Source organism: Pelodiscus sinensis, chromosome 10, assembly GCF_049634645.1.
Source record: "Pelodiscus sinensis isolate JC-2024 chromosome 10, ASM4963464v1, whole genome shotgun sequence".
Classification (NCBI taxonomy): Eukaryota; Metazoa; Chordata; order Testudines; family Trionychidae; genus Pelodiscus; species Pelodiscus sinensis.
Genome location: NC_134720.1, coordinates 20,922,716 through 20,983,663, shown reverse-complemented (window position 1 = coordinate 20,983,663; position 60,948 = coordinate 20,922,716). Strand labels below are relative to the sequence as shown.

The 60,948-nt window shown below is 42.3% G+C and overlaps 1 protein-coding gene across 2 annotated transcripts; it reads right to left on the bottom strand.

Moving 5' to 3' along the window:
* Positions 1 to 891: 891 nt before the first annotated feature.
* ATP1B3 (ATPase Na+/K+ transporting subunit beta 3) lies at positions 892 to 55,697 on the bottom strand. Of its 2 annotated transcripts, XM_075937638.1 has the most exons (8): positions 55,427 to 55,696; positions 49,512 to 49,623; positions 35,296 to 35,424; positions 21,430 to 21,537; positions 13,614 to 13,798; positions 11,864 to 11,914; positions 8,170 to 8,256; positions 892 to 1,595 (listed from the first exon to the last, which is right to left on the bottom strand). In XM_075937638.1, the coding sequence occupies exons 3-8, from the start codon at positions 35,360 to 35,362 to the stop codon at positions 1,428 to 1,430; spliced, it is 666 nt and encodes a 221-aa protein (XP_075793753.1). In that variant the 5' UTR covers positions 35,363 to 35,424; positions 49,512 to 49,623; positions 55,427 to 55,696; the 3' UTR covers positions 892 to 1,427. The 2 variants fall into 2 exon arrangements, with proteins under 2 accessions (XP_075793753.1, XP_075793752.1); XM_075937637.1 differs by lacking the exon at positions 49,512 to 49,623 and having other exon boundaries at positions 55,427 to 55,697.
* Positions 55,698 to 60,948: the final 5,251 nt, after the last annotated feature.

Sequence of the window (60,948 nt, the reverse complement as noted above, 5' to 3'; positions counted from 1 at the left end):
TCCAGAGGACACTACTCCAAAGCATCAAGCAGCTAGAGCATCTCAGTGATATCGTTATAAGAATTATTTCTCTGAACTTTTTCTCAGAAGCTGAGAATGCATTTTAATTAAAACAATTAAATCTGAAGTAGACACTCAAGGCATGAGAAATTTTAGCTGAAAAAGTTTAGCAAAGTCAAACAGATAATGGAACTCTTTTAGTTCAGAGCAGGTTTTTTTCCCCATCATGAAAAACTGAAAAGGAAACTAAGGAGCTAGGAGTGACACTAAATTTTATTAACAAAATTATAGGAACTGCAACAGTGAGAGATTTAAATAGCTTCAATTCAATTAGATGTAAATCATGAGTTCAGAGAAATCTTGAGTTGCTGCAAACTGAGAAGTGGTTTTTAAGGTAATAAGATGGGCAAAGCAAATTTTTCAAGCGGTGAAAATTCAATTCAAAAGCTGAGTGAAAGTTTAAAAAAAAGTACAATATGGCAGAAGAGATGTGAGGGAACCAAGCTGCAAACATTAAAGGAATGTTTAATTTAAAATTAAAAGCAAATTGAGAATTGTTTAATAGAAGTTTTCATTTTAGGGAATTTTGATTTTTTTGGAAAACAAAAGGCTACTCAACTAATGAGGCCATTTTTTTCAAGCAACTCTGCAGTACAATTGTTACCAGGACTTGAAACCATTAACATTTAAAGAAACTGTTTCATATGATATTTCTCATTTAAAGTTTTAAATGACACAGTGTAGATTTGTGCTCCACATACCAGAAGCAATAAAATAAGATTCAATTTCTCAACTTAAGCATCAAATATTACGTTTACACAATACCTGAACAGTGACAAGCACAAAAACAGACTAATTCCACACTTAAATAATTTCAAAAATTCATACCAACACTTTTAAAATCTATTTTATTTAGTCCCTCCCAACCCAATACAGGACTTAAGGCGTCTTCACACAAACAGTTCTTGCAGAGTTGTTTTTTTTTTTAAATAACTATGTTGGTCAGGTATCATTTATTCTGATATAATCCCTAAAACTGTGTCAGCATTGAGATATGACAGTCAAACCAGTGTAAAATCAATACAGTATTTACAAAGCACAGCACATTATGCATAAGACATTCACTTGAGGGATAAAACCACATTTTAGAACAGACAAAAACCTCCGTTATTACAGGTTTGGAATCAACTATTTACAGGTCCCTAATATCACATAACTATGGTCTGAACACTGGTCCAATGGGGCAGGCAGAAGCTTGACAGGCAGTTATTTTGAGGGATTTTAACATGATTTGGAAGCACACTATTATGCTACCCTGAATGCCATATGCCACATTATCCAAGGTGGTCTTATCCTGGAATGGCATGTCCAGCTGATAACAAAAAGAACAGACAACACGACGTTTAGTTTCTGGAGACTGACTCATGCTATTCAGACATCTGAACTTTGAAGGAAACCCGTCCAAGAAACTTGTCACGGTCATCTTCATTTCTTAAATTGGGAGATCCCATAATCTTACACTCAATTGTTGCTTCTTTGGTACTGCTGGAGTTAAATGCTAGTTGAACCGCCACTAGTGGCTGTAGATAGTTAGCCTAGTAAATAGAGAGAGGGGGAAATGTTTTCAGATACCACAGTAAACTTTTTTTAATAAAACATTTAACATTACAGATTAGAAAACTGCAAAAAACCTGTTTTACAGAGTCCCATAAAAAGGCATACATTGCAAATGAAGGTGTGGTTTTAATACTTGTAGGAACTCATGCTAGCTTTAATTGAGCTAGAATGCCTAACAGCAGTAAAGATATGGCTGTAGAGGCAGTGGCACAAAGCTAGCCAACCCACGCAAACTTGCCATAGATTCTTGTTCCTAGCTAGGTCTGTGCTGCTACATCTTCCCTGCTATTTTCAGCCATACTAGTTCAATTAAAATTAGAGCAGGTCTACATATCTATGCTACAATTACACATTAAATTTGAGATGCAGACATGCCTAGTTCATTTAATTATTTGTGTAGGAGCTAATGAGGCTTATATTCCACCCAGCATTCGTCTCAACTGACAAATTTAAAATAGTTTAAGTTATAAACAGGATTTTCAAGGGGCTCTAGAAAATATAAGTCCAACTTTCAAAGAAAGTTAATGGGATTTGGGTGCCTAACTCCACTTTTTTTTGAAAATCCAAGCCTGTATTAACCTTTTGCTTTTTATAAGCATATGGCAAAATCTACCATAAGTTATGCTCTTTTCTGTTCACTAAACTTGCATTGAACTTCAATTTTCTTATAGATACCTCTAGTCCAAAGAAGACTGTTATTTAATTGTTTTTCTTGCCTGTTTCCTGCTTTGTTTACATAAATGCATACATTCCATGACTTTTCTATGGTATACTTAAGTAGCATCCATGCCACAAGGCCAAGAATTTCTCAATTTCCTACATTTCTATTTGAGGGACTGAACTAGCTTCCTCAGATTTTTTGCAACCACCTTTTATAAAGTTCAGTATCAGTGAGATAGTTTCTGGTAGAATTTCTCCCTTGAGGATGTTGACCTTAATTATATGATGACCTCTATTATTCTGTGGAGCAACTATAGGTTTTGAACTGTTGTCAATGTCAATATAGAAAGGAGAGTTATATTAAAATTTGTTCAACTGAATTACCATTTCAAAGTCCAATTTAAGCAGGGCATAACTTTTAAAAGGACCCTTTGTATTCGTTAGAGATGGGATTTCAAGACCTAGTAAAATACAAGTTTAAAAATAGCTACTAAACCTATACTTTATAAGTATGCTGTAATTTATTTATGTACTTACAGATTTAGGGCATTATTTCCAAGCATGCCTAGTGATTCTGGGTGCCCCAATTTTTGGTGCTCAACTTGAGACTCTTGAGCACTTAATTCTGAAGCTACATTTAGGGAACAGTGCTGTGAAAGATGCAAAATTTCAGGGTAGCAGCTCTGAAGAGATCTGCTACAGAAACATCTAAAAACATGTGGGAGATTGTATTAGATTTAGTGAAATTAACTCTGAGATCTTTGGGAAATAATTCTTAGATCAAAACACTACACCATACAAAATGTTATTCACTTAATGGGTGAAACCCGACTCCTAGATTTTCCCCCATAAAATACAATCTAGTGAACTCCTGAATAGATTTTTGACTCGATAGATTTTTTTTCTTGTTAAAAACAAGTGTTTTTAGTAGAACATCTCCTTCCCTGTGTCTTTATATTTTAGTTATTTAGGATTATCTTTTCTATGGGATCAAAAGAAAACTGAAATTGCTAGAAGGGAAGTAGGGATTATCTAAAGGCAGTGGCCTCCAACCTTTTTATGCTTGAGATCACTTTTTGAATTTAAGTGCAATCCAAGGTCTACCTGAAACCCAAATACTCTAGTCCTGTCTTCTTTGTGCCCCTTCTCCCACACCCTGTCCCTGCTCACTCCATCCTCCCTCCCACAAAGGTGTGGCAGAGGGTGCAGGCTCTGGCCTTGGATTAAGGGATTTGAGTGTGAGAGGAGATCTGAGCTGCAGGCAGTTGGGGTGTTGCAGGGGATTCTAGGTGCAGGCTCTAGTAGGGCAACTGGACGCAGGAGTGCTCGGTGCGCCAGAGGGGGTTTATGACTGAGGTGGGGTTTCAAGATGTGGGATCTAGCTAGGCACGGTTTACTTCAGGTGGCTCCTGGGTGGTGGTACAGTGGGGCTAAGGCAGGCTCACTCCCTGCCCTGCCCCCTGCACCGCTCCCAAAAGCAGCCAGCAAACTCCATGCCAAGCCCTGTTGTGGCCCCCCTCTGCTCTGTGGAGATAGGATACCAAGTGGGAGAGGAGGCACCTTGACATCAGCACTCCTCCTCTCCCTCCCCTACCCAGGAAGCAGGAGGCTCCTGAGGGGACAGCTCTAAGGCAAAGGGCAGGAGATGTGCAGCCGTGGGGGGAGGGGCAGCTGAAATGCTGGCACTTGATAATAGCCTCTTGGCCAAACCAGTCAGGATCACCTGTCAGACTCCAAGATCTACCGGTAGATCCCGATCTACTGATTGGTGGCTACAGATCTAAGGGTTCTTAGCTATTTCAAATCAGGCCCTCACTGACAGGAGGCATAGATGTACCAAGCTTTTGTGACTCTGGTATTACAATCTGAGATTTATCTTGGACAGAAATCAGTTTCAAATCTAAGACTGCAGCTATACAAGCTAACAATTCCTAAAAATTAATGAAATCTTTAGAGAGGAGGCAACAATTAGCAATCATCCTAAATGCTCAGGAGAGTAGAAAGTATAATCCCTTCATGGGCTCCAGAGATAGGCTCCTCCTCAAACCTCTTCTCAGAAATACTCAAAACTTTCCAAAAGAGGGCAAATGAGATAATCCTCTGTGATTCTCTAAAAGCAAGCAGGAAGATCTCTGGTTTTCCTCAAAGGGTCTTTTGCTCAAGGCTGTCAAAGGCTGACTCATCACAGATTGGATAGTGTATGAAGCCATGAGGTCCCACTGCCACCTGCCACCCCCAAAGCAAAGAAGTGGCCATTACAGGCTCCAAAATAGTATATATAAGTACTTACATAGACATAGCTCTCATCATATTGTCACAACACCAGAGTTCATCTTCACATTTTTATACAGTAAATATTATATCCAGCTTTGTCAGAATGGAAAAAAAACTGGGTCATCCTTACATAGCCAAAGATTATCTGGATGAACTTAATCCCAGCCCCAAGAGACAAAAGGATGTCCCTGAAACTAAGACTCCGGTTTACAACAGAGTCCTTGCTTAAGAAAATACTAGAAGAGCATTCCTTACTCAGCTAGGCTGAATAGGCCAGGCATGATGCTGCAGTCTCTCAAACCCCAGTACAGGCAGTCCCCGGGTTACGTACAAGATAGGGACTGTAGGTTTGTTCTTAAGTTGAATCTGTAAGTAAGTCGGAACTGGCATCTGCCGCTGCTGAAACTGATCAGTTTCAACAGCCGCTGAATCTAGACACCAGTTCCACTTACATACAGATTCAAGGTAAGAACACCAGGCGTCCCCAAGTCAGCTGCTGCTGAAACTGATCAGCAGCTGATTCCAGGAAGCCCAGGGCAGAGCAACTCTGCCTCTGGCTTCCTGTAGTCAGCCGCTGGTCAGTTTCAGCAGCGGCTGACTTTGGGACGCCTGGGGCAGAGCAGCTCGGGTGCTGCTGGCTTGGTCCAGTAGCGCGGCCGCTCCTCGGAGCTACTGGACCAACCCAGCAGCACCCCAGCTGCTCTGCCCCAGGCATCCTGATTCAGCCACTGCTGAAACTGATCAGCAGCTGAATCAGGACGCCTGGGGCAGAGCAGCTGGGGTGCTGCCGGGTTGGTCCAGTAGCGCCAAGGAGCGGTGCTGCGGGACCAACCAGCAGTGCCCCACCTGCTCTACCACAGGCCCCCGGCTTTGCTCCACGTCTCCCTGGTCTGCTGGGGGGGCACCAGCAGACCAGGGAGACATGGAGCAAAGCTGCGGAGGACCCGGGCTGAACCGTGGCTCTTCCAGATCAGCGCCGCGGGTCCGCCCGGGTCCTCCGCGGCTTTGCTCAGCGTCTCCCTGGTCTGCAGACCAGGGAGACGCTGAGCAAAGCCGCGGAGGACCCGGGCGGACCCGCGGCTTCCAGATCAGCTGGATGCGGCGCGGGTCCGCCCCTGGGTGCTCCGCCGCTTTGTTCAGCGTCTCCCTGGGAGACGCTGAACAGAGCGGCGGAGCACCCGGCCGGACCCGCACCGCTTCCAGCTGATCTGGAAGCGGCCGCGGGTCTGGCCCCCGGTGCTCCGCTGCTTTGCTCCCATCTCCCTGGTCTGCTGGGCTCTGCCAGCAGACCAGGGAGACGGGGAGCAGCTTTTCTCGCCCCGGAGAAGGCGGGCGGCGGGACCAGGCGTCCCGCTGCTCTAGTTCTCCGGGGCAAGAAATCCCCGTTCGTAACTGCGGATCCGACGTAAGTTGGATCCGCGTAACTCGGGGACTGCCTGTACTACCTCCACTACCACAGAGGAAGCCTTATCTGTTTCTATCTGCTGTATAATTTTGCTAGGTGTAAATCAATTGAGATGGTAGGATCTCATTGGTTAGGGAATTACGTTACAATGTTGGGATTGGCTAGTAAAATTTTAATGAAATAATTGGTTAAGGTATAAGGAAGCAGGACTCAAGTTTCACTATATAAAGTGGGGCCCAAAAGGAAGTTCTTCCAGGACACAGTTCCAAGATCAGAGCTGCCAGACCTCAGCCCTGTGCCAATGACACCATAAAGAAACTGGAGTCCTTCAGATGGATCTGATTCTGACTGGCCATCAAGATAAGTTTATCTTGGGATAAGAGGGAAGGTCTTTTCATAGACTGATAATTGGTTAAAAGACAGTAAAAAACAAAGGGTAGGAATAAATGGTAAGTTTTCAAAAGGAACTAGTGGGTCCCCCAAGGATCGGTCCTGGGACCAATCCTATTCAATTTATTTACAAATTATCTAGTTGGGGTGGCAAAATTTGCAGATGATACCAACTGCTCAAGATAGTTAAGACCAAGGCAGACCGTAAAGCGCTTCAAAAAAATCTCACCAAACTAAGTGATTAGGCAACAAAATGGCAAATGAAATTTAATGTTGATAAATGTAAAGTAATGCACACTGGAAAAAATAATCCCAACTATACATACAAAATGATGGGGACTAGTTTGGCTATAACTACTGGAAAGAGATCTTGAAGTCTTTCAGGATAGTGCTCTGAAAACATTCATTTGGTGTGTAGCGGCAGTCAAAAAAGGATATAGAAGGTTAGGAAGGAATAAAGAATAAGACACAAAATATTTTATTGCCTCTATATAAAACCATGGTACGTCCACATCTTGAATACTGTGTACAGATGTGGTCGCCCCTCATCTCAAAAGAGATATTGACATTGGAAAAGGTTCAGAAGAGTGCAACGAAAGTGATTAGGGGTTTGGAACTAGTCCCATATGACGAGAAATTAGAAAGACTTTGATTTTTCAGCATAAAAAAAGACTTGGATTTTTCAGCGTAAAAAAGAGGAGACTAAGGAGGATATGATAGAGGTCTATAAAATCATGACTGGTGTGGAAAAAGTGAGTAAGGAAAAGTTATTTACTTATTCCCACAATATAAGAACTAGGGGTCACCAAATGAAATTCACAGGCCGCTTTTTGTGGTAGAAGAGTGTAAGGTTACACCTGAGACCTAGAAACAGGTGAGGGAGGGTACTCCTAAAGTGTGTGAATGAATTTTGTGTGGTTAACAAAACGAAAACTAGGTTTGTATATTTGCACTTAGCATGCTAACAGTATTTAGAGAGTCCTGCCCGGACACAAAATTTGTATCTATATCTGCAAAAATGAGCTATGGATATCCGCATTGACATCTGTGGACACAGATATCCGTGGATATAAAGCAGATATCTGCAAATTTGCAGGGTTCTAGATATAAAGTTGGTATCTGCATACCTATCCGCAAAAATGAACTATAAATATCTGCATTCACATTTGCGGATATAAAGTGGGATATCCATGGATTTACAGGGTTCTAAGTATTTATATTAGCAAATTCTGGGAAAGTCTTAAAAATACTGAGGCTATGAAGAATATGACACTAATAGCACTGGCAAAAAAAAGTGTAATGAACCAAATTTTGGAAAAATAATGTAACAGTTTAGACTTATGTCAAGGGCAAAAACTGATAGCTGTATGGTTATTAACAACCAAGTTTAACTATATGGTGTATGTACTAATCACATCAATAACTAGTTCCTATCTAATAACTCTACTATAGATAGGGCTATCTGATCTATCCACCACCATTTTCATTTGAGACCTAGTAATATATGAGTGAGTGAACATATCACTTATGGAAAGTACAGCAAAATTAATAAAATCGTGTTAGTGTGACCTCAGTCTTATTTTCTTTAGTAAGATGACAGTAAAGCCCCATCTATTTTTTTGTGCATAGGCAGGTAAAGCCCAGGTCTTATGCGGGTATTTCAGAGTACTTGATAAGGTAGGTAATATTGCATACGTGTATTTTATTATAAATTTAAAGACTGAACAATGCAATAATCATCATAGATTGATCCTAAAAATGTCTAAAAAAATTTACAAAAAATACCCCACAAAAACACATGACTATCATTAAAACATACTTACGTGTAAATATTTCCCATAGTATGGAAAATACATTAAATCAATCATTCCCCCAGGAGGAAAAGAAGTTATCTGAACCATGCCTTCTTCCTATGGTTGAAGAGAACAATTAAAAGTTAATTCCCATTTTAACAAAAAGAGGTTAAAGTATGATGTTCTTATAATGAAGTGCAAAAACTCTACAAAAATATTTGAGCACTGCAATGCTAAAATAGTTTCCACAACAGAGTGAACTATCTTTGCCAAAATACAAGATTCATACAGACTTCCACTTGTTAAATGTTTAATACATTAACTTTTTACTAGTCATCTGAAATGGCCAATTTTATTTCACAAAACAGATTTTAACTTAAAATTGAATCCTGCATAATACTAATATTTCTTTAAATAAATGAAGTCAGAACAGACATAAGTTTTATTTTCCACCCACTGATGTTCAAAAAAACCCCACCACTTCAATCCTCACCTCACCCCCATATAACCAAAATATGTAAGGAAATAGAGTATCTGAATGTCCAAATATCCACTGGAAAGCTATAAAATGTCTATTGTAAAGAAGCAATAGCAAATCCATATTTAGTGTGGCAGCTAGATTTCTGTTGTAAGCCCAATTTTCAAACCTCCCTAAAATGCACATTTAGGACCCATCTGAAAATTGACACACCAGTTCGCGGTTAACGGTAAAGTTTTGGTGAAAGATTACGTCATTCGACAAAGGAGCTCCTGGGATAAAGGCTAACCCAAAAAACAAAACAAAACCCCATTGTTTAACTTTTTTACAAACACATTTTTGTGAACAGACCATGACAAACATGAAATGCATATACACTGCCTTCTATGGGGATCTCATTTCCTATCATCAAGAACAAACTCCATTACCTAAAAAGCCTCTGCCTTTTATTTTTGACTCTTAAGAACAAGAAGTGAATTGGGGCACCTAACAAACCAGGTTGTGAGATGTTCCTGGGGCAGGTTAGGTTAGTGACAAAGAGAGATACATAGAAAGTAGGTTGAGGTGGTGTACTGGTTAGGAATCCAGAAGATCATGAACTTATTGTCCTCCGTCTACTGTTATTATTTCAGTGTATTTACAAGCTTTCATTCACTAAGGCCTCACATCCCCCCACTTTACAGTAAGGTAACAAAAGTTGTACAAGGTCACTTTTGGCAGAGCTGGGAAAAGGATCGACATCTCTAATATGGCAGACACCAGCTTTGGCTTTTGGATCAAATCTGCACAAGCTAAATTGCCCTACATACAATGGAATGCTGGTTGATTACATAGAGTTAAACACATATGGGCTACAAAGAGTCAGGAAATGTTCCATGGCTAATGCAGTAGCAACTGGTGAACAGAGATATCAACCTTGCTGAGATTTTTAGAAAACATTATGAAAATAATACAGGAGGAATTACCTAGGACCCTTAATTATCAATACCAATCCTGGACCTGAACTTCCTTCCCAGGGTGATCCTGGGGAGCCACCTGGCACCCCATGCTGCTTGCTTCCTCAGTGCAGTGCAGCGCAGCAGCCCCTTTCTGTGGGGGGCTCGAGGTCCCATGGCTAGAGGCTGCTCCAACACCCCACCTTCTGACCTCCCCCCCCAAAACAGAGGCAGCTGTGTGTGTGGGAGGAGGAGCCAGCTCCACAAAGCTGGTGCTCGTGGTGAGCCGGCTTTTAAGCCAGCCCTCCCGCCCCCCAGCATCAGCTCCTGCTTGCCCCGCCTCACTGCTTCTGTGGGAGGCAGTAAGAGGAGGAGCAGCTCTGCAGAGCTAGCTGCCCATGCATATTGGTTCCCGCCTGCTCTTCCCCTCCCCATGCTGCTGCTTCTAACGGAAAAGCAGCAGCGCAGGGAAGGGCACGCGATTCGACAGGAGTTGATACGCGCAGGGAGCCAGCTTAAAAGATGGCTTCCCACGTGTACCAGCTGCCACCTGCCCCCCCTCATCTTCTGTGCTGCTGCCCATCAGAGGAAGCAGCATGAGGGGAAGGGAGAAAAGACAGGTGGCTCTGCAGGATCTGGTGCTTAAAAAATGGCTCCCAGCATGCACAAGCTCCCACCTCCCCCCCCCTTGCCTGCCTCTTATACAGAGTGTGTGTAGTCATTTGGATTAATTGATAAGCCCAGGCTTATCGGATAATCGTTCAAATGGTTATATACTAACATCCCTATATGAGTGTGTCACATGATGCTGGAATCCATCTTTCACAAGAAGATGGAGGGGGTCAAACTTGGAACAAAGGACTCCAGCCTTATGCAAATCCTGTTTAAGAGTGAGAAATTAGGTAATCCTGGTTGTCAGCTCTCTCTGTCTACTCCACCCAAGATGACCACTGGAAACAATTAAGGCTGAATTGGGGGGGAAGGAACTGGCCCCTGGCTAGAAGGATGTCTGGTCTGTGAAGATGACTATTACAATAATTAACTCACCCTAAAAATTCTAACTAGTTTCTTTAGTGGATTAAGCTTAGTTTGTGTGTTTGTTTTATTTTCTTAGTAACTAACTTTATTGCATGCACTCTTATGACCAGGGCTCGACAAACCGCGGTGAAATCCACGCGCCAGCCCCGCACCGCGCATGCGCCAGACTGGTGAACGGGGTTACCAGCTGAAATCTACTTGCCACGGGCGAGTAGATACACGGATTTGTCGAATCCTGCTTATGACGCTTAAATACTACTTTTTATACTTAATAAAATCATTTCTGTTTAATAAATCCAGTGTAAGTAATTATTACCTAAGGATACAAGGAGTCCATGCTTTTCTCACGTTATATTGATAATGACAGAGAATTTCATAAACTTATACTATATAGATCTATATACAACATACGGTGGATTTATCTGGGGTTCAGCCTCTAGAGGGGCAAAAGGTCTCACTACACTGTTTTCAGGGTGTGTCTGCAGTCTTGGGAGTGTGACCCTATCCCTGTGTCTTAGTTGAAGCAGGCTGAAGAGCTGGGCTCAATAAGACAGGGTTACAGGGTGCCCAAGCTGCTGGGGAAAACAGGATCAGTGGGGTCTCAGCATATCACGTATCAGTCCCAAGAGATGGGGGAGCCCCCAACGCATTGTACACATGAAGAAGTCAGGCTAATTAAATAATCTGGACTGTAAGAAATGCTTCACACATGCTAAGGTATACAACAAATGAACAGATCCATTAATATTATAAGTTCATATCATATATGAAGTTTTATTTGATAAACATTAAACATTTTAGAAGGCCCACTTGTCTCTTACCCATCATTTATATACACATTTTCTAAGATGCACGTGCAGCATGGAGAGAAACAAAAACATTGATTATGAAATGGAAAAACAAAATACAAACTTGCACTAGTAAAAATAAAGTAAAAAATTTAAAAAAAACGAATATGAGCAAGAGCAAGAGCTTACACACATACTTTATGCTTCAGCTTTGTCAGATCTGATTTTCACATAAGTCTTAATTATATAAAAGATGGAAAAACAAAAGAAATTTTAAATTGACATAAGAAAAAAAGTTACCTGTATGAAAAAGTTAAACATGCTGAAATACTAACATGCATAAACACAAAATAGAAATAGCTAATAAAATAAATGAAAATGCTGATTTAAAAATTATTGGAAGTTTCAAAGAAAAATGAAGTTAAAAATCTTAGCTTTTAGCACTTAAGTATTTGTGACCCTGCATATTTTTATTCAATACTCACCTTAGATGTACAAGATATGTATGGTTCTCCTTCAGGCTTTAATCCAATTATCTGAAGTAAAAAAGGGGGAAAATCCATAAACAGTTATTTCTGTGGGAATTGTACAAAGTTAATTCTTAAAGAGATATTAACACGTGGGACACATTTAATGTGCAATTATACTTTGGCTATGACTTTAAAAACAACATTACTGGTTCCCCTGGGTACGATATTAGGACTTTTCTATTTAATGTGTTCAGTTGACAATAGAAGAGCATAAAAAGTGGATTTTTTTTTCCAATTCAGGCATTGTCACCAACAAAAGGTTCTCTCAGGGTAGCTTAGACCTTCAGACGTAGCTGTGTATTTTCATTTCCTTAAAGGGACTTCTACATGTGTAAATAATTAGACATTAGTAAAAGAAAAAATATTGCCGATGCACAAGAATAGAATACAACCTACTGTTCCCTCTAGTTACATTGCTTCTGAAGAACAGACAAGAACAAAAATACCGTATTTTCCGGCGTATAGGGCGACTGGGCATATAAGACGACCCCCTAATTTTTTAATTAAAAGATAGGGTTTCATCTTATACCCCAGCGCCCCTCCGCCTCCTTTGCTCCCGGTGTCCCTGGTCTGCTGGAGACGGTCCCCAGCAGACCAGAGGCACCAGGAGCAAAGCCGCAGCAGCTTTGCAAAGCCTCGGGGGAAGCCGGCGGGGGGGCAGCCCAGGCGCCCCCGGCTTCCCCCGAGGCTTTGCAAAGCTGCGGAGGGGCTCGGGCGGGGGGGTAGCCCAGGCGCGCCTGGGATGCCCCCCCGCCGGCTTCCCCCAAGGCTTTGCAAAACCGCGGAGGGGCTCGGGCGGGGGAGCAGCCCAGGCACGCCTGGGATGCCCCGCCGCCGGCTTCCCCCGAAGCTTTCAAAGCTGCCCGAGGGGCTCCGGCGGGGGGGCAGCCCAGGCGCGCCTGGGATGTATACCCGGCGTACAAGACGACCCCCGATTTTTGGGGGATGTTTTTTAACATCAGAGGTCATCTTGTATGCCGGAATATACGGTAGTAAAAACTCCACAAAACTTATTTTCTCAGTACAGTAAGCAAATGACTAAATACACTCTTACTCACCAGAATGGTTCCTATAAGTGCCATTTTTACAGAGTTCCATAGACAAGAACCACACAGTCTAAATTGAAGGTTAATTACTCCTCAAAATGTTTTTACTAGTCACAGCCAGCGAAATTCACTATGCCAAATTAAGCATGTAACTAACATTAATGGCTGAATCAAGGTGGCATATCCAGACACTGTATCATGTAATGAAGAATGAAATATTTTACCACTACCATCAAAGAATAGTTTTTAAAAGGTAAAGCAAGCACTATTTTACATTATGGTTCATACTTGCATTCTGGAAATGTACACACACTTTACACTGAGCTTTTTTTGTGAAAATCCAATAGGTAGGGCAATGGGTTAAGTATCTCTTTTACATTATGATAATAGGACCCTTCTATTTAAAACTGAACTTCCAGGCATTTTGATCCATGGAAAAACAGCCAATATTATTAAGTATTAGGGATTTAAATAACTTGCTCTTCTCTGCACCACTAAAGAAAAAGTAGTTATTTCAGTAAGTTACATTGTTTTATACAGAAAGAAACTAAAAGAAAAGCCAGAACAAATAACTGAGCCATTCTTTGAAAGAATTTTTATATAGTTGTAATTGGAAAACTAAGTTTTAAACAAGAAGACAGAGAAGTCTATGCACTTACTCTATTCATTTTCACAAGCACACATGGAATTCCTTGAGCATAGCCAAAAGTGTCATCTTCTACTCCAGAACACGGTCCAAGCTTAGTGAGATTAAACTGACATGCCTGTTTAACAACTTCATTCTGCTCAAATAGTTTTCCTGTGGTACATAGTATGTTTTTGGATTGTTTTGAGTCATCATATGCTATTAAAAAAAAAAAGAAAATTTCTCAATCCATCGGTGTAAAATACACATACAACTAAATCACACAAGCAATACATTTTTCAGCTTCAAAAGAAAATTATTTTCCCACAATACCTTTTCCTATTATTAGGGCCCTACCAAATTCACAGTCAATTTTAGTCAATTTCACAGTCCTAAGATACCAAAATTATAAATTTCATTATTTTAGCTATTTAAAACTGAAATTTTACAGTGCTTTAATTGTTGAGGATCCTGACCCAAACAGAAGTTGGAAGGGTCACAGAACTGCTATTCTTCTGCACTTCTGTTGACAGCGGTTCTGTCTTCAGAGCTAGAGACCTGGAGAGCAGTGGCTGCTGGTTACGAGTCCAGCTATGAAGGCAGAATTACCACCAGCAGTAGCACAGAAGGATGGTATGGTATGGTATTGCCACCTGTATTTCTGCACGCCTGCTGGCAGGGTGCAGCTTTTAGAGCTGGGTATCTAGCCAACATTACAAATAACTGTTCTCCAATTGCCCAGCTCTGAAGGCAGTGCAGAAGAAAGGGGGACAATACTATCACTCTCCTAAAATAAGCTTATGATCCAATTGCAATTCTGGGGATTCTGACCCAAAAATGTGACCACCACCAGTTTCCTTCCAGAAATCTGTAGTGTGAGGTAAAGGGACACAAAAGACCAGATTTCATGGTCTGTGATGCATTTTGCTTGGCTGTGAATTTGATAGTACCCTATTATGCAAAACAGCAAAAAAATATTTCCAGGTATTTTTATTACCAACAGGAGGAGCAAGAAGTTTTATATTAATTAAATTACACACTTCCCTTCCCCCGCAGTTCAGATATCTATAGCTCTAGAACAGTGGTCTCCAAACTTTTTACACCCAAGATCACTTTTTAAATGACAGACCAAGCCAAGATCTACCGACCCGCCCCTTCCTTGAAGCCCCGCCCCTTCCTTGAAGCCCCGCCCTCTCTATTCTCCTCCTCTCCATCACTTGCTATCCCCAATCCTTATACTGCTGCTGTTTTTTTTTTTTTTTTAAATTCTTCTGTAGGAAGAGGTTTTTCCAACATTTGGCCTGTCTAGACTCGAGCAAATGTCAGAAAAAAAACCATTCTTTTGGAAGCCCCCTTATTCCTTGTGCAAAGAGGAATATAGGGGTGATCGAAAGAGCATGTTTGAACAAACACAACAGAAGAACAAACGCAACCCTGGATGCAGAAGAGTTTTTCTGAGATCTCCAGAAGCCTGAAAAATTCCTGCAGTCTAGCCGGACCCTCGCTGGGTTGAGACAGGATGTGGAGTCTCTGAAGTATGAATGAGGGATTTGGGTGTTAGAAGGGGTGAGAGGTGTAAGCTCTGGGAGGAAATCTGGATGCAGGAGGAGGTGGAGAAGGGGACACAGGCTTGGGGAGGGGGCTCCAAGCCGGGCAGTGTTGAGGTACTAAGCAAGCCACAGGCTTGTGGATATGAGGGTGCAGGAATTTGGGTTGGGGTACATGAGGAGCTCAGGGCAAGGGGTTCCAGTGTTTGATAGGCTCAGATCTAGGGTCTGGGGAAGGGAGAATGTAGGAGTGGTTGTGGCCAGATGGGGGCTTGGCCCCAATTGCGGGTTTGTTGGCCAGGCTTCATTTTTAAATAAAATACTATATCAAACACAAAGTTTCTACATTGTCTTTATTTATGAGAATGTCAGGGAACCTGCCTTGAATCAGTGATCACTGACCCATAGAAAAGTCATTTGGGAGAAGGAGACACAGTACTGGGGAGGGGTGCTAGTGGGTTCTGGGGCAAGGAACAGGGTTCCAGTGGGGGAAGGGGAGAGGGGGCAGGGTGCCAGAAGCACAGGTTTCTGCAGCAGGGGACAGGGTGCTGGGGGTAACAGGTTTCAGTAGTGGGGAAGGCAGGGGGACAGGGTGCCAGAGGGAACTGGTTTCTGCAGGGGGGGCAGGTTTCTGCAGGGGGGCGGAGGGGCAAGGGAGAGGGAACAAGGTAGGGGACAGGATTGGGACAGGGGAGAAGGAACAAGGTTGGGGGCAGGGAGTTCCGTACACCAGCCACCGAGGGAAACCTCTGTCCCGCACTCCCTCCAGGCTGAGTGCAGGGCAGCCGGGCTGGAGCGAAGAGAAGCCGCTTCTCTTCACTCCAGGCCGGCTGCCCTGCGCTCAGCCCAGGTAGGCTGCGCCTAGCTCCAGCTGTGCTGGAGCAAGCTTCCCGGGCTGAGCGCAGGGCAGCCAGGCTAGAGCGAAGAGAAGCGGCTGCCCGGCCGGCTGGCCATGGCGCTCAGCCAAGGTGCACCATGCTCCATGTGGGTTGGTGTAGAGGGGAAGCTGCCTGGCCAGCTGGCTCTGGCGTCCAGCCCAGAGGAGGCTGAACTGTGCTCCAGCTGATCAGGCAGCTTCTCTTCTGCGCCTGCCCACGAGTGTGGCACGCCATGGCGCCCCACGTGGGCAGGCGCAGAGGAGAAACCGCCTGATCAGCTGGAGCGCAGGGCAGCCTCTTTCAGCTGAAAGCCACAGTCAGCTGGCCAGGGTGTTTTAGCCCTCCCAAAATCCCAGCTCCTACCATTCCACACAACTACTCGCCTCGGTTTTGTTGCTCGGTAAGTAGCTGCTCCTCAAATGAGGAAATAAAATTTAAATGTACTGCGCAAGCGTGCAGTTCAGAGAGGGCTCAAGAGCAACTCTTACAGCCCCTGAGATCGACCGGTAAATCGCGATCTACCGGTTGGTGACCACAGCTCTAGAAGCTGCCAAGTTGTTCTCATTTCTACAGAAATAAGATAGGGGTAAACGGAGCAAACGGAACATTAAATGGAAGGATGATCCAATCTATGAAACAGATCTACAAAATCTCAGGACTACAGGAGAAGAGTAACAGAAGATATAAAATTCTTAGTGATTGACATTACTGCTATCAAACTTCAGTTCTACTACTCTTAGTTATACCTACTAGGTCCTCTCTCAAATGACTGTGAACATCATCCTGCCTTCACATTCAGATACCATCTTTAACTCACATCTTTCTCTATAATCCATATATCTTGCTAACTCTTTATGCATAACATCTAAAATATGACCTTTCTTATCCATCCATAAAGTTAAAACTCTGGTCCAAGTTTTCAACATCTTTCATATCAGTTACTACAATATCCTTTCCCAGGGCCTTGATAAATACTGTCCTGCCCTACTCATGCCCATTTAGAAGGCTGTTTCAAAGAGCATGAGTGATGCGAGAGCCCTTCCTACAGAGGCTCAGAACATTCTGGATAACCATATTCCCCCTATATTTGTGACCCTACATGACAATCTTGTTAGATGCAGTCTCAACCAACACTTTCTCTTTTCATTCAAGATTCTGGCTGGTAGAGTTACCCAGTGCAAGAAGCCACGAGACCAAACCGTTTAAGACAGAATCTTACAATCTTTTGGCAATCTTGACACAAGCTTAAGAATAATTAAAAATTTACTTATGAAATTGTTCTTGTGAAAAATCACTAAGTCTAGAGCTGTGGTCACCAATCTGTCGATCACAATCGACTGGTTGATCAGGGGGGAAGGGCTCAATCAGTCGATCACGAGGTGTGAGGGCCCCCTCCATTTCTCCCTACCCCCAAGAAGCCGCCCCCGCTGATGCTACCTTCAGCTACAATGGAGGTAGCACTGACTTCCTGCAGGGCAGGGGAGAGAAGTCCCACAGCTGTGCACCACATCTGGAGTTTTAGGAAGTGTGCGGGCTACTCCCCCCTCCCCCAAACAGCTGGTGTGCTTCTTGAAACGCCAGGTCTGTCGCTTGCCGGGGACTTCCTTCCCCCTGCTGCCTTCCTGAGTGCGGGGAAGGGGAGTAGGAGTCCAGGGAATGCACCAGCTCCAACTTCTCAGGAAGCGCATGGCCCCCAATTGGAGCCAAGCCCACATTTGGCCTCAGCTTCATAACACTCCTGCACCCCTCCTCCTCCCAACCTGAGTTTATCATATACTGGAACACCCTGCACTGAGCCTCTCACGACTCCTGCACCCCCACATCCTCAGTCTTCTGCCACAACACTCCTGCACCATCCACACTGCAAATTTGTGTCCTGAGCCCATTGTTCTCCCAACCTCCCTGCCCCTCACACACCCAACCCAACTCTAGCAACCTCACAAACACAAGCCTGTAGCTTGCTCAGCACCCCAACCCTCCACCTGACCCCAACACTTCCCAGCTTGGAGCCCCCTCCCTGAGCCAGCATCCCCTACTATACCTCCTCCTGCATCCAAATTCCCTCCCAAAGCTTGCACCTCTCACCCCTTCTCACACCTAAATCCCTCATTCCCACCCCAGAGCCCACACTTCCTGTCTCAGCCCAGTGAGAGTGTATAAGGGCTGGGGATAGCAAGTGGAGAGAAGGGGATCAGAGAGGGTGGGGCCTCAAGGAAGGGGTGGGGTCTTGGAGAACGGATGGGGTAGATCTTGGCTTGTCCTGACATTTAAAAAGTGATCTTGGATATAAAAAAGTTGGAGACCACTGGTCTAGAGTGATAGATATAAACTCCAACACCTATAACATTGTGGAAGTGGACTTTGGAGAATTGGAGTGAATTCTTAAGCCCAAAGTCTAGAATAGCTGTCGACTATGTTGAGTGCTTAGTGTAAACTAGACAACTGGTCACTTGTTTAGCTAGTAACAGGGATACAGGTACACATGACTTTCTGAAGGAGCAAGAAATCATATTTTGCAACAACAACAACAACAAAATCTGTTCGGAAAGGGCCTTTTGTCTGCTCTCTTAGAAAAACTCCTACTTTTCTGGGACTCTGCTGAGCCCAAATTGCTCCAAAAGATTCATAAGGAAAAGGTAGTACAATACATTAGTGTATTCATGTATTAAAGAGATTAGAAAGAGGGGCCATTAAGGATCTTTTGTCCCCAGAACAATTGTGACAATATGGACTGCATTTTTAAAATGGAATACTCCAGCTATAAAAAATAGTCATCAAATTGGACTCTGTTCTCTTCTTGTTCATTATTTGTCCAATGGGGATGCTCTCATTACTGAGACTTAGAAATTGATTTCTACACGGTCACTAAACTACATCTGGGGATTGCACAACAACAGTGAAGTGGGATGCCTTCAGCTAAAAAACTAAAGATAGGTACATTGTACAAGACACCACTGCATGGCCAGATTCCACCATCCAAAGAGGACGTCCAAAATTACCTTTGCCTCTGAAAAAAACCTCTTACCACAAAATGCTCCCAACCTCATCAAAGACTACAAAGTACCAGGGAATGTGTATGATCTTGAAAAACATGGTTTCTTCAGAACAAAATCCTACAGGAATTGACCTTGAATGAGAATAGTAGCAGTCGAAATAGAAAGAGGTGCAGTGGCAAAAGTTGGCGAGAATCTGCAGGAGATTGAGATGCAACACGGTAGTGAGAAGCACGAAGATAGATTGGACAAGAATCTGGGATGCAGAGAGGAGAACTGGCATTGACTGGGAAAAGAGAATGGGACAAGGAACTGGAGGGAGAGGGAAAGAGAGGGAGAGGGAAAGAGAGAGAGAGGGAGAGAGAGAGGGAGAGGGAGACCAGGTCTATACTAGACTCAGAAGGCTGACTTAAGGTATGCAACTCCAGTTACACAAAACAACATAACTGGAGTCAACATACCTTAAGACGAGCTTAGTGTCATCTTCATGGTGGGAGGCTGGCTTCCCCTTACTAATCACAAATTGAGGAATACCAGTGTTGACTAGGGGTGCCCTCAGCATTTGATTTAGTGGGTCTTTACTAGACCCACTAAAACAAACTCCAGAAGATCAGTCTCCAGTATGGCAAGTAGAGATAAGGCCAGAGATTGGATGAGGCATCCATAAAGGGGGAACAGCACTGGGAGCCAGAGAGCAGGGAAATATGGGTGTTGGTAACTGAAGATCAGTGTTGGAAAGCGTGAAAGATCAAATAAGGAGAAAAGAACAAGGACAGCGGTGGATTAGAAATGGGAAATAAGGTATTTGGGACATAGATTTTTGGGACCCCTGCCTGAGTAGGTGCACATGAAGTATTGGCTCTGGGAATGAATTAAGGTTATATAGTGAAGGAGACTTGTGTTTAGGACACCTGCTTCATTTATTGCGGAAGTTGTAATGTGGGTGGTAAATTTGGCAGGGGACTGCAGTAAGGGAAAAGATGATTTTCTGGTAGATGCAGCTGAATGCTGCTCTGGAGAACTGGATCCCATTTTCACTACATCACAGGAATTCCTGAGTAATGCTATACAAGTAGCTTAAATCAGACTTTCCATTCTATTCCTTATTTGCTGGATATCCAACTTGAGATGTTGGGGGCCTGATTTGTGGAAGACTTAAGCACCCATCTCCAACTGCCATCACTGGAAGCTGTGCTTAAATACACATAAAGCTAAGTACTATGAAAAATCTGGCTCTCTGTTTCTCAAACGGGACCCCCAAAATTAGTAAATAACTTTAATTTCAATCTCTACACCTGCAGTCTCCATCTATAAAATGGGGATAATATTCCCTCAATTCACAAGAGTCATATGAAAATAAATTCATTATTGTTTGAGAAAGAATCATACTATAGCAGTGAGCTCCTGGAGAAGCACTGAGGCAAATAAATAATTCAGTCTTCAGAACAGATTTGAATCGTGTACAGCAGGCATGGACGAAATATTGAAAAAAATAGGGAGAACACACAATATGGTATAGCCTTATTAGTGGAGCAACTCTTATTCAGTGCACAGAATGAAGAGTCTTATGGAAAAATTCACATGTGATCATGTAATTTGAGGCTGTATCATGGTATTTTTGCACAAATGGGACAAACTATGTTGTATAAAAAAAGAATTCTGGCACTAACTTTTGAGTCTGACTTGAAAATCTTAACAGTATTTTAATCTTAATTTCTGGTTTTATATGTACATATTCATATTAAATAAATGGCAAAGCTATTTGTGTAATCTACCCTTTGTCCTATATCTTTCCCTACATCCTAACCTGTCAAATACCATGCACCATTATGACATTATATCTAAAAAGTAAATACTATTTTACTGTTTGCAAGCAAGTTTATTTCATTAACCATTTTAATGTCACTCTTAAGAATGCTTGCAGCAGGACTTCTCAATTTCTCTCAGATGTTCAAGCACATTACCTACTGTGAAGACTGCACAGCTGTAAATCATAGTTGATTTTGATGAAACATATAACTCTGGATATTGTATTTATTTAAAGGACTTGAAAAGCAGAATATTTAAATGGTACTGATCTGTAGAAAATACTGTTCAGAATAGCTTTAGTTAAAAGTACAATATCAAATCTAGTCCCCCCTCCTTTACATACTGGAACCTGTCCTCACACTCTGGGACCTGTACCCGAGAGCTACAGTTAGGGTCTGGGAGTGGAACTGGGGGGCATTTCTCCACACTCCCTGGGGGAAAGGGGGTGCACCCTGCAGATCTGAGTACACCGATTTAGTTAATAAATGCTAAATTCTACAGAAGCAATCTCCTAAAGGAAATCAACTGAATGCAATTATAGTTACTATCTGTCCAAACACTGTAATTAGTTTAATTAAAAGTAGTTTAATGTAAAAAAAAAAACCACACAACACTGTACTTACATTTTAGAAATTGTTTAAGAGTTGAAACATACTCTGCATATGACTTGGCATCAGACTTGTTAAAATAAAATTCCAGTGCAATGACTGGCTTTGGTGAAATCATAAGTCCTTATAAAGAAAAAAAAAGTAAAAGTCAGATATTAAACAACTATTTTCACATACATACCATTTCTTATTTTTCAGACAAAACATTTTTCAAATCATAAACAAACCAATATGAAATTTCAATGTTATTTTCATATTATACCACCATGTTTTGATAGATTTTTAAAATCATCAATACCAAAATCTGAATAAAAGTTGTGATTTAAATGCGAGCTACAATTAGAATTCATAATAAACCAAAACCCAAAAGATTGAGAATAGAAAAATTAGCCAATCACATGCAGTTTTAAAGTATTTTACTGATCAGTTTTACTTTGTACTTTCCATATTCAACAAAAATTTTAGTAAGGCTTCTTTGTTTAAAAAAAAAAATAATTTTTAGATAAGTGCTGTGCAAAAGAGCCCAGTAGACAGCTTCCCTACCTTCAGTTTACTTACTCGGTATGCAACAAGAAGCCTGAGTATTTTTACATATTCTTAGTTCCATTATATATTTGTTCTATAATGGAGATATGAAGTATTTCTAGTGATCTCCTATGGATACTGCTCAAACCTACTAATTTTAAATGAGTGGTTTATAAAGCCAGACATGCTTTACATAGTAAAGCACTGGAAGCTAATACCATTTTAATTTTAGGGTGACCCACAGAGAACAAAAAAGGACCTGCACCTTAAACAAATACTTAGGTCTTTCTAATGCATGCATGCAGATAGCAACAAAACTAGTAGAATGACATGGCAAGCACTGAATAAGCAAAAGCTGGCCTACTGAGAATACAATTTTTATTTACATAGCTTAAAACAACTGATTAACCTATATAACTTCATAAGAAAAACCTTGTAGAAAAAAAAATTGTTAAGGATGTAGTATCTACCCACTCCGTATCTTCAATTAAAAAAAAGAGAGAGAAAAGAAAGGCATTTCCCAGGCCTTCTTTATGCATCATAAAAGGGGGGAAAAGGGTGACAAAAACAGTTCCCCCCTCTCCGTGGGTCACTGAATACATTTATTATTTAAATATATTTAATCATGACACATTGATCCAGAAATATATGGAAAGTACAACTACGTAGACCAAACCCAGCAGAGTTTCATTGCAAGCCCCATGTGAAGAAAATGGTGTTTTGTTTTTTAAAATTGGGACAGAATGACTTCCTGAGACGAACATTTTATATATTCCTTTTGAAAGCACACTTCTTGACTCAGTCACCTTTTCTATGGGGCTCACAAAAGCATAGGTTCTCCTTCTCAAACCAGCAGCAGCTGTTTCCCAGGGCAAGCACCAAGTCCTATCTAAATGCCAATATGATGGTCTGATACATGAAACTATAAACCCTATTTTGGTTGATTAATGCCATTTTTACTTTAAACTGCACTGTACCTTCACTGTTGTCTTTTAACCTCCATACTGAACTGGAATTCCATGAGGTGTCAGCAGAGGGCTAACAATGGAGAGTAATTAAGAACCATTAACATGGAGGGTTTTCCATTCAAATGGTCACTCCCTAGGAAAAGCAACTAGCTAGTTACAGTCCAGAAGAACCAGTTATCCCAAGTGGGGCTCTAAGCAATGTGTCACCTGACAGGAACTTGAAAGGAGGGAGGATGGCTCACCTGAATTTTATACAAAGGAGGCTCTCAATTTTCAAACTAGCTATTTTAAGAAACAAAACCAGAAAAAGGCTGCAAGACTGGGCAGGAGAAAGAGCAAAGAATGCTGTAGGGATCTTGGAAGGATTGACCAAACCTGGTTCTTTGGAGTGCCAATGCCACTGGAATAAGTGGCATTTTTTGTACCGAGTTAGGTTATTTTCTCATAGATCTGTGTCTCTCTTGTGCTTTGGATAAGAGATATGCTTTATAAATTCCTTTATAAAGTTTATGTTACTTGCTTTAACTATCACATAAGTTTCCAAAGAATGAGATATTGTTTCAGTGGAACTCTGGGAGCAATATAACAAACTGGGGAGGCATGGAGAGAATTAGCATTGCAGTCCTGCTGTCTAAATTCTGAAAACAAAGTCCCACAGCCTCCAATGCCATGAGGCAGTGTACCTCAGGTTCCCCTTCCATACAGCCACACAGATTTGTTGCACCATTGCTGCCATGTCCAGCTCTAAGCCTGTGTACAGTTTATTTGCTTAGAAGCTGCATGATCATAGGATTCTTTTGCTTCTGTCCGCAGCAAGCACAAAAGTTTTTCCAAAAAACTCACGTTACATACTTTCAACAGGTTTATTGTCCACATCACTTTCTTTGTGCTGATCCATAAGCATTCTAGGAAAAGACTAAGGATACCAGCAAACCAAAAAGGTTGTTATATCTCTACTGCAAGAACATGCGAGGAGACCCAACCATAAGAAAGTGACTGGACTCTGTCAAGACCCAACCAGTCTAAGAGGATGGGGGATCCAAGATTGGGGACTTTTACAGCAGCCTGGTAAACTTCCACAAGAGGAACTAATCAATGTTTTTAACAGATAAATTTAATGATCTGATAGCACTTACAAATGGAAAGTGAGCCCAATTTTATAGTCATAAACTGCCCTGATGCCAAATACGAGACTGACTTATGCTTGGTATATTTCATTGAATCAGAACTGAAAAGAACCTCGAGAGGTCATCAAGTCCATTCCCCTACTGCAGGGATGGGCAAAAGGGCCTCTGCAGGCTGGATCCGGCCCACGGAGGCCCTGCTCTCTTTCCTGCCCCCAGGCCAATCAGGACTTGGGGATGGGGGGGGGGGGTGGCAGGGGCGGAAGAGAGCACAAGAAGTTTCCTCTGTCCTGCCAGGAGTGCACGGTGCTTAGAAGCGCCATCCACTCCTAGCAGGGCGGGTGGAGACTTTGCATGCTCGCCTGCCCCCAAGTCCTGATTTGCCTAGTGCCGGGGAGAGTGCAAAGATTCCTCCAACCTGCCCCCATCCTGCAAGGTACGCACAGTGCTTAGAAGTGCCGTGCTTCCGACAGGGCGGGAGGAGACTTGACATGCTCCCACGCTCCCAAGCCTTGATTGGTCTGGGGGCAGAAGGGGAGCACGCGAAGTCTCCTCCCACCGCTAGGGGCAAGGGCGCCCTGAGGTAACCTCTGGGGACAGGACAAAGACTTCACCTGCTCCCCCACCCCCAGACCAATCATGGCCTGCGGGTGGGGAAGCAGGGAAGTATTCCAGCCACGCTCCTCCTGCACCCTTCTGGTGCAGCCCAAGGACACTTTAAAAATTTTGGAAGTGGTCCCCAGCAAAAATTATTGCCCACCCCTGCCATAGTGAATACTATTACACCCTCACTGAAGATAAATCAAATGACCATTACAGAAATTAGGGATGTTAGCAAACATGTTTTTTTGAAATGTTTAGCTACTGAATTTCTCAGTGGTTACACATTTACATGCAGGGGTGGCAGGCGGGACCTGGTGCTCAAGGGGAGCTGGCTTTTAAGCTGCCCCTCTTCCCCTCTCTAAGGGCCAGATCCCCCTCTTCTTCCTTCACTCCTGCACCAGCTCCCACTCCTCCTCCCACCCCTTGAGGCACCACGGGAGGAGTGCATGCAATAGTTAGGATTAACCAATGAGACCATGCTTATTGGTTAATCATATGAACTACATGCTAACATCTCTCATAGAAATCAGGTAATTTGATTTTTGTAACTAAAAATTTAAAATAAAAAAACCCTTTGACCTGTGTGTGCATTTTTATATAAATTTAAGATTTATAGACAGGTCTATAACATGTTACACTGCAAGTAAAGACATGATAAAGTTAAGGTAAATGCAATAAATGTCCAATCATAAAGAGATAAAAATTGAACAAAAACATGCATTATTATAATACTCTTCAAATAGGAATACATTATTCAGTTCTTAATTTACAGAAAACACAAAATTAAAAATATTAAGTAGCAATCCAAGTATCACAATCTTTCTACCTTGAAGTTCTTTGGTTAATACATTACAGCTAAGCTGCAAACTTAATAAGACACATTTATTGTTAAGAGAAAAAGCAAACCAATGCCCTAAGCTGCAAAAGGTATGGAGTGCAATCATTTTAAATTTAACTTTCTCCACACCCCTCAAGCAAAAATCACAGCCTCTATGATACTGGAAATGTCAAAATCACAGTGGAATGTCAACACAACACGGAAATGAGGGAAGGAAGTCAGATGAGTTGCTTTTTTGTCTGCTTTGTTATAAATTTCAGGATTTACACTTTATTTTATACACTAGAATATTCTATGGTTTTAAAAGCTTAAAGAACCATGTTGAGGAACAACTGAATACCAAGGTCCTGAAACTGAACAAAGCACCTTAAGCTACATCTATACTAATGAGAAGATTGATGCTGTGGCAGTCAATCTTCCGCTATTTGATTTAAAGGGTCTAGTAAAGACCTGGTAAATTTAACACTGAGGGTGCCCCAGTCGACCATAGTACTCCTTGCTGTTGTGAGGAGTAAGGGAAGTCAACAGGAATGTTTCTCCCATTGAGAACTCCAAATTTTGGCTTATGATACATCAACTCCAGTTAAGTTATTTATGTAGCTGGAATTGCATACCTTAAGCTGACCTTCCCTTGTAGCGTAGACCTGACCTTAAAGATCATAAGCAAAATTACTGAAGGGCAATGGTGATGTTTTGTTCATGGACAGTACCGTGCTGGTGGACTTAGATAAGAGGAAGTCAATCAGTGTAATAAAATATACAACATAATGCTAAAAAGGAAAAACATGGGTAAGGTGACAGACATGATAAGAAAACTGCGTGGATTCTATGCAAGTTGAAATTTCGACATGCACATTGCACAAATGTTTAATGTTTATTGGAAGAAAGCTAATTAATGTGTGAAGTGAACAGAGTCAGAATACTGGACTAGCCACTGAAATGACCATTCTGAAGAGTGTCTCAATACTCAGTAACTGCTGAGGCTTCTACCTGCTCTGTATTAGCTGTTAAATATATGATCAGAAACTAAGTGACAACAATTGTCTGAAATTTATAGATTAAGGCAAAAATTGATTAAACTTACACTAGGTGAATTTGTTTCTAAGCATGCAGCACTTCACTTCAATTAAAAAAGGGTGGAAGTGACTACAGATAGCCCAACCTGCTCCCCCCAGCTCTGGGATGTTCTAACTGGCTCCATGTTCTAGGTAAAACTGAGATTGTAAAACTATTCCCATTTAAGTCAGTAGGAGAGATAGGGCAATGCTGAGCAATTAAAAAATATATTTATCATAAGTTATTTTATTCTCTAGAACATCTGAAGTAAATATTTGAAAATACACACACACACACACTTTGAAAATAGTGTCTAGAAGTGATAATAGCTCTTTCTAGAACAGTTACAGTACAGGTTGCACCTCTATAAACCGGAACTATGGTCTGGCAACATCCATGGATCAGAGACCCATGGCACAGTGCAAGGAGTGTGTGCGAGGGCAACATGCGGCTCAGATGGGTTGCAGGGGGGTAGGGAGCCAGGAACCAGCAAGTAGCTCAGCTGAGCTGTGGGGGGTGGGACAGGAGCCAGCAAATGGCTCAGCTGGGTTGCATTGTGGGGGGCCGACAGGAGCCTGGTGGGGGTCCAGGGCAGAGAAGGGGGGGGAGGAAACGACAGCAGGGAGGCTGGAAATGACCTCCCCTGGTCCAGAAAAATCCCTCATCTGGGTCTAGTCAGGCCCTAAGGGTGCTAGACCAAGGAGATCCAACCTGTATACAATACCCTGCTATCTTCATTAACGAAATATTAATATAACACCCAGTCAGCTGTATTTAAAACTTTTGTTCCTCATTTAAGAATTTACCTTCCTTAAATCTATGAGGTTAGGCAAAAGTGCAGTCTTGTACCACTCTGTACCAGTGCACGGAAACCTATTGCAAAATCATTTTGTAGGCTCAACGTTAAGATCAGTAACAAAAGTAAATTTTCAGGCCAGTACAAAGAATGAGATGCACAATTCTATAGGATTAAAATGTAACCTTTTATTGTCTATTTCACAGAGTAGTAGTAGTCACTTCCTTGTTAAAATAGAAACTCGGTGGACAAGAGACATGAATGACTTATCAGTTCCGGTTAACCAGTAGGGCCTGGAACAGCTCCCCACCTGCCACGGGTAAGGTGCTGCTCCAGCCCCACAGGGCCCTCAGTAGGCAGAGCAGGCAGCAGCCCTCTCCTGTGGTGAGACCACTCCAGCCTGGCCGCAGTAGGCTGGGTTGCAGTATACCACTGCCAAGCACCCTCTTGACTCCTTTTAAATGGTTATTGTGGGAAACATAACTCCCTAGTATAGACCTGGGCATTATTTCAAAATAACAAGTGGAGCGTCCATTAGGGATGTGAAGAAGTAGTCAACTACCCGGTAAGTCCTACTATCCACTACTAGATCAGCCCTTCCTCCCCTCCCCAGCCCCGCTCTGTACTCTTAAAGGACAGAGAGGAGCCGACCTACAAAGACACGGGGCTCATTCTCTGATCCCCCACTGGGTTTCAGAACAACCCTCATGCTGCCATTCTGCATTTTTAAAAGGGATGCAGCAGCAGGCTCCCTCCCCAACCCCCCTCACGCTGCCCCTCTGCATTTTTAAAGGGACACAGCAGTGGTAGCCTGTCTGCTTGTCTCTCAGCACAAGCTAGCTGCTGCTGCGTCCCTTTAAAAGTGCAGAGGGGCAACATGAGGGGGATCAGGACGGGGGCCTGGCTGTCATTGCTGCATCCCATTTAAAAATGCAGTGTGGCAGCATGAGGGTTGTCGTGAGACCCAGCGGGGGACCAGAGAATGAGCCGGTGTGCACCGGCTCCTCTCTGTCCATTTAGGAGTGCAGAGCAGTAGCTGGGAGTTGTGCCCAAACGCAGACCAAGCTGGAAGTGAACGCTTAAAGTGCCCTTTCTTAACAACTAGTCGAGTAGTCGATGGAAATTCCATCGACTACTCGACTAGTATTTAACATCCTTACACTACTAACATCGATATTTAACATCTACACTACTAAGTCTGTTATTTCGAAATAAACTAATAATTTCAAAACAACTCCTGAATAAGGCTAATTTCAAAATGGTTAGCTTAAAATAGCAGTAGTGTAGATGATCCAGTGCCGCTATTTTGAAATCGCTACTCCTCAGAGTAATTCAAACTAATTACTCCCCGGTGCTTCCTAGGGCTCTAAGTTGAGGTACCACGTCCAACATTAATGGAGCCTGCCTTGGACTAATTTTGAGGCTTCCCTTTAGTGTGAGCACGTTATTTCAAAATTATTTTGGGAGTAGTTATTTTGAAATAATTGCCTAGTGCAGACATGCCTCATGTTTAACTGCTTAACCAATTAAATGGGATTTTACATCCCTAGTGGATAAGTTTAAGTCAGAATTCTGCCCTCTCCTTTTTTAAATCCACAAAGAATATATCAGCCTCAAAATAAGATCGACCAATGAAGTAGAACTATCACAAAATTTTAAAGCATCTGAAATTATGATGAAATTAGAGCTGCTTAATGTAGTCCCAAATTAAATTTTGACTACTTTCTTCAACAAAACAAAAAACCTATCACACAAAGAAAGATACAAAAAAAAAATCCTCAACTGAGATCTAGCAAACAAGACCAAAAGTAACACTTAACATTTAATTTAGTATTGTTGTTGCGCAACTTTGCATCAATGATCTTGTCAGTGTCAAAAGATGCTTGATATATAAACTTATATTAAAATGAATACATACATGAAAAACTGTAATGCCCTTTCCATAGCCACAAATTGAACTCAACATGTAATCTGATTGGTGGGACTGACTTGTTATGGTAAAATTAGTTTCATTCTAAAGGTTTGGGGGATCGAGAGGAAAAGGAAGAAAATACCGTGCCCTCCCAAAGCACCTATTTTTGCTCATTGCTACGTAAAAGGACAGTTGTACTAGGGCCAGTAATTCAGGACCTGCCCCTCAAAAAAAAACCCTGTCTGTGTAAACAAAGTGATATGAGAGTAGGCAGGGCTCCAGAGAACATAACATACCAGGGTACAAATTGCAATGCACATAGGAGAGCGCGCCTAGACTAACATGTTATGTATTTTTGGGTTAAGGAAGTTAGGTTCATAAACCTCATTTTTGTTAGCTAGCAGTTCAAAGAAGATAAACTTATTTTGGAGCATCAGGAGTTCAGAAGCTAACTGCCCCATCTGGCACTGAAAAGGAAACAATCTAAAACTTATGCCAGGTCTACACTATACCTGGAAGGTCAGGTTAAGATACACACCTCTAGCTACCTAAAATAGATAGCTAAGTTGTCTTAACAGTGCCAAGCTTGGCTTAAGGTATCACACAGGGAGGCCGATGGGAGCAACTGCCTGGAGGACCAGTGCTGATGAGACCCGCCTTCAGCACTCAATTTAGCAGGTCTTAATTAGATCCGCTAAATAAAACACCACAAGTTCAATCTTTGGCGTAGCAAGTGAAAACGTGGCCTTCAGGGCTCTGATGAACTTCCTACAGTTCACAGGAGGCCAGAAGTTAAGTTTCACAACAGAGATTACAGGAAAAAAATATAAACTCCAACAGGAGCCCAGGAAAGCAGCTGGAGGAAGTGGTTCTTCACTCCCCACAAATCCTGCTAAAGGGCTTGGAACATAAAAGAGACGTAGGGAGCTTTTCCTCTCCAGTTACCCCATTTTGCTAACTCAAGACTTTGAGAGCCACATAAGGAGGTCTGCAGCAACAGAACTCACCTCCACAAGATGGTGGATAGGCACTGTAGTTAGCAGGAGTCTTTGTGGCCAGCAGACCAAAGTGGCATTTTCCCTCAAACCTTCTAAGGTCTGCTGGATTGATCACACCCTAGGGTGTGCAGGAACTGAAGTCTTCAGTAGACTTTAGGACCATTTTAAAAGAAAGTAAGGATAAAAAAATGTTAAGGTCAAATTCTAGTCGCAGGCAAATATCAGTAGTTTGAGTAAATATTACCTTTTAAAGACATTAGAAACTCAGGGAAAAGTTAAGATTGAACTTCTAAAGTCCCTAAACTACCTTAACTCACTCACAGCAGTGTTCTCAGAAAAGCCTGGAACACAGGCTAATAGTAACCACCAACGCTACAATGCTTAATAATCACTGAAGCACCTTAAAAGACTAAGGGTATGTCTACACTACAAAGTTAGTTCGAACTAACGGACGTTAGTTCGAACTAACTTTCATAGGCGCTACACTAGCGCTCCGTTAGTTCGAATTAAATTCGAACTAACGGAGCGCTTAGTTCGAACTAGGAAAACCTCATTTTACGAGGATTAAGCCTAGTTCGAACTAGCTAGTTCGAATTAAGGGGTGTGTAGCCCCTTAATTCAAACTAGTGGGAGGCTAGCCCTCCCCCGCTTTCCCTGGTGGCCACTCTGGCCAACACCAGGGAAACTCTTCTGCCCCCCTCCCGGCCCCGGACTCCTTAAAGGGGCACGGGCTGGCTACGGTGCCCGTGCCAGGTGCAAGCCTGCCAGCACCCAGCCAGCAGACCCTGCACCTGGCACACATCGAACCACCCACCCGATGCCCCCCAGTGCTCCCGGGAGCTTGCCCGGGAACGCAAGAGGCAGGCACCCGCCTGGGCTAGTGCGGACATCGTGGACCTCGTCCACGATCTCCGCACTAGGCACAGGAAAGTGGCCGTCTAGGGCAGGAGAGCTGCCAGCTGCCCACCCAGGAGCAGGTGTGCAAGAGAATCAAGGGGGTCCAGTGAGACCCCCGACCCTGAGCCCTGAGCTTACAATGGCCGTCCTGGATCAGACCAAAGGTCCATCTAGCCCAGTAGCCTGTCTGCTGACAGCGGCCAACCCTAGGGACCCTGGAGGGGATGGACCGAAGACAGTGACCAAGCCATTTGTCTCGTGCCATCCCTCTCCAGTCTTCCACAAACCTTGGGCAGGGACACCACTCCTACCCCCTGGCTAATACCACTCCATGGACCCAACCTCCATGACTTGATCTCACTTCCCTTTAAACTCTGTTCTAGTTCTAGCCTTCACAGCCTCCTGCAGCAAGGAGTTCCACAGGTTGACTCTTTGCTTTGTGAAGAACAACTTTCTGTTACTAGTTTGAAGCCTGCTACCCATTCCTTTCCTTTGGTGTCCTCTAGTCCTCCTTTATGGGAACTAATGAAGAACTTTTCAGTATGCACCCTCTCCACCCCACTCATGCTTTTAGAGACCTCTATCCTGTCCCCCCTCCGTCTCCTCTTTTCTAAGCTGAAAAGTCCCAGTCTCTTTAGCCTCTCTTCATATGGGACCTGTTCCCAACCCCTGATCATTTTAGTTGCCCTCCCCTCTCCCACCTCCTTTTCCCAGTCTCCCCCAGTTTTGTTCAATAAAGAGAGATTCCATTTTGGAAGACACGTTATCTTTATTTTGTACATCAAGAAGAGGGGCTAGGGAAGGGTAAGTGGAAGGAGATGAGGGAGGAATGGGGTACGAGCCCCCGATGGGGAGGACTGGGCTGGCTCTGCGGGCTTCTGGGGGTAGAAGCTCTCCTGCAGCCCCCCAATTGTCCCCTCTCCCCAGATGGCAGCTTGCGGCAAGTGCAGCCGGTCTGATGGCCGAGTGGTGTGATGTGCCCAGTGTGGGTAGTCCAGGCACTCCAAGCCAGGACTGCTTTGCAAGCGGGGCACCCCTGAGAACTGTCTGTCCAGGGTGGGGGTCGGGACCCTTTAAGCACAGCCCTCGGCTAGCCTGAGAAAGCATCTCCACGCTCTAAGTTCTTCTCTGATGCCCTGCCGGCACTGCTTCCAGCCATCCTTAAGCCCGGTTCAGGGTCCACTTAATGTGGACATGTTAGTTCGAATTAGCAAAACGCTAATTCAAACTAGTTTTTTAGTCTGGATCTGTTAGTTCGAATTAACTAATTTGAACTAAGTTAGTTCGAATTAACATTGTAGTGTAGACATACCTTAACAGATTTATTTGGACATTCGCTTTTGTAGGTAAAAACACTGTCAGATGCATGGAATCCACAAGATTATGCCCAAGTAAATCAGTTAGTCTTTAAGGGCATGTCTATACTAGGACACTGCAAAATAACTAAATTAGAAATAAAAACTCCAGAAATAACTAAATTAGAAATAACTCCAGAAATAACTATTTCAAAATAAAATTATTTCCCAAGGAAAGCAGGAGTACAGATTTCAAAATAACCAGCCCGATATTTGGAAATAACAGGCTTGTTAGTGTGGACAATATGCTTATATTTTGAAATAAGAAGGGGTTATTTTGAAATAACTCCCTAGTGTAGATCATGGTTAAAGTGACACAGGACTCCTACTTGTTTTAGCAGATGCAGACTAACTACCTCTTTATAATCATTGTCAGAGTGTCATTTTATGGTCTTCTTTAGTCACACAATACATATACAATTTTATCAATTCACAACTGGAAAAACAGTAAATGGGAATTAAAAAATTATTCCTGCTTTTCATTAAAAAAGCTTGATCTTTCAAAGTGCTAAGGGAACTTGGCTCCTCATAGGGTATACTCTGCTCTAAAATTCTGTAGTCACCAATTCTCCAAGTGACATTAACTATTATGCCCTATGCATAAACCTCGTATGTGAGCAGAAGTCAGTAATGGCTTGCTACCAGATTCTTTATACATAAAATATTCTACAACTAGTGTCCTGCAGTTAGTTTTTTTTTATAATATAGAATATTGAAGAGCAAATGGTAGGCTGGCATCTCCACAGAGACAGAGAAAGTATTTTAGGAACTTGAAGTGCAACTCTGATTTTTCAAAACTTGCGTTTTTAATGTTTAGGAGGGGTTTTTTGTTTAAAAAAAGTAATATACATGCAAGCCACTGGTATGTGCTTACAACCTTAACTTATTTTTAATGAATATTTGATTGGCTATAAAGTAGGAATGTTAGCTATCGGGTACTTGAATAGTTGTGTAACTGCATGAAATCTTTGAGGTTACATGACTATTTGATAGTTTCTGGGGGCTGGACTGGCAGCCAGTGTGTTCTGGCCCCATTCCTGGGGAGCCCCCTGCTACCCTGTGCTGCTGCAGGGTGAATCCAATCCATGATGGTAGCCAGTTTAAAAAATGGTTCCCCACGCAGACATGGCCCACAGCTGACAGAGGCTGCTTTGCAGCAGCCTCTCTTGCTCCCGCCCCATGCTGCTGCAAGGGGAAGGTAGCACCGTGGAGGCGGTGCTGGGAGGAATGGGTTTTTAAGCCAGCTCCCCCCAGCACCAGCTCCTGCTTCCCCCTGCTGCCTCTGACACGGAGGCAGCAAAAGAGGTGGGGGGAATGCAAGTAGTCAACATGATTAACAGATAAACTTAGGCTTATCGGTTAATCGTATAGTCTCATTGACATCCCTACTACAAGTACAAGAGGACCTAAATCAAAAGCAGAAGGGAACATTGTACTGAATCCAAATTCTTTAAGGAACCAATGAACAAACATAACATTGATAAATGCAAAGTAATTCATATGTGAGGATATAATCTGAAGGTTTCATATTTTAACTCAGTTCTAAATTCAGCCTGAGCTGAAGTATCACTGCAGACAACACAATGAAGATCTCTGCTCAATATGAAACAGGGGTTAAAAAGCTGATGCATACATTATAAATATATAAAAAGATAAATTAAAATAAAATATTACACCATTATGTAAAATGGAATGGTGTGCCCTCAGAGAAAATTATTTCTGGTTCTCTACTTTTAAATCAGGACATAGTAGAAGGAGGGGATTCGGAGATGAGAATGATTATGGGCATGAAAAAAAATCCCATAAGAAAAGATGTTTCCATTTTAAGTTTGTTTACCTTAGAAAGGAGACAATTAAAAAAAAAGACATGCCTACACAAATAGTGGTATAACAAATGTAAATCAGGAACTCTGACACTGTTTCATAATACAAGATCACATGGCCATCCAATTAAAGTGAAAGAAGGCAGATCCAAAACCGATAAAAGGAAATATCCCTCCATACAACTAGCTTGTAGAATTCCAAGCCTCAGTGGTTTGTGACAGCAGTATTCAAAAAGATTAGCCACTAGATAATAGATTAATAATTGTAATACTAAATATTAAAAGTTTTGGAAGAACCCTCATCTTTTAGTGTTTAAGACCACCTCTAGCCATTGTTAGCATCATGGGCCATTGATATGATCGAGAATGCCTATTCCTATCTTGCTATGAAAGCTTTATTTTTTCACTGAGTTCTGTATTTTAAAACATGTAAAATCTTCACTATCTTTTATATCATATCCAACTTATACTTTGAGCAATTAATATCCGAAGGTGGCTTCTGCTACAAACAGAAAATATCCCAAATACTTCCACAATAAGATTTGTTTCCCAGTCACTCTCTCTTTTCTTGGCTATTTCAGCTGTATGCTTTTAACAAAACCTTGCTTTTACTATTGCAGTGAAGCAACAATGCTGTATAACCCACACACACACACACACACACACACACACACACACAGACACACACAGACACACACAGACACACGATTGAAAACTGTAATTTAAATGTCTGGCAAAGTCCAGGAATAACTAAAAAGGAGTGAATTTAAAGATATCAGTCAGTAAACAGGGCCTAAAAAATCCCTTTGTACTGCAAACCTACAAAGACCAAATGATCTACACATTGTAAGAGTCCTCCTTTAAAGCTTTTTGTTAGTCTAAAACTACACCCTCATGGAATATATACTTTATCTTAAAAAGAAGTTAGCTACATTTGATCTTATTCTAATTTAAAATCCAGACATAAAAAAATAAAGTACAGTTACCTGGACTAGAAATCCGGTCACGATATTTAGGAATATCTCTGCTCAAAGTCTGAAGCATAACCCACATGGTGAATGTAAAGAGTGCTGCTAGGAAGCCATAGAATACCAGATAAAACAGCAAGATTAGACCTGTAAAATTAAAGAACTCAAATTAACAGAGTATTTATTTTCAACTGAACATAATTTTAATTTTTTACTTTGATACCCAGGATTGTAGTTCAGTAGGACTTTGGATTGGTCTTGAGTCCGCCACTCAGCCAGAGTCACCAAATTAGATCTTCCTGAACCTTGTGTTTCAGCATTAAAATGTATATAAATAAATACACACACACACATACACATGCGCCAACCCCACCCCAAATACGTAAGTTCAGTTTTTAAAAGGCCATTCCATTTAATAATAATAATTAAAACTTCAACAGGAGGATTCTCCTTCCCTAGATTCTGGAGATAATTTTTGCTCTGCCAGCTTGTCTTTGAGAGTTAAGCAACTGATTATATCCCACTGGTTACAGAAACTTATGTGCAATGCTCTATGTGAATAATCACCAGCCACTGGGAAACCCTAGTGAAAGCAGATAACATTTTATCCATATTTAAAAATCGATCTGTTCTTCTGACACAAGAATTTGGCATGTGTCAGGCAGGCAAAGTGAGACACTGAGAAACACAGGAACTGAAATCTATGGGAGATGCAGGTTCTGAACATCTGTTTATGGGATAATTTATTCAGTCACTTGACTTTGAAAATTTTGATTTTAATCCCTCCATCTATAATGTTGTGGCCCAATGACTAGTGCATGGGATTGTGGTTTAGGAGAGCTGGGTTCTATTCCTGGATGTGTTACTGACCTTAGAGTCATTAGTTTATACCTCAGTTTCCACATCTATAAAATAGTGATGATTGTGCTCTCCTTTGTAAAATATTATATGATCTACTAAGGAAAAGCACAGTATGAGAGCTAAGCATTGCTATTTACTTCTTGCTTCTGGATGCGGTAAAAATAATTTAAAAATATATTAAAAAAAGATAGTTGTTAGCAACTGGTGGGTATCACAGTGGCACACACCTGAACAAGCACACAGGACCTCTATATTGGCACACAAGACAAAACTCACTCCACTTGCAGATGGAAAAATCTTAGAGGGAACACTGTTTGCGATGTGGAGAAATTGGCTCTAGAACACACATAATATACAATTGGTACATCTTGCAATCATTTCTCAAGCTATCCAGGACACTGGGTTTAGACTAGGCATATTATAGCTCTCCTTTAGCAATTTTATTAACAAATTAGGGTTTTCCCCCCCAAAGCACTAAGAAAATTTAGTTTTTCATTTAACTAAACAGAATGAAGAGACTCAACCTGAATACAAGAGATCTACTTTTTGGACACTACTGTACAAATAAATGAAGGTCACAAACATCACCCTATATCAGAAACCTACTGACTGCTATTCTTAGCTACAGGCCTCTATCTTCCATCCAAGACACATCATATCAGGGATGTAAGCACCTTATTGACTATAGTATGGACTACTCACTTCCTCCCTGCCCCCACTGCCTCTGAGAGGAGCAATGGGGGCAGGAGCCAGTGTGAGGGGGAGCTGGCTTAAAAGCCAGTTCCTCCCAGCACCATCTCGGAGGGGGCAGGGGCAGGGTAGCAAGAGGCTAGTGGGGGGACCAAGCACAAGCTGGGAATCAGCTGATTCCCAGCTTGTGCCCGGTCCCAAACACCACGCCTCTGCTTTTTAAATTTTTAAACTTATTAAGAGCTTGATGGCTTAATATTTCCCACCCTTATCAACTAATCGAGTAGTTGATGGAAATTCAATTAGCCGATTACATGGAATTTAAGATCTCTATATCATATGATCCAATGTCTACAGCCATGCCCTAAGATCCAACTATATCTGCTCCAATCCTTCAGAGAAGCAGTCACCTTCAAGATCTTTATCAAGTATCCTTAAAAAGTAAAGTACTCACCTGGGGAAATGAAGAAACAAATTGAAAGAGCCAGATGAGGTCCCAAAAGAAAAACAACAGAATACCACTGGTTATCACCGGTAGTCCCCCAGGTCCCTGCTAAAAACCTACAACCTATTCTGAAAAACAATCCTTCACTCCCAACCTGAAACAAATACTCACCAGTAGCCACACAATACACCACAGAAACACCCAGGAACCAATCCCTGCAACAAACCTTGTTGCCAACTCTGTCCACATATCTATACAAGCAACACTATCATAGGACCTAACCACATAAGCCACACAATCAGGGGCTCATTCACCTGCACATCCACTAACATGATTGATACAAAGGCAATTTCCCCTTTCTTGATATTCATCTCTCTTGACCAGTTGATGTGAATGAGCCATCCCAACTTGATTAGCCTCATTAACACTCCAGTTAATCTGATGAAGTGGGTTTTACCCAAGAAAGTTTATGCCCAATACATCTGTTCGTCTAAGGTGCCATAGGACTCCTCATTGTTTTTTCAGATACAGACTAATACGGTGGCTACTCTGAGATATATAACAAAGGGATATTCTTTAGAAAACAGAACACTAATAGTATCTAACATCCCAGAAAAAAATTAACTATATTTTAGCAATCTATGAATTAATTGGGATAATATACATTACAATGAGTATTTCAATTATTCCAAAACCAAGTGTTATAAAACTAAGAAATTTACAATTAACATTAAAACTGAAAGAAATCCAGACATACTAATGTACTGGAAATGCACAATAAGGACATCTTAATTCTGCCTTGTCACAGATACCGTTTCTTGTAAGCTGTGTGCTTGTGCCACCACTCAAGAAATTCAAATGCTGCCCAACTGATTAGCAGAATGCCTACAGCTAGTTTCTTTGTTTCTCCTGGCAGTGCACATTCATACATGCCCCGATGCACATTAAAAAAATATATTCCTCACCTGGATGGAAAAAATATGTAAATAGATGGAAAACATTAGAGGGAATGAAAAGGAAATAACCATTTTGAAAGGAGATAGTTCATTTCTTCAGCCTCTGCTGAACAAGAAGCTTTTAGTTAAAACAGGGTAAAATGAACATTAATTTTAAACTCGTAAGTATTCATATGTCACTTACCCACAAGATATCAGTAAATATTAACTGTATGGATACTGAAGAGTTTTATTGTGTTATTGAAATCTGGTGCTGTATACTACATTTCTAAGTCTACGTCTAGACTGCAGGCTTCTTTCGGAAGAAGCTTTTCCAGAAGAGTTCTTCCAAAAAAAGCTTCTTCCGAAAGAGTGTCCACACTGCCAAAGCGCACTGAATAAGCGATTTGCTTTTTCGAAAGATAGCATGCACACTAAATGTCCACTAACTCACATTGAAGCTGTGATTATGATGGATAGAGTGGCCACCACGGCACTTGTGCTTTTTGCTCTTTTCAAAATAACTCCCTCTTCCCCGTTCACACACGCCTTTTTCTGAAAGAACTCTTTAAAAAAAATTTTTTTTTTTTTAAAAAAGCTTCTTCCTCATAGAAAGAGGTTTACTAATGTCAGAAAAACCTCTCTGTTTTTTCAGGGGTGTGGTTTTTGTTTTTTGGTTTTTTTTTTGAAAGAACGGGATTGCAATGTGGATGCAAGTGACTTTTTTTGGAAAAACAGAAGTGTTGGTACTGCTGCTAGACAATAACAAGCTCCCGTGGTTGTGCAAATTCTCTGGTTCGGCACCAATCAGGTCCCGAGGGTGCCAGGCTGGAGAAGTTCAACCTGTAGTAATTCAAATTCTCGAACACAAGGCAGTCAAGTAGGAACACATTCTAGAGCAGTGTTTCTGAAAGCACTTCAAGAAACACATTAACTGGCCATCCCGGTTTGTTTCATTTACTAGTGCCACGGCCCCAGAGCCCTGTGGCTCCCATTGGCTCAGTTTCATCCTTTTGTAGCCAAGGGGAAGCGCAGGAAGTGATATGGGCCCGGCTGCTTCAACTAAAACACAAACGCTTACTGTGTAAATTATTACATAGAGCAACAATGTCTGTCAGAAGATTGGTAACTGAAAAAAAAAATCACACTCTGTTGTGGTATTCTAACGGATTAATCTGATCAACAAGATGCAGGATTGCTTTCTTGTTGGAGCCAATGGGAGCCGTGAGGCTCCGTGGCTGCAGCGCCAGTAAATAAACCGGAGCGGCCAGTTAATGTGTTTCTCAAAGTGATTCCATGGAGTACTTTCAGAAACACTGCTCTAGAGCTAAGCCTGGAATGCCCACTTTGGGTGTTTTCTGCAAGCTTTGTGTACTATTAAATAGGGATGTAGGCTCTTACTACATTTAAAAGGCAGAGGAGCAGCAGGAGACCAAGCACAAGCTGGGAATCAGTTGTCCTGGCTCATGCCCAGTTCCCTGCTTTTTAAATGCTTTTAAAGCAGAAGTGCAGGGCCTGGGACTATTAAATATTGTTAATACAGGTTTCTGACAATGAACTACAGAAGGTTAGACTGTTTCTCTTGGTGACAGACACAGTTTCTCAGAAAAGCTTCTCCCATCCTCTCTAGAATGTCCCAAACTCAACTGAAAATTAAAGTTAGTAAGAAGCGATATTATAGTGTAGCATATCAAGCCAAGGATAAGTTTGCCTCTGATTCAAGCCAATTATTAAATACATATATCTATAACATTTTTATAACAGCATTCAAACAAATTAACATCAAAATATTTGTGATGCCTTCCAACTTGCCACATAAATATAACCTATGAAGAGTGTTTAAAGGAACAGTCAGTGTAGAAAAGAAGGGATGAAACTTGACACACTTGCTAGATATTTATAACATTATGTTAAGTAACACTGCGAGGCTATGTCTACACTCGCGGCTTCTTGCGCAAGTATGGCTGTTCCTGCGCAAGAATCTGCAGAGTGTCCACACTGCCTGCCCGCTCTTGTGCAAGGAAATTTACAGTACGGCGTGGTAAGAGGGCTTCTTGGGCAAGAGCGCAGTGTGGACACTTGGCTAAAATGGCCACCAGAGCTTTCTTGTGCAAGAGAGCGTCCACACTGCCATGGGAGCTCTTGTGCAAAAGCACAGCTCGCACATGGCAGTGTGGACGTTTTCTTGTGCAAGATTTCTTACACAAGAACCCTTGCGCAAGATGTTCTTGCGCAAGAAGCCGTGAGCGTAGACATATCCCTAGGGTATAGCTGGCTTGAATCCTCATCTTGGGCTAGTCTTCTACGGAGTTAACCAATTAAACATTTTTAAAAAAAAATAACACTAGGCTTAATTAGGAAATAGACCAAAAGGCTTTGATAGTTTTGTTTTGTTTTTAATTTTGACAGCTGGCATTCTTTATAATACTATTTCAGAAGAAACCTGAACACTTCACCGCAAAGTTTTTTTACTATACTGGCAACAGTGATTAATGTCTTACAAAAATGAAAGTGACATAAAGGAGCCTTTGCATTGAAAGCTTGGAAAAAATTAAGTGCCTGCAAGATAAAAAAACGGATTAATTATGCAATTAGTTATTTGAATTGCCTATTTTATAACTGGGCTGCTTCTCTGAAAACCTGGTAAGGAGAATAATATACTATCAAGTAACTGTCTGATTACACAATTCTCATAGGTCTTAACAGTGACCAGAAATGGCACTATACAGCAGTAGTATTAATGTAAACCTTTACTGAACACTGAGGCAGAAGGCTTTCACCTTGGAAGTGCGGTATCAAGTCAATTTGAAGGTAAAGGGTGTGTTTACCCATGTAAGTGATCGCTATCAAAAATGGCTTAGCCTGAGCTGTGAGCTTTTAAAGAAACCCTGTCCATTCTAGAACTTTGTAACTAAACCTTTTCCAGTAATCCATTTACAAAAGCAGATTATTTTGTATGCAAAGAATAAAGTTTGATAGATTTTTTTAGTACATTAAACTTAAGCGTATGTTACCCACAGAAAGAGTAATTATTCACTCTTAATTCTAAATTAAGTCAACAAGACTTCCACCAACATGCATCTCATATAACAGATAATCTGAGGTCTAAGATAAAGCACTATGATACACACAATGATCCAAGATACCATGGAGAATATGGGGCAAAAGGAGAACATATGCTGACTTCACACCAAAAGTGTTTCCCAGAAAGCCCCCATGTTTTACATTCTTACATGGCAGCTAAAGTATCCAATTTGGAATTCCATCTCTTTCACTGGAGGGAAGAGCCACACATCTCCTTAACTTGTCTTCTGTGGTTTGTTTAGCTTCTCTGTTTTGAATGCCCCCTTTGTCTTTCCTTATTATGTGTTGCCTGTACAGTTGTCCACAGAAGCAAATACACATGATAGTTAATAAATTTAAAATTTCCCTTTTCCTGATACGAACGTAGTAAATCTTGGAAAAATGCCATATTTTACTCTGATTTCAGTGTTTTGTTACTTTAGCAAAAGTAACAATAACCTCCAAAACATTTGGATATAAAAGATGAGTAAGTGATCCTATACAAATATTTTCCAACACAATGGCTGGTTTTACTGAACCATTTTGCTCATACTTCAAGCTTCAAACAAAGTTCTAAGGTAGCAAAAGGTTTAAGTCTCAAGGTTAAAGTGTCTGCTGGAAATATTCATACAAATAAGTGGAATTCAATAATAGGATCAAACATTTCTTCTCCTTAAAATAACTGGGGCCAGATTCTTTGCTGCATCGAGTTTATGTTATCATAGGAGCTGCTTTAACATCCATCAACTGGCAAAAGTTGCCAAGGCACTTCCCATTTGTTGAGCAATATCATAGCACCCTCCTCACCCAATCATACATCAACATACATCTTGCACTGGAGCTATGAAAAGAATATTGAAGACTGCTACATCTCTATGCCTACAGGGACCTAGCCTCTCATTTTCTGGATGGGTAGAAGGGGAAAGGGATTCGAGGCAGATTCCACCCACTTTATCACAAGAGAATCTGGCCACTAGATCAGGAATTGCAAGTTTGGGGATTTCTTACTATACCTATACAAAAATTTTTCCTATGGGATGTCAGAGTGACATCATGTCACTCTGGTGTCCCGCAGCACCTCCCTGCCCTTTCCCCAAGGCTAGTTGCCATGCTGTCCTCCCCTGTGCTTAGCAGCTAGGAGGAGAGCACAGGGTGTGCAAGCAGCTTCCCCATCCCTAGTGACTGGGAGGAGGGGTGAGTGAAGCCTCGGAGTGACTCCCTCCCTACCCCAGCAGCAGAGCAGGGCCTGACATGGCCTCGGCCAGGAGGTGTTAAGGTTAGGCCATGACAGGGTGGGGGAGAGAGAAAAGGCCCAGGCTGGCATGGCCGGGTAGGAGGAGGGAGGGGGGAATGGAGCTGGCACAGCCAGGGAGGGAAGGGAGAGGGGGCCTGGGCTGGCACAGCACTGGGGGAGAGAAAGGACCCAAGCTGGCATAGCCGTGGGGGGGGGGGGGGGGGGGGAGAGACACTGGCACAGTGGAAGGAAGAGAAGGGGCCACAGTCCAGCCCTCCCTGGTGGCAGGGGAGAACGTGTGGAACCTGGTCAGGTGCTGGAGCAGCCCCCCTGGAGAGAGCTGGGTGGCATTGCACAGGCAGCTAGTGGGGGGGGGGGCGAGAGGCTGGGGCTGGCTGCGGGCACTGCAACTGCCAGCTTTTCCTGGTGGCCGAGAGGGTGTGGGGGTAAGGAAGGGAGAAGCTGGGCCTGCCTACCCCAAAAAAGGAGGGGTTAGCAAGCATAACGAACAGGGAGCACTGCCCCTAGTATTTTTAAATAGAGCAAATACTTACTTCCCCTCTCTGATTATTCACATCTCCAGACCAAATCCTATGATTAAACCACTTCCACCCTGACTTAGCTTCAGTTACAAAAAAACAACTTTTTCCTTATATACGCTCCTGCTTCTGTAACTTCCACTCCAACTCATCTGCTGAAGTGGGTTTTAACCAAGAAAGCCTATGTCCTATTAAGTCTCTAAGGGTATGTCAACACTACCACCCTAGTTCGAACGAGGGTGGTTAATGTAGGCAACCGGAGTTGCAAATGAAGCCTGGGATTTGAATTTCCCGGGCTTCATTTGCATATTGCCGGGCGCCACCATTTTTAAATGTCCACTAGTTCGGACTCCGTGCCCGCGGCTACACGCGGCACGAACTAGGTAGTTCGGATTAGGCTTCCTATTCCGAACTACCGGTACACCTCGTTCCAAACTAGTGGACATTTAAAAATGGCGACGCCCGGCAATATGCAAATGAAGCCCGGGAAATTCAAATCCCGGGCTTCATTTGCAACTCCGGTTGCCTACATTAACCACCCTAGTTTGAACTAGGGTGGTAGTGTAGACATACCCTAAAGTGCCACAGGACTCCTCGTTGTTTTTTCAGATACAAACTAAAATGACTACCTTTCTAAGACTTAAAAGTTATGCAATAGATTAAAAGCTATGAAGACACTTTTTGTATTAGAATCACGCGAAATTGTCAGTTTTGCCCTGCACTACTACTGATGTGAATTTAAAAATGTGTAACTGGTTTATAATTTAGCCACTTAGTTGTATCTCCAAAAATTCCTCAAACTTGATGTCAAATTGTCACTTCAAAATAATCATAGCTGGCTACTATACCATCATCCCATCTGGTGTTCAGTATATAATAGCATACGTGCCTAACATTTAAAATAATAAATTCAGTTCCTTATATGTACTACTAGGGGGATGTCATCTAGAACATGTTACACAATATATTGAAGAGAAGGATGTTTCCATGACAAGCTATGGAAGCTAGAAGAAGATCTGGACATGCAAATTTCAAATTCAATTCAAATGCACCTTTTGAACTTTCAGAACAGTGTTAAGCAACAGATAGTTTCCTGCTAAAATACATACAGATAGAAGGGACTCTGATGTTTGTTAACTTCTCTGTCCCACAAACCATCACGGCTCCATGATATGGGTCAATTGTCCATGCGGGGAAAGCCTCAACTCTGCTCTATCTTGACCATAAGAAAAACGCAGAAACAAAACTTTCTGTAAAGAAGTGGCACAACTACAGTATGAAGTTCTGATCACACAGAGCGTTAACAGTAAATTGTCAAATTTCCTGATTTCTTTGGGAATGCAAGTTGGCATGAAAATCAGCAGGTCTCCTATAGAAGTCGGGGAAGAGGGGGACGGGAGAAGAGAGAATAAAACATTGTTTTGTATTCTTTTGACTACAGCTATAAAGTAGGGAATGTGAAAGATTAACCAGTAAGCAAACCAGTGGGGGACTGGAGCAGCTTTTCACCTGCCAAGGCATGGGGCTGCTCCAGCTTTGTGGGGCCCACCATGTCACAGGCAGGGGATGCCACTCCATCTCAGCCATGGTGGGGCCACTCTAGCACGGACAGGATATAGCAGCCCTCCCCCCTTTAAACGGTTAACCAATTAATCACATTTAACCAATTAAATGGTATCTTAGATCCATACTCTAAAGTATGCAACAACCAATTCTGAATTCAAACAAGCAAAGCAGATCTACAATATTTCCCTTCATGATGTCATAGTCCTAAAATCCTCCCTAAGAGAATTTTTTGTTCATTTAGCTTTGTACAAAGAAGCTAAGTCATACTTATTTTAAAAATCTCAAACTTTAATCACCAAAGCGTGTTTTAAATCTGATGAAGAGCTCAGTCAGTTCATATTAAACATATAGCAGCGATTCAACACAGCTGTCATCACAAGAAAATTCATATGTACTCTACAATACCACAGTATATTTTAATTGAATTTTCAATAAACCTATACCGAAAAACCTTAGTTTCTGAAATATCAAATGGATATTTGCATTACCCTGATCACAATGATTTTAACTTAACCGCTTTTCCTTCGCTCAGTGATTATCTACCTTTGCAACTGTTGTTCTTCTAGAGGTGTTGCTCATGTCCATTCCAATAGAGAGAAGTGAGTGTCCCATGTACTTAATAAGGAGATCTCTCATTAAGAGACCCATGGCAGGAGGTAAGAGTTGTGTCTCAGTCACTGTAGCTAAGCAGACTTAGCACTCCAACACAGAAGCTTCTGGAATTGCATGTGGTAGTCTGAGGGTCTGCTCCAGTTGGTTCTCAGGTACAGAAAGCAGGCTCAAGTCCCTCACTCTGAAGCACTTTGCTGCAGGTTACTGCTGTTGTTAACCCACTAACAGGGAACATTAATTATAGCAAGGGGAAACTGGAAAGGGAAAATATCTTCCGTTTTAATTGCATGCTTTGAATGTTTTGATTTTGCCCACATTATTCTAGTTGTGTGGACTCAACTGTTAAAATTTTATTTCTAATTCTGTTTATTTTAACTATGAGGATAACATCCGTGAGTTATAAAATAGCTATATTTGATATAAAATTTGTATTATGTTTCTTCATTGTGAGTTTTTATAAAGTTAATTGAATTCTTTTCTGTCATTCATTTTGGGACTTGAATGTGGGAGTTGACTGTGCAATCTTTGATGAAAATCCTTAGACTGAATTCTGGGTCTCCAGCTACTTTTCTATTGGAGTTGAGGTTTTTTTAAGGCACTGGAGAAGGACAATGAAGTGGTCTAGCCCACCCAAGGTTACACGTGTGCATGCCACATGCACGATTGGAGGTTTTCCCCTAGCAGTACCCATAGACTTAGGTGTGGAACGCCCTGGTAGTACCTGTATAGTGCAGTATATAGAGCTCTATTGACCCTCCACCTCTTCAATTCCTTCTTGCCATTACTCCAACAGAGGGGAGGTGGGTGGGATTTGGACTGGAGATAAGCAACACAGCTCACAATGAACTTTAGGAATCTCCTGTGTACTGGAAATATAGAAATACGCATCCTTCATATCAAGAGTGATGTACCAGTTTCTTGGATCGAGGGACAGAATGACCGTGGCTGGGGAGACCAAGCAGAACCTGAACTTTCTTATGAACACATTCAGGTTTTGAAGATCCATGATGGGCCTAAGCCTTCCCTTGGCATTAGGAATAAGGAAATATCAGGAATAGATTTCTCCCGTCTCTGAACCCCTGAGGAACTTCCTTTATCACCCTTAATGCCAGGTGTCAGTGTACTTTCTGATTAAGAAGCTGCTCATGAGAGGGGCCTTTGATTAAGGACGGGGAAAGTGGGAAGAGAACTGGATGGAATATCCTACCCCTACCATGCTCAAAACCCTAAATTCCATAGTGATACAGGCCCAAACACAGCAGAAATAGGATAAGCAATTTCCAAAAAAGAGGAGGTGCTGTGTATAGAGAGACGGATAATTTGTGCTCTGACCTCAGATGCACCTTCAAAAGTTTAGTTGAGGGCCTCAGGGAAGTTTGGACTGACCCTGGCCATAGTACTGTGAAGATCATCTGCGGTCGTTATTTCTGTCTGACCCGTGGGAATGGTCTTGCCGAGGGGGACCCAGGAAGAAAAGTGAGGGAGGATGCAGCCTAAACTGCTTGTACTGAGGTGCTGGCATGTGAATGCTGAACAACTTGAGGTTCACTCAGAAGTCTTTTAGACTGCATCCAGGTGTCCGTTTTGTCAGAGAATGGACCAACACAGTCAAATGGGAAGTCCTGGATTGTGTTCTGGAGCAAGCCCAGACATGGAGCCATGTGTTGTGCTGAATCATGATGGCTGTGGCCATAATTCTAGTAGCCGAGACAGGCTACGAGCTGCTTGGAGGGAGAGTATAGCCACTGTTTTGCCCAGGACTACAGAAAATTCCTGTCATGAGTCTGCGGGAAGCAGATCCGGAATTTGGTTAATGCGTTTCAGGCGCTGTATGCATACCAACTCAACAGTGTCTGCTTAGCTTACGTGCAAGGTTGGAACCCCCGTCGAATATACCTTCCAGTTGAAGAGGTCCAGCTTCTTTATATCTTTAATTTTTGGAGCAGGCCCTGGTTGTCCCTGCCATTCCTTGTGATTGACTGTGTTGACCACAAGTGACCCCAGCAGGGGACAAGTAATCAAGTATTCGTACCCCTGCTGTGGAATAAAGCAGCACCTCTTGACTTCTTTAGTCACTGGAGGGAGGGAAGCAGGCTGGAGTCTGTCACAGCACCTTAGTGTGAGTATAGCATCAATGGCAATGTCAGCATACATAGACCCTCACGGGCCAGGATGTCAACCCCTGGATCCACATCTTCTACCATCTCTTCCATTGGCACATTGTGGCTGCAGGGCACCTGCCTGAGGAAGTCCTGATGTGCTTTAACATCAGGGCAGAATAGGAGGAGAAAGTGCTCACAACTGTGTCACCCAAGGAAGATGATACTCTAGGAACCTAGTCCTCCTGACCCTCTGGCTTCCTGGTGTCCTCAGAGACACTGGGCACGCAAGCTGCTGGTGGCACAGGGACTAGTGTGACTGGGATGCTCTGGCAGCACCTGCATTGGGGCAGCCTCAGGCTCCAAGTCTCTGAGACAAAAATGGTGGCTGGTGAGATGAAGCCACTGACATTGCCCACAACACTGGGTCCTGACTTTGATGCTAGGCCCAGAATTCATAATGGCCACTGTACAGGAACCTGACACTTCAAAGGCCAGATGCCTGCAGTGCCATGGAAGCTTCCCAATGGCATTTCCAGAAGTGGTAGTGGGTACTACGGGAGACCGAACTCAGCCTCCAACTCTATGTCTTCCGAATCAGGTTAAGGAGGTGCAGTGCTCGACAGTGCTAAGGAGATGGGCACTGGTGCCGCAAGGTGCTGGACTGGACACAGTGGCAGCCGAAGTCAATGTTGGAAGTGTGAGTGCCAGAAGAAAGAGCTGTACTAATGGTGGTGCCACTGGCCGTTAAGACATTGAATAGTGTCCCGCAGCAGGAGCCAGTGCCTGTCTGTACACTGTTGACTGTGCCAGAGCTGCGTGCTCCATATTCTGGATAAGCTCACAGGCAGCCTCAAAAGTGGAGGGGAAGGAGGTCCAGGTCCTTCTTCACTACTCCCTGTACCAGGAAATCCAATGAGCCCAGACTCAACAGCCTCATGATTGGAGCCAGATTTGATGGTGCCATAGATGCGCTACTAAGGGATGCACCAGAGTGCAGTGACTGGTGGCCTTCCTGGCTGAAAAGCAACCTCTGTCCAAATTGGACTTCTTGTGTGACACCAGGAACTGGGACCGGTGGTGTGCCAAGGAACTGGCCCTGGTGGGGACCGATACCAATATTCTTTATGTCCCTTTTTCCATGGTGCCAATAAGTGTGGGCATCAAGGATCTGAGTGCTAACTCCATAAGCAGGAATTTCAAGGGCTGATCTCTCACTTAGTTCTTGACCTGAAACTCCTGCAAATGCTGCACTTATTAAACTAAGAAGTTTAATTAAACTAAGTGTCCCCCACTTAAACACTTGAGGCCAGCTGTATGTGGGTTCCCTCTGGGCATAAGCATGCCACAGGAATCAAAGTGCTTAAACCCCCGCAGCATGCTCTAGGTATATGTGAACATGGATCCAAGGACATGGCTAATTGGTTAACCCTCATGGTTACAAGCACACTGCCCCTCTGTGCTAATGCCTCTGTATTACAGGCAACAGCGGAAGACAGGAGGAGCCAGTGCATGTGGGTCCCCCTGCACTGCTGCCTCCCACAAGCACTAGCTCTTGCAGAGCTGCCCCCCCTCCCAGCTCTACTGCCTCTGATACAGAGGATGTAGAAAGGGGGAGGGAAGGCAGGCAGTATAGCCTTATTGCTATGTGAAAATCCCATTCAAACAGCAAAATGTACAGGTTACATAGGCAAAACAGTAACACTGACTATACAAAAAAGCTGTCAAATCCATAAATGAGTTTGTTTTCAGCTATTGTAATGTTAGGTGTTACTTATAAAAGCATTAGATAGAAGTTTTCTGACCAAGATGCAGTTTAAGTTTACTTTATTCCTTTAAAAAATTTGGTGTGGAATCAGCATCAGTTTCATGTTTTTTGAAGTGCTTTGGATCTTGTGATAGAAGACTGGGGGTTGGGATATTGGCTATACAGCACAGATTAATTTTTAAAGTTTCTTGTCTCCCCTTCACTTTCTATTGCAGCTCCCATGAAGCGCTCCCTGTCACTCAGTGCAACACTCAACCAATGTCTTGCTGAAATCACACATGTACCATTACATACCACTGCAGCCTCCATATGGAGTAAGGTAATTCCCATTATTTTTATGCAGTTCTGTATCCTATACAAATCATACAAATTAAAACTTTACAGAAATAACACCCTAGCAATTAATGGGAGTTGCCTTTTACCTTTTAGTCAAGGTTCAGTGATATACAATAGTAGGTGTGGAATCACCACCGGTTATATGCTGGTACATTAAATTAAACTAAAAGGAAGCTGGTGAGACAGCACTTCATGGACCTGCAACAGAAGAGAAAAAAATTAAAATTCTAGTATGAAAAGTGTACAGCCTACTCAAGGAGGCAACCATTTTTTAAAAATATTTCAATAAAGCAGGGAGTATTAAAAAGATTCATTCACCAGTGGCCTCTCATCAGGCTGCCCCATGTAACGCTTTATACATCAAGTACTCATTACACTGGTATGATCTATATCAAATAGTTAGCTTTACTAACTTTTAACATTTAAGAATTTACAGGTAAATTTATTCTGTGCAAGTTTTACCACAACTGGTCAGTTTATGACAGAGGACTGTTCTAACACTAAAAATCCATTTTGACAGAAAACTCACATTTCATGAAGTAACCAAAGTACCGTGAATTAAGAAGAATTCCAACATTTCATATTTGATTCATTGAGAAACGTACACAACATTTTTTAGAAATCAGCACGTGCGCTATGCAACAGTTTGCTAAACAATGAATACATAATTTAATGGCACTCTTTCTGCAAGTACAGAGTATGCTTATCCTAGGAGTCCTAGAGAGCTAAATACCTAGAATAAAAAAGATTATATCCCCATGGCATTCAAAAGGTGAAAAGAACAAATAAAATTAATGGCAAACACACTAGACAATCAGAACCATCAACTGATGTTCCACTTATAGTTTGGATGGCAAGGGCAATAGAGCTTTCTTTAAATTCTGAAAACAATTAAAAGGAGTTACTGACAATGTTTCCATGAACCAAATTAGGGTTTTAGATCTATTCCTCTTTCAGGCACTGAAAATAACTACTGTCACATTCCAAGATTATAACCATATCTTTACCTTTTAGCTTATTTTAAGGTTTCTATGTATTCTTTTTTCCCCTTTTTATCAGGAAATGCTAATGAATCTTGATTTGTATTTATATTTTTGTATACAATTTGCCACTGTAGAGTTACTGTTTTATTAAATGAATGCACCAATCTTAAAACAGTTCCAGATGGGACAAAATGCATACAGCAACCGATCTTCTCAACACCCTCTGGTTAAGTCACATCACCATTGTGCATCATTAACTACACTGACTTACCACAGAACAAGTTATTTCAAGACAGAAGTCAAGAGACAAAGAGTACGTCTAGACTACATGCCTGTCGCCAGAGGCATGTAGATTAGGCTACCAGACATAGTAAAATGAAGCGTCGATTTAAATAATCGCCGCTTCATTTAAATTTACATGGCTGCCGCGCTGAGCCGACAAACAGCTGATCAGCTGTTTGTTGTCTCAGCGCGATAGTCTGGACGCGCGCGTGTCGACATCAAAGGTATCTGTCGACCACCCAGGTAAGCCTCCTGGGATGAGGTATACCTGGGTGGTCGACAAATACCTTTGATGTAGCCACCCGCGCATCCAGACTATCGCGCTGAGCCGACAAACAGGTGATCAGCTGTTTGTCGGCTCAGCGCGACAGCCATGTAAATTTAAATGAAGCGGCGATTATTTAAATCGACGCTTCATTTTACTATGTCTGGTAGCCTAATCTACATGCCTCTGGCGACAGAGGCATGTAGTCTAGACGTACCCATAGTTCTCATCTTAGAACTAGGAAAACCCCTGCCATAAAATATAAGAACTCTCAGAACTCCCCACCTCCAAAAAGAAATCGTACAAGGAAAAGGAGGACTTGGACACAAAGTTAGGGAAAAGTCTTCAGGAATCTTCTAAGGAAGCAGTAGAAATATAGTCTATTTATTGGAACAACTCCCAAATACACACACCAATCAATTCATACATTATTCAATAGCATCCTATCTTGTCAGCCAAAAATTATGGCAATCAAGTGTCTACAATCAATACCTTAGCCTAGACAGATTCTTTAACCTGTTCGTCAGTTGAGGCTGGCAGGAATTACCAGCATTTCCCTTACTGGATGTTCTCTGCCATGGAGGAGTCCTTTGAAAGCATTGATCTAGCATAACTAGCTCCTACATATCTTCCCTCCTTGCAGCTCCTGGTTGAGGAGACATTTCAGAGTCTGTAACTACACTAGAGAGAGTGTGTCTGCATTACTGTAAGCTGTCTACAAGAAGGGTGGGCAAGATTCCTCTCGTGGGCCACATCTGGGCCACCAAACCATCGGATCCAGCCCATGGACAGGACTCTAAGGCACATAACATCTGCTGATCTAAGCACACAGCTGCTCTGTGCACCTCTCTGCTCTGGAGGGAAGGGGGAAGATTCCTGTGATCTCCTGTCTCCAGCTCAATCCTCAGCTCCTACTGGCCGGAAACAACCAGCCCATAGGAGCTGAGACACTGGCCTGGGGGTTGAGCCTCCCCTTCCCAGAGCAGAGAGCCACATGGAGGGAGAAGTATGCATTTTCAAGCAGTCTGGGGCTGCAGCAGACAGGGAGCCCAGCCTGCTTTGGGGGTGCTGCAGGGCTGCTAGCTGGGAGACGCATAGGTAAACATCTCCTAGCCAGAGCCTGCCTCTGCCACCCCTGTCCCTCCCGCGCCTCAACTCCCTCCCCCAGGTCACCATCCAAACCCTTCATCCCCCTACCCCAGGTCACAACTCTCTCCCAGACCCTGTACTACCTCTTATATCCCTCTTCCAGGCTAGAATCCTCTCCTGCAGCCAGACTACCTCCCAGACCCTGCACCTGAATCCCTTGCCCCAGGTCACAACCCCTTCCTTCACCCAAACTCCCTCTCAGAACTCACACCATCTCCTGCACCCTAGTTCTTTACCTCATGCACCCTCCGGCACCACACTAGATCCCATAACTCCTCCCCAGGAAAATGTAGCACTTGACCACTTACCAAAATCTTGGAGGGGACCCCCCCCACAAAAAATTATTGCCCACTCCTGGTCTAGGGCTTCTCTAAGATGGCAAGAAAAAACTCTCCTGTCAACTTAGATTAATCTAACTACAAGGAGAGGCAGTAGCTGTGATAGCAGGAGAAGCTCTCCCGCTGATACATAGCTGTCCACATTGGCATTTAGGTCAGTGTAACTAAGGACACCAAGGGGATGGCTTATTTGCATCCTAAGTTATACCCACATATGTGGTAGGTGTAGAGTAGACACAGCCAGAGGGATTGAAGGGAAGCAGTCTGGAATGGTTGCACCCTGGCTCCCAGGCAGGCTACTAAACAGCAGCCTCTCCCACCTCTCTCTCAGTTACAGCTGTTTAAAAAAGTTGCAAGCTATTTCAATTTATAATCAAATACTATTTTTTTCCTTAAAGTTTATTGTCCAAAATCATACATGAATGGATGAAGATAGACTGACGACTCAAAATTTAAGGAATATTTAAGTAGCCAGCCATAACAGAGTCAATACATTAAACATGAAATATCTGAACTAAATGCCTCCATAGCTCAAAAAATGATTTGTGTGAATGCAGAGTTAAGCACTGACATCAAGGAATAATTACTTAGGAAAATTAATCTCTTTACCTATTAATTTGTTCTTTAGTAGGAGTTCAGGTAAACAACATTACATAAAAACTAATGAACTTTATATAAACTGAATTTATTCTTGAAATGGGAAAGGATCTTTATCAAGTGAGCTGGCTATGCAATAAACCAACCACAACTCCAGATTAAGGTAGGTATGCTATTAAAAAAATAAAAAAGTTTTATAGATGGTCTCTTCCTGTACCATTATATACCAAGATAGCAGTATTACAAAGAAGCCTGCTAGTAAAGTAACTTACAAACTTGAAATCATTAGATTACCAGTAAACGCTGATTTCACCCCCCCACACATACAAGCTGCCAAAAAATCCATTAATGACAGATATTTACATATAAACAGCATTTTATGTTTCCTTAAAAATTTAGACTGATTAAAAGATATTTATTTTGACTTCCAAAGTTGATAATTTGTGTCTTAATAGTTATAAAGCCAATTTTTTGACTCTATTATCATTAAATAGTCATTCAACACCCACTGTCCGACACCCAACTTTTCTGCAAAAATCAAATTCTGCCAAGCCTAATCATAAACATCTTTGTTTTTCCTTAACATATGCTGAGCATTTCTAAACTACTTACAGAAGTTAATACTATCTGTTTTATTACACAAATATGCTTCTGTGATTACTTAACTACACACCCATTCATTCAACCCACACACTTTAAGAAAACCTGCTGATGGTGCGTCTAAACAGAGAAGTCACAAGACAACAGCAGAGTGGAAATTTCCTATTCCTCCTCTTCCACTTGAGTGACAGAGTATCTAGCAAAAAACCCTAAACATCAATGGTCCTGTAACACCTTAGACACTAACCAAAAAATAGAGAGATAGTATCATGAGCTATCGTGGGCACAACCCAGTATCTAGTAGGATCTTACTTCTATCTGAATGGATAAGAGCTCACATCAGAACCAGGGCCCTCTCCTGACAGATAGGCAACCCTAGCACCACAAAGAACATATCCCATGTATGTTCTGTGTGTTACTACTCATGGAGTTTGATCTAGGCTATGGATATGTCCAGAACTGCTCAACACAATGTTGAAACTCTTGATTTTATAAGTACGGCTATTTAAATATCTTTCGGCTGTGTCAAAGTTTTAGGAGCAGGAAGAGTTATCTGAAACCAAGAAATATACACTCTCTTTGAGAATGGGAGTAATGTATTCATACTTTACATCAGGGCTGGCCAACCCTTGGCTCTCGAGCCACATGCGGCTCTTTTATCAAAGAAATGTGGCTCCTGATGGTTCTGAACTAGCACCCAGACTGCTCGTGCTGCTCACGGCCAGCAGCTCTGAGCACGCATTCCAGCGCCCAGAGGGAGAAGCGTGCGGTGGTGGCGGTGGCAGCTCCAGCTCCAACATTAGAGTGGAGCAGGGGGGAGAGTAGGGTACCTGATTTACACTGTGTTTCTTTAAAGAAAAATCAAAGGTTATTGTTTGCCAGGCTGAAGCAATTAGACGATAGTAATTTTTGTCTGAAATGTCCTGTAATGTTATTTTTATCGCTAAATTTTCTCTCTCTCTCTCTCTCAATATATAATACATGGCTCTTTGCACTCTATCCACTGCTATTTTGGCTCTTCGTCTCTAACTGGTTGGCCACCCCTACTTTACATGTATATACCACTTTACTATGAACTGTGTCAGTGATTGTAATTTAAGAATTTGCGACACTAACTTGGATTTCATCTCCTTCCTGTGCCAGCTCCCAATAGAGACAGTGGGAAAATAACCAGGAAAGGAGTGAAAACTGCACCCCAGAGGAAGGCCCCATGCACCACTGATAGGCTAGAGTTGTTCTGCCGATGAGGCGTGTGTGGGAAGCATGACATGCGCATGGGCTCCAGCACTACACGAAAAGAGAGAAGGCCCCAGGAGCGTGCAGTAACCTGCTACAGTCATACCGCCACCAGATTCCTCCCCTCCTTCGCCTCATCCCTGACGTGGAGGAGGAGCCTGCTGAGCTTCACTGCAGCATTTACGCCGAGAGTGAATCAGCTGGAGACGTAGCGAAAGATGCTTTCCTCATCCCGTAGCGGCTCGCTCACCAATCCTGGCGGCCCGCTCAAACCCACCAGCCCGCCCCGAGCGGCACACGAGAGGCGGGGCGGGTGCCGCGGAACCAGCACGCGGACTCCGAGTATCCCTCCTCCCCCGCGCGCTGTCATGTTCGGGCTATTTTTAGATCCGAACGCGGCGAAAGTAACGGCTCCCAGAGAACCGCCTCGTGCCCCCCCCCCCACCTCTCCGCGCGCGCCCAACGGCTCCTTCGACTCTTACCTACCCCCGAAATACCAGCAACCCCTGAACTCCCCCTCCTGGCCGGGCCCCCCCCCGCCAGTCCCTTACCCCAGCTCTTGGCCGTGCGCCCCAGGAACTCGCCGCTGCGCGGGTTGTACACGAACTGCCGCCACTCGGCCATGGTCTGGCTGAAGGGCTTCTTCTCCTCCTTGGACATGGCGGTGGGGCGAGGGGTCTCTGTGTCCGGGCAGCGGAGACTCCCAGCTGAACTGCGGCAGCGCCTGCTCCGAGCCGCCAAGTAACTGTCCTCCGGCGCTCGGCGGGAGGGGGAAAAAGGCCGGGTTGGTCGGAAGCAGCCGCGCTCCTCACTCCGCCTCCCGCTCCAGGGCGGGGCCCCTGAACGTCAGAGTGACCCGCAGCCAATCCCCGTCTGCGTTGTCTCAACGCTGCCCCCTGGCAGCCAGAAGGAGAAAAGCAGCTGGGAGAGCGTCGCCTACATCTCCCATGGTTCAGTGGGGCTGCTCTGACGCAACAGCGCAGGCAGACCTCAGGAGCTGCCTTGTACCGCCCCCATGCCGTGCACGCACCGCATTGATCCGGACAGAGGAAGGGGCTGTGGGACCCAGGGGCCTGGGTGGCGGGGGAAGGGAAACAGAAACTGACCTGGCATCGGTTTTAAGTCAGCATAGAAGCTGCCCTTTATCAGCAACCCTGAAAATAAGTTTCTCTGGTAGGGGATCTGTTTTGAGTCAGGAGCCAGAGACCCACAGAAAAATCAGTCTGGGACCACACGAGAAGCAAAAAAAAAAAAAAAAAAAAAAAAAAAGCAAGCATCCCTGACTTAAGAAGGAGAGAGACTCCTTGCATTCCTCTCGCACACCAGAGCCTAGGGGGAATGGGCTTAGTAAGTTTTATGTGCTCTAATGCTATGGGGGGGAAAACCCTGATCTTTGGGGGGGCAGATCCAGGCGAGACAGGAGCCACATCCAGCCCCCTGATCTTGAGGTTCTCTGCCCCTGTTCTAGAAGCCCAGTTGGAATCAAGTACAACTGTTATCTCCTCGACTTCATATATGTACTCAGGGTCGCTGGTGCAAACCCACTGACAGCTAATGGAGTTGCATAGCTGTCATATCAGGGCATAGTGTTGTCTGCAAACTTTCTTTCTGATATAGATAAAGCTAATAATAATAAAAAAAACCAACCCAGCAACCTGAAACCGAGCCCAGAGAGCAGTTCAATAGTTGTGTGCAGGGGTGAGGGGGTATTTTACTTACAAACTTTTGGAATCTATGCTAGACATAAACAGACTAAGTAAATTCTTGGATCTGGATTTTTAATACGCCAGTCATCTGAAGAGGTGGGTTGTTGAAAGCTCACGATACCATACATGTTTTATTAGTCTTTAAGGTGCTAGACTATTCATTGTTTTTCAAGTTTTTCCAGTTACAGACTAACTCAGTTACCCCTCTGAAACTTCAGGGTCCTGAGCAGCTCCAGGGGGCCACCTGTGTGCTTTTGTATTATGTGTTGTGATATTCCTATTTAGGGCCCCCAATGGGCTAGTCCTGCCTCTGAAACTGTACTTATTTGATATGGAAATCTATGAAAGATTGACATGGGAGCCACCATAACCATTTTAATAAAATCATTTTCTGAGGCGACTTGCACTTTAAGGATATGTCTACACAGTAGTTCTATGTCAGGATAATGCCCATTGTCACAAAACAGCGTTCTGCACATCTTAACAGCATGCCTGTTATTTCGAAATACATTTGAAATAATGGGTGTCTTATTCCGGCTTCCTGTATCTTTAACATTTTATGTTTTTCTGCAATATCTAATGGCATTCTTAATGAATGCTTGAATCAGAAGTGCCTATTAATAGATCCTGTGAGATGCAAAACTTTTTTGATACGGTGTTAGTGGAAGGTAGCTTTTTATGTACTATTCATCAGGAAATTCACTGTACTGTATAAGCCACTGGAATAAATTGTTGCTTATTAGAATTTATTAATTTAAGTGTTAAAGTATGTATTGTAGTCTGCCTTGGCTAGGAGGTGTCATTGACTTCTTAATCTAAACAATATATTCCTTAATTAAAACAATATACAGTGCACCCAGATACTTTGTTGATATATGCCTCATAATAGAATTACAAATAAAAGGTTTAATCAGCTGGCATGTGAGATGCACTTAACAGCTCTTGAGTATTGTTATTTAAAAGCATTTTAATAATAATTTGTGGGTAATATTGCCATTCAACAAGAGGCAGATCCTGTGAAATGTTAAAACACCTTGAATTCCCATTGACTTCAAATGTAATTAAGAATGCTCAGCATCTTTCAGGAATGGGCCTTAAAGGCATCTGTTAGCAGGATTATTCTTATTCAACTGGAACACTGCTACATTCAGAGAAGTGCTGAGATATTCATAAAGAAGCTCACACTTCTCTAATAATTTGAGATAACATGACATTGACTTTGAGAATGAATCATTGTGTTTAGAAATCAGCTTCCTTTCACCTAAATTATTGTGCTAGAGGAAGTTTGCAATATGAGTGCTTCTGAAAATAGAAAATGAGTCAGGGTTTCCCCAAAGCCAGAAAGTGTGGCAGCTCCACCATTTTGTCATCATCTGCTTCCATGATGGAAACCTTCACCTTTAATTTGGTATTCAATATTGCACTACTCTTATGGAAAACTCCTATGGAATTGAATAGAAAATTATTTTTAAAAAGAAACTATAGGCACATTAATCACCCTACAGCATTTAATAGAGAATTATAATTGTTCTGGATAACTATAGAATTAAAAAAAATATATCATAGAAAGGATTTGATCCACTATTTCAGTTCTATAAGCTTTTTTCTAAAAGGACAAAAAAACAAAAATAATCTACAAGATTTTAAAATTACATTTCCTAACTTAGTTTGCTTCAGGGGCAGTACTTAAAGAAGACTGAAAAGAGACCTTTCATATTATCTTGGAAGGAGGCTTGCTAATAGTGCCTCTTACCTTTGCATCATTACAAAAAGAATATGATTACAACATGTGGACATTAAGATTCCACCAGACAATGCCTTTCCACAATCAGTAATGTAACCATGCTGCAGTGACCATAGGGAGATTCTGTTGTTCCCTTTAGTATAGAGGGAGGAGACTTTCACAGTCCCCAGAGAAGTGCCCCATGCTGAGACAGACTGTTCAAAATTGGGACAGAAGGGCGGTTCACAGTAATAATATCACAGAAGAATAACTTTTGCTGGTTAAGCAGCAATGGCAGAGGAATAGAGGAAGGCAGACCTAAAAAAGGGTGGTTGAGCAAGCACAGGAGACAGAGAACTATATATGGTATGCTAACTCCAAAAATCTGTACAAGGAAATCTCTGTCTTGAATTTGACAGCAAAATGCAACTATCCCTATTTGCCCCTCAAGTAATTATTGAGGAGAGTGGAATTATTTTTATTGTTAAATAATTAAGCAGCACTCTTTGCCATTACAGATAAATCAGTTCCCTGGGTGAATTCCAGTTAAGGCTACTACTGTATACTCTCATTAAGCAGAGTATATTGTATTTTAAAACACTGTTTGTTATGGTTTTCATTTTCAAAGCTTCAAAGAATGTACCCTATTCATTATCCTTAAGAATTCAAATTACAGAATAACACTGCATAGACAAAAGTCCAACTCAGCTTTTCATAGTCCACTTTCTAGATATAGAAATAAGCCCTTGAAATGGATTTCAGGTGATTCTGTAAATTAAAAGTAAGTAATGAATTGCTGATGCTATATAATTAAAAGTCAATAAATCCAAGTAGTAATTACTGGCCAGAACTTGGACCTGAAAACCTCTGTACTTTAAGAAACTTCAGACCTGACTCTAGAAACTTTGCCATTGGCTTCATTTCTAAAACACTTTTACCAGGCAGATTTATTACAACCAAATACAATTTCTATTGCATTTTTTTTAAAGAAATGCAACAAATTTATACTGCATTCTGGATAAGGAAAATTTTAATTATTGAAATCACGTTACCATTTTTCTTCAGCTACACGAATACCTGTCGTCTTCTGTATTCTATACACTTTTCATACCACTTGTATTATATAAATAAGAGATTTTTCAGGTACTATAGGAATAAGTGCCTAAGAGGAAACTAATTTAATTAGATTTTAAAATTATCCAAGGATCCCAGGAAATAAACCCCAACAATAAATGTATAAAAGAGAAAATTTCTTTTAAGATTAGAAGACAATCTAGAATTTGTAAACATTGAAGAAAGTTAGAACCGCTTGTTCTGTTTCACTAATTGTGAAAAAAAAATCTTAATGTGACATAAAAGTTTTGCAACTTCTGGACCATTTGCTTTCCATTTCCTAAATCATAATGGTCAGTTCTTAGTTACTGTAAACTCATCTAGTAAATTTAACTGAATTTAAAATATCCTTCTCACATTTCTCACCTCTTACTCACCATCGGAAGTCATAGAGAGAGACAGGCCGCAAAGGTAGTAAGAAGGGATGGTAAAGATTTGGGAAACATTACAGAGAGAAAGACTTCTAAGGAACTTTATATTGCTGTCTGTTTGGCTCCAACCCACTGCATCATGCTTAGTTTAAACTTGCAGTCACTGGGACCACTCATGCATTTAAAGTTAAGCAAGTGTTCAGTGCTTTGCTGTATCAGGGCCTTTCTCTCTTTGCCCCTTTAACATGAAATAAACATATTCTGGACCTAAATATACATGATTGTGCCACTGGAAATAAAAAGTCTTAGCCAGAAGTGCAATGCGTGGGTCTTTAATGTGCACATTGAGTAAACAACTCTCTTCAGAAAAACAAATACAGAAAGTTCATTGTACTAAATTCATTTTTCTTATAAGCATGAAAGGCTACAATAGTCCCTCTAATTTTTGTTGTGTTGGTATCAGGGAATTTAGATGTTATTCAAAGACTATGTTTACACTATCACTTACATTGACAAAACCTGTCATTCAGGGGTGTGAAAAAATACACTTGTTAGTTCTGCATTGCCTTATTTAACTGGAGATTAGTAGCAACATTCATTATCTGCTATCTAGAAAAACATAAGAGAAAAGGCTCTAAATTGTTTTCCTGGTTTGCTTTAGATTAGGGATTATTTGCAAGTTTATTTTTTCTTCTTTAAACAAGCTCAGTAACATTTCCTGTCTACTATTGTTAGCTTTTTCATTGTTCATTTAAAATAATGGCCATTATAGGATGATTGCTATTTTTTCCCTTACAGGAAGATCATGGGAACAGAAGACAATTAATGGCTATTCATACAACACAATTAATCCATTTGTTCTCATTACCAGCCATGATGGATGTTGAAAGCCGCATAAATCCTGTATTAAAAGAGTCATAGAATTAGGACTATGACTTGTCAGATTGCGCCAGCTTGAGTGATTCCTAGCCCCTTCCCCCCATGTCATCCTCTTCACATCCTCTCTGAGGGGATGGTATTATCAGATTGCCCCCAACAGTTCTATGACTGTTAGTAGAACAGATCTCCAGTGATTGGAGCTATGGGACACTTAAGAGTGGTTCTCAAACTTTTTGGCCTGTGGTCCACCTGACACAATGCAAACCTTTCTGTGGACCACT

What these genes read in the sequence shown, in the direction of transcription:
- ATP1B3 (XM_075937637.1), bottom strand. Translation starts at nt 55,535, where the DNA reads ATGTCCAAGGAGGAGAAGAAGCCCTTCAGCCAGACCATGGCCGAGTGG. An exon ending in TCTTAAACAATTTCTAAAAT is followed by an intron (nt 13,799 to 21,429) that starts GTAAGTACAGTG and finishes TTTTTTTAATAG; the next exon opens with CATATGATGACTCAAAACAA. An exon ending in ACATATCTTGTACATCTAAG is followed by an intron (nt 8,257 to 11,863) that starts GTGAGTATTGAA and finishes CTTCAACCATAG; the next exon opens with GAAGAAGGCATGGTTCAGAT.